This window comes from Beta vulgaris, chromosome 6, assembly GCF_026745355.1.
Source record: "Beta vulgaris subsp. vulgaris cultivar EL10 chromosome 6, EL10.2, whole genome shotgun sequence".
Classification (NCBI taxonomy): Eukaryota; Viridiplantae; Streptophyta; class Magnoliopsida; order Caryophyllales; family Amaranthaceae; genus Beta; species Beta vulgaris.
In genome coordinates, this window is record NC_079207.1 from 24,053,630 (window position 1) to 24,123,276 (window position 69,647).

General features: G+C 35.3%; 3 protein-coding genes and 1 non-coding gene across 9 annotated transcripts; all 4 read left to right on the plus strand.

Annotated features, from left to right (window-relative positions):
* The first annotated feature begins 28,178 nt into the window (after window positions 1-28,178).
* Window positions 28,179-32,172, plus strand: LOC104896301 (F-box/FBD/LRR-repeat protein At1g13570). Of its 6 annotated transcripts, XM_010683030.3 has the most exons (7): window positions 28,179-28,331; window positions 28,418-28,503; window positions 28,610-28,677; window positions 30,219-30,516; window positions 30,616-31,063; window positions 31,140-31,289; window positions 31,650-32,172. In XM_010683030.3, exons 4-7 carry the CDS (start codon window positions 30,221-30,223, stop codon window positions 31,992-31,994), a joined length of 1,239 nt encoding a protein of 412 aa, XP_010681332.1. In that variant the 5' UTR covers window positions 28,179-28,331; window positions 28,418-28,503; window positions 28,610-28,677; window positions 30,219-30,220; the 3' UTR covers window positions 31,995-32,172. The 6 variants fall into 6 exon arrangements, with proteins under 6 accessions (XP_010681332.1, XP_010681327.2, XP_019105821.2 ...); XM_010683025.3 differs by having other exon boundaries at window positions 30,219-31,063; XM_019250276.2 differs by lacking the exon at window positions 28,610-28,677 and having other exon boundaries at window positions 30,219-31,063.
* A 16,312-nt stretch (window positions 32,173-48,484) lies between these two features.
* On the plus strand, window positions 48,485-49,714 carry LOC125498805 (uncharacterized). Its single transcript, XM_048647091.1, has 2 exons — window positions 48,485-48,647; window positions 49,146-49,714. The coding sequence occupies exons 1-2, from the start codon at window positions 48,485-48,487 to the stop codon at window positions 49,712-49,714; spliced, it is 732 nt and encodes a 243-aa protein (XP_048503048.1).
* A 1,063-nt stretch (window positions 49,715-50,777) lies between these two features.
* LOC104896302 (DNA damage-repair/toleration protein DRT100) lies at window positions 50,778-53,069 on the plus strand. The gene has a single exon (XM_010683032.4). It carries the CDS (start codon window positions 50,993-50,995, stop codon window positions 52,925-52,927), a length of 1,935 nt encoding a protein of 644 aa, XP_010681334.2. The 5' UTR covers window positions 50,778-50,992; the 3' UTR covers window positions 52,928-53,069.
* Window positions 53,070-54,719: 1,650 nt separating this feature from the next.
* On the plus strand, window positions 54,720-54,790 carry TRNAG-GCC (transfer RNA glycine (anticodon GCC)). The gene has a single exon. It is a non-coding gene; the product is annotated as a tRNA-Gly (tRNA).
* The last annotated feature ends 14,857 nt before the right edge of the window (window positions 54,791-69,647 follow it).

A 69,647-nucleotide genomic window follows, 5' to 3' on the forward strand; every position in this document is an offset into this window, starting at 1 on the left:
TGTAGTTTAGTTTTTGGAATGATGTTATCTTCTTTTTTAAAAAGTATACAGAAAGAGAATAAGCTATTTTCATTAATCATAACATTACACATATCCTCCAAAACAGCATGATGAACACCCTGGGATTCAGGGCACTCTCCCACCTGACCTCCATCAGATGTACACAAATTGGCTTAAATCAAGCTACCTGAGGTAGCCGCATCTGGAGCTACCTGAGCTAGCTGCATCTGAAGCTACCTGAGCTAGCTGCATCTGAAGCTACTTCCTTTAACACACTTCGTCTATGGTTCCTGTCCGATAGTAGAACTTAGCAGACTCCAGATTCCAAACCGGGTTTGAGGTTTTTCCTCCCTTACATAGCGGATGTCGAATTCCTCCAAGATAGGGATTGCCACGAAGGATGATCTTGGTTCACCAACAACGATTTCAAGAGATTTCAGTGACTGAGTGACTGAGATTATAATTGGAGATAACTAAGCAATTGCAACAGTACATTTTCGATGGTCTTATTTATCTTTAATCTATTTTTTTTCATGGTCGAATTTTACAGATGATTCTGTGTAGTTTGAGTCTTAGCCTCTACAGATTTCTTATGAATTCATCAGTATTTCGTGATCCTTGGGGATTGATCTCATAAGCAAAGAACACAGTAGTTCTGAGGATTATCAATGGGGTATTGGAAGATAAAACATGGCTGAACAGGTATGACATTCTTACTCTTGCAATATTCTAGTTCTGAAAACAACTGGTCGGTTGCAGTGTTGCACCATATGTGAGGAGTTGTTATTTGTTAAATCTTACAACTCAGTTTTAACTTGTTGTAACTACGGCAATCAATCCGAATTTAAGGAGGTAGGTTGTGGTCTAAGCTCTAAGCTAGGAACCTCTTTGTAGTAATCCTCAACCATATACATAATGTACTAGTTTTTGGCCCGAGCTAAGCTTGACATGGAGTATATCTTAGAACATTCTTCCTCCGTTTCATATTACATGAAACATTTTTTTGGACACGCTTGTCAACGCATAACTTTATTATTAATATTTCTAATTTCTTATACATAAAAAATTTAAAAAGTTGATATTTTAAAACTATATGTCGAGATAATATAATAAGATTTCACGTGACTATGTGTTTTCTTACGTTGAATTTGCAAAACACGGTCAAACGGAAGTGGATAAATAATGTAAAAGTCAATGTTTCAAGTATTTTTGAAACGGATGAATTATTTTTTATGGACTAACTTTGAATGTTAAGGTAGAAGAGGAGAAAGATAAAGTTCAATAAAAAAAAAAATGAGACTTGTTTGATACGGGAGAGATCGTATTTTCATAATGAAACTAGTTATTAGGTCCGGGCAATGTCCCGGTTAAGAAAAAATTTCATTTATTAATATTGTACTTTGATATGATGACATTAAATACAACTTGGTTTAGTGGTTAAAACTTTAGTACATGAACTTGAGGTCATGGGATCAAAACCTATACTATGCAATTTCTAATTTTTTGTATTGTACATAGATTACATGAACTAAAACTCCTAAGGGAGAGCGCCATGTGGCAACGTTCCTGGTTTATGCACGCCATTTAATATATTAGTATAGATAGTTATAATTGATGTGAAGCTTTCAAATAATGAAACCATTGTAATTAATACTTATTATGTTTCTTTTTACTCGTTACACTTTGAATTGTACGCTTCTCGATATACTACTTTGACTATTAATATCTTTGATTGTGTACTAGTGTAAAGTATAAAAATTTAATTTTATGAAAATATACATTGAGACAAATCCAACAATTTATTACATTAGAACATGGGCAAATCTTATAGATGAATAATGGAATTTTCAAATCGTTACGAGTAATTTGAAATGGAGGAAGTATAAAACGTGTGAAATATAAGCAAACAATATACCTCCATCTATACTAATATATTAAAAGGCATGCCTAAAGAAGGAACGGTGCCACGTGGCGCTTTTCCTAAGGGGGATTTACTCCATGTAATTCACAACAATAAAAAAAGTTAGAAATTGCATAGTATAGGATTTGATACCGGGACCTCAAGAACATATACTAAAGTCTTAACCACTAGACCAAATAACATTTAGTGTTATCATCTTAAAGTATATAATATTAAAGAATGAAAATTTTCCTTACCTGGAGCATAGCCCGGGCCTAATAACTAGTTGTTTCTTATTAAGTGCAACACTTTGACTTTTACCCTATTCACACACCTCACTTTGACCGTATTCTTTTACTAATATATAAAAACAAAATGATCATATAAAATGTTTTGGATTTATTTCAATAAATATGTTCATAATATCAACTTCTTATAATATTTACAAATACATAACTAGAGATATTAATGATTAAAGTTGTGCGTTGGCAAACGTGAAATTCAAACACTGGCACTTATTTTTGAAGGGAGGTTAGTATATAGTTTAATACTACAAATAATCTAGTGCTATAGTTGCTCATTTTGATATTAAGTCAAGAGAAGAGTCAAAGCAACCCACTTATCGACATGTATTAGAAGAAATTATTTTCCTATTTAGCTCTGGAGATTGATACATCTACATATTAAATAAGCTATTTAACAAAACTTTATCGTACACGTGAATGTATCGTGATATTGGTACATTTAAGGCTATTTTTCTACTCGTTGCTCATTTCAAATCATCAAAAAATGAGCAAAATGTACAAAAAATGAGAGAGACAAATTAAATGAGAAAATGAGCGAAACTTAGTCTTCGGTATACCTAGTGGTGTCAGAAACAGACCTGACCGACGGGTTAACTTGATACCGAATCGACTTGAGCAAGGTTCGATCTGTGAGGGTCAGTCCCAGACCTAATCGAAACCTGACTAGAGATTACCCATATCTGACCGCCATCCAGCAAGATCATATTCTTACCTGATCACACAGATTTGCATTCAAATCTGAACCTGAACGTAAACCATATACTAACCCAAGACCTTGCTAGACCTTGTAAATACTCAGATCATCTCGATTTGTTTATCACTGGCCCGAATTCAACTATAATTCAATTGAATCAGATAAAATAAGATTTGACCTTTTTATCCAATTTTTTTAAACCAACCTATTTGGACGAGTAATTACCACAAAATTATTAATTTAATTATTGTAATATATCTACAAATCATTTGAATGTTATATATTTTGCTAGATATATATGTATATGTACATCTAGGAACTATAAACCAAATTTTTTAACGCAAAGAAGATAAGGCATAAGCTAATCTTGCACCATATTGGCCAAAATTGGACGATGATAGGTTGATATAGTAAATTCTTGCTTCAATACAAGCTAAGCTGAATCTTTTCTATTAGCACTACTATAAAAAGGGTAAAGATAGATTGTCAAATATGGCTTTACATAACATTTGAGGCATTTTCCAATTCAACGTAATAATGTAAAGTAAAGATAATACTTCTTGAAAGATATTATGTTTGAAAGAGAAAATATAGCAGCTATTACAACTGTTATATCACTTGGAAAACGCCTTTCACAAATAAGTGTTAAGTTTGCTATTGTAGTGGCTAGTTGATAGAAGGCAAAGACAACACCTACCTTATATAAGCGTTATCTTTGTTAAATCCAAAGAAAAATCCTTGTCTGCCCAACAGCTATGTGTTTTTTAATATCCATTGTTATCTTTCACCTTTTTTTTATTTATGTAATCCAATACGTTTTTGCTCCTTATTTGAGTTGAGGGGAAATTTAACTACTTTTGACACTAATACATATATATCAATCTTAATTAAGCAAATGAAAATCAAGAGTCACCATGGCAACGATTTGAACAGATATAATTCAACTTCTTATTTCATTTACATCAAAATTTTGATACAAGAGAATGAATAGGACATAAATAAAAAGTTTGTGCGCTTCTCTCTCTTTGGTTTTTCTCTCTGCGTAACTTTTACGTAGGAAGCAATGGCAAGGAAGTCCAAAGGCAAAACATAAGGCAATCCAGGCAAAATTGACTACGGTGAAAGGGAAGGGACCATCGGATTCTCAAGCAAAAAAGTTAGATTAATCGATGAAGTTATGGGTATTAATGAACTGGAGATTGAAGAGGAAGATGTGGAGGAAGGTCTGGAGGAAATTTTGTCCCCTCGATCCTCATTGAAGTTGCCACAACAACAATTAATGGTGAGAAATAACTTCTCTGATTGGCTGGAGACCATTGAGAAATCTGGAGAGAAGATTGATCAGGATCAGAGTCGTCGTTTTGAAGGTAACATTGATCCTGGTCCGATTTTATTTTCCCCTGAAAATGAGAATGTAAATGCTGTGAAAATAGAAATGGATGATGTTCTAAAGGAGATTGATTACTGGAACTCAGCCATATATTGCTTTGTTATTGGTGGGAAACCTACTATTCATGTCATGGAAGGTTTCTTCCGGAGGATATGGAGGAATATGGGAATAGACAAAATAGCAATGGCAAAGAAAGGAATATATGTGGTTAGGCCAGGTTTACCATAATGGAAAAGAGGGATCAGATTCTAGCTGAAAATATACCTTTCTTTGATAGTAAACCTATGGTAGTGAAGCCATGGACTGCAGAAGTTGATATGTGCAAGGAGGATGTAAGTGTTATGCCTATCTGGGTTCAACTTCAGCTTGATTTCAAATACTGGGGGGAATCTTGTCTGGAGAAAATTGTGAAGCCCATAGGTAGATTATTAAAACTTGATCAAGCTACGAGGGGGGAAGATAAATTGATGTATGCTAGAATAATGGTAGAAGTGAAAATTGGGCAAGAATTTCCTGGAAAAGTACACTTCATCAATGAGAGAAACAAGATGATGGAGGTGCCCATTCATTATGAATAGAAACCAACTCAATGTGAAGCATGTAAGTTGATGGGACATGAGGCAAGTCAATGTACTAGGCCTCTGGTGAAGAAAGTTTGGAGACAGAAGGTTATGCCTGTAGAAGGAGAGCAGCAAGTGCAAAGGGGTGAACCTTCTAGAGCACAAGAGTTTCAAGTAGCTAAAAAGTCAATAAGAAGAAGTCTAACTAGTAAGGAGGGTGATGAAACACATAACACATTTGCAGCTCTAGCCACTAGGGGAAAAAAAAAGGAAGGGCTACGTTTTCTTTAAAACGCAGCCCTTCTTTTATGAAGGTCTGCGTTTTTAAAGAAAACCGCAACCCTTTTAGTGAAGGGCTGTGGTTTATTAAAAAATGCAGCCCTTTATGGGCTTTTTTATGGGCTTTTATTAAAAATGATTTTGAAAAGAATTAAGCACGGGCTTACCTTATTAAGCGGGCTCAATCTCCTCTCCCTCATTCTCTCTCCTCTCTCACGTCTTTCCTTCTCCCTTCTCTCTCACCCTCCTTTACTCTTCAAATGGTGGGCCATTTTTTTCTCTCTCTCTCCTCTTCTCTTCAAATTCTAACCTAAAAATAGTTCCGTTTGTCTCAATCTTCACGGCTCAATCTTCAATTCTTCTTTTCAATCTTCACGGCTCTTCGGTGGAGATTTTAGTTCTTTTCAATCGTCTTTTATCTCTCTCTTAAACAAACAAAAACCTCCGTGTAATACCCCATATTTTCAAGTATTTATTTATTAATTAAAATATTTATTTTCTATAATAAATATTTTAAGCAAAGGGTATTTTAGCAATTTCACTCGTTTTAAATTATTTTGGCGGAAGATGGCGCCAAAATTGGATTTGTTAAACTTTTGGTTTTAAATCCTAGTCAAAATTATTCAAAAAACCCAAAAAAAAAAAAAATTTTTTAGTCCATTATTTTTTACGGGATTGTGAAGTAAATGGGGGAGGGGGTGGTTTTGTTTTCCAAATTTATGATGAAGGTTACAAATCTTGGTTTAATCTCCTAATTTATGGTGAAGGTTACAAACTCTTTAATTTTGAAAATTAAGTACTACCCATTCTACTCCTATAAATACCCCCACATCTTTAGCCATCTTTTCCACACAAAAACTTTGGAGAATCCATACTTCAAGGTTCTTCTTTCTCTTCTTATCTTATTCTAGTTTTATATTTCTTATTCAAGTTCTCAATTTTCTTTGGGTTAAGAAGAAAAAGATTTTCCATGTTTCTTACTCAAAAATATTATGCTCATGATAGTTATTCATGTTTACATTCATGATTAAGTTCATGTAAGTTACTTATTAGATTTTTATTATTGGTTGTTAGGAGATCGTTCAAGATTAAGACTAAGTGGAGATACTAGTATACTTTTTGTGCAAGATCAAGGTACGTTATGTAGCTAGATCTTTTAAAATGTGGTTTATATGATAAAGTTGTTTATTGATTTTATGGTTGGATTGGTTTAGAAATTTGGTTTAAAATGGTTACAATGTTTTATTATTCACTCTTGAAAGTGAAAAGAAGGAATGATATTTTATCAATCATTTTATATAGAAGTTTTGTTATCCTTTTTGGAAAATTAAATTATTTTTACAAGGAAAGGTTGATTGGTTTTTATGAACTTTGAATGTTCAAAAAGTTGTTTATGAGGAAAGGAGGTTTATTCATGACTTACAAGTCATATTATTATTATTATTTCCGCTTGATTAATATCAAGAGATTCAAAGTCCACTTGTTGGCAATTATAGTTACCCCTTGATATAGCTCCGTGATGGGATGACTAGCTTGGGGGTGTGCACACTTAGCAAAATAGAAGGGGAGATAAGAAGAGGAATTGTTTTCAGGATTATTTTTAATCCAAGTTGTTTGGAAAGAGTTTATTCTTAAAAGGTTATTCTTGAATTACTATTCAAGTGTTTGGAAAGAGTTTGTTCTTAAAAGGTTGTTCTTGAATTATTATTCAAGTGTTTGGAAAGAGTTTGTTCTTAAAATGTTATTCTTGAATTATTATTAAGTGTTTGAAAATAGTTTATTCTTAAAGAGTTATTCTTGAATTATTGGTTATGGAGTTTTCGAAATGAAAAATTATGACGAACTAACAAATGTGTTACTTATCTAGTACATTTCGTACTCAGTTTTATACTGACGCGTATTTTCTTTTCCTATTTGGCTTTGCCTGTTTACCTTTTTGGTAAGCAGATTTGCAGGTGAATTTTGGATGTGCATGGGAGCATACTAGGAAGGGGATCTTCACCTAGATTAGATGTTTCATTTATTTTGAGTTATTGAGACAATATTTACTTTTATTAATAAAGAAGTATTATTATTTTTGGTTAAAGTCTTCCGCTGCAAGTTATTTTGGTTAGTTAGTAGTTGGTTGCCGAAAGCGTGTTAGTCACGTGGCGGTAATACTCCTAAATTACTCAAATATTATTTATTAAATTATTTATTTAAAAGTGAGTAATTTGGGGGTGTTACACTCCGTTCGTCGTTCGTTCCTTCTCCGTTCGTCGTTCTCAAAGTTTCACCCTCCGTTCGTCGTTCGTCGTTCGTCGTTGATCTACGGCGCGCCGTTCCTCGTCCGTCGTTCCTTCTCTGTTGGTTGAACTCCGGTTAAGCAACACAACAACAACAAGCACGACAGCAACAACTTCAGATCTATAATTTTAGGGTTTTTTTTTCTTTTTCATTTATTTTTTTCTTTTTTTTTCTTTTTCAGATTAGTTTATTTTTTTAGGGTTATTTTTTTTCATTTTCGTTAATGTTCAGATTTGTTCATTTTCATATTAGTTCATTTTCATATCTATAATTTTAGGGTTATTTTTTTCATTTTTTGTTCATTTTTGTTTATTTTTTTTCATTTTTTGTTCATTTTCAGATTAGTTTATTTTTTTAGGGTTATTTTTTTCATTTTCATTAATGTTCAGATTTGTTCATTTTCAGATCTATACTTTTAAGGTTATTTTTTTCATTTTTTGTTCATTTTCGTTTATTTTTTTGTTCATTTTCGTTTATTTTTTTGTTCATTTTTTGTCAATCGTCCCATGTATGTATGAGCTTGGATTCAGATTAGTTTTCATTATTCTTCCAGCTGTAATCTTTGTTTGTGCAAGATTAGCAGATATTATTGTATCATGAAACTCTAAACCTCATAATTTTTAGCAAGCAAAAAAAAAAAATTTTATTTTTTTGGGTCAAAAGGGATGCGGTTATGGTAAAAACTGCAGCCCTTTGTACAAGGAAGGGATGCTACGGAAAGGGCTGCTAGCAAAAAACGCAGCCCTTAGGGCTATTTTAACCGCAACCCTTCCGTCTTTTTCCACTAGTGAGCAGCTGTGAATGAAAAGAGGAATGTGGAGGAAGAAGCACAAGTAGTTGGTGAGAAGTATGGATAAGAAGTGGAGAATTCAAAAGGAAAAGCAGTGTTGGTGGGACAAGTTGAATGTGAATCAGGAGGGATGTCCGGAGGTGGAAGACCTCCTGAAGCAAATGGATATGTTGACCCTTGAGTTTTGAAGATTACCTAACCACAAAAGACATAGTATATTTTATTTATGTTGTTGCAAGGTAATTCATGCTCGAGCTAAGAGAATACTTGATTGAAGATAAAAGCAGAGAATTAATCAAGATCGAAGTAAAGATGTTCGAGAGATGAAGAATCAGGCATGGAATGAAGATTAGAATACATTAGGGTATCTATTAATCTTCTTGTTAAGGTTTATTAAAAGCTTAATTAAGTTTGTGGTGAATTCTCAAAGGAACTTGGTTCTGTTCCCATGAAAGGAACAGACCTGGCACTATAGGAACAAGGTTAGGGAACAAGACTTAAAGGTTAGGGAATAAAACTTAAAACTAATTTAGGAACTCCTAAGAGACTCTAATATTGTGTGCCTAAGTGAAATCTGTGCCCAATATAGTTGTTAGAGTATTTAGGGAAATTGTGACTAAGATCCACTATTTTAGAAATTTAGTTTAAGTTTATTAGGAAAAGTTTAAAAAGATTTTCTGATTTTAAATTTAACTGATTTTTCAAAATCTTATCTTTTATAGTTTATCTTTTATCTTTTATCTTTTTGAAAGATTTAGTTTTTCGAAAATTAATATATTTCCGGTTTTTAAATGTTTCGGATTTTAAATATAAAACTGTTATTTCCGGTTTTATAAAATATATTTTGAAAAAGATATTTTTCCTAAAAACTAGCTACAAGATTTTATTTATTTATTTCCTAAAAAATTGGATTGCACGCCTAAACCTACTGCTACACGTTTTATGTAGTTAGTGGATTTAGTGGCTTAGTTAATTATCCTCCAAGTATTTATTTAATTAAATAAGTTTAATTAATCTTCAAGTTTTGTAAAAACCACGTAATGTGTTATTGCTTCTCTTGTGAAGTGTGGATTAGTGGATGCTTTACATGACATGGAATAATTAATTTAATTTAATTAATTAATTAAACATCATGGAGACATGTGATAATGGTTAATTAGTGAGAACATGTCTTGTCTTAATTTCTATAAATAGGCGCCTAATTCATTTGAGCAAAATGTGTCTGACTTAGTTAATTTGTCTTAAGTTATCTAAAGTGTCAGTGCCTTTTCCTTAAGAGAATTCATACTTACATTAATCGAGTTTATTACTCTTCCATTGTTTTACAAAGTGTATTTTTGAGAAAAAGGGTTTGAGTGAACTCTTGTAAGTGTGAGAAAGCTTTGAGTGAAGCAAGAGAAAGAGAAAGAGAAAGAGAAAGGAACTTCGAGTGAAGTTTGAGAGAAAACGTCAGTTGTTGGGAACTGTCGTTGGGAACTTGAGTTGAGTGACTTAAGTTGAGAATCGAGAGAAAAGTAATAGGTTGTAATCAGAGTTGTTTTGGCCTATTATAGTGGAAAGTTGTTTAAAATCCCTTGTGGTCGAGGTTGTTTCTTCCTACTGGCCTAGGAAGTTTTTCCTCGTAAAATCTCTCGTGTTCCCATTGTTTGTTCCCAAGTTTACTTTTAATTCCGCAAAAAGTATAGCTTATTCTCTCACTATAATTCACCCCCCTCTTATAGTGCTCATATTATACAACAATTGGTATCAGAGCGGGAACTCTAATATTCAGGAAACCCTGTTGAGTTCAAGATCTTGAAAAATATGAATACTAGAGAGAAACTGGAAGAAGGGTACTCTACGCAGAGGCCACCAATGTTCAATGGTAAGTTTTACACTTACTGGAAGAACAGAATGGAGATCTTTATCAAAGCCGACAATTACCAGGTATGGAGAGTCATAGAGGTAGGTGATTTTGAAGTCACTACCACTAATGACAAGAATGAGGTAATTCCTAAATCTATATCTGATTTTGATAAAGCTGATTTCGAAAAATGGAAATTAATGCTCTTGCTATAAAACTGCTTCATTGTGGTCTTGGACCTCATGAACACAATCGTGTCATGGGATGTAAAACCGCAAAACAAATTTGGGATCTTCTTGAAGTCACTCATGAAGGTACGAGTGAAGTTAAGAGATCAAAAATAGATCTTTTGATGAACCAATATGAACTTTTTCAAATGAAATCAAAAGAGTCTATCCAAGACATGTTTACACGCTTTACTAATATTATTAATGAGCTAACATCTCTTGGTAAAGTGATTACATCTGAGGAACAGGTACGAAAGGTCCTAAGGAGCCTTCCTAGGGATCGTTGGATGGCTAAGGTAACTGCCTTACAGGAAACTAAGGACTTTACTAAGTTCAATTTGGAACAACTTGCTGGTTCCCTATGACTCATGAGTTGCAATTGGACAATGAGAATGGAGACATGTCCAAGCAAAAATCGATTGCCTTAAAAGCTTATGAAAATGAAGACTCAGAAACTGATGAAGAAGAATCTGCTCTCATGGTCCGAAAATTCAAAAGAATGTTTAGGAACATGAAGAATGGAGATTACAAAGGTAAGAATAAGAAATATTCTAACAAACTTGTTTGTCATAAGTGTGGCAGTTCTGAGCACTTCATCAAGGATTGTCCCCAATGGGAACAAGAAAAAGGCAAAGGAAGGGAACGAAGCAGAGATAGGAACAAGGAATACAAAAACTCCTATACTCGATCTGACATGAAGAAAGCTATGGTTGCTGCATGGGGAGACTCTGACTCCGAAGAAGAAGATGATCCTCAACCAAATGAGGAGACTGCAAACTTCTGTCTTATGGCTCTTGACAATTCCGAATCTGATGAAGAGATTGAATCTCTTGAGGCAAGTCTAGACACCATCAAAACTCGTCTTAATTCTTTAAGTAAAGAAAATTATTTGAGTTTATTGTTGACGCTGTAAATGATTGCAAAGATGAGACCATTAAACTAAAACAATGTCAACATGCTTTAATGTGCAAAGGAACATACCTCTTGGCTTAAAAGTGTTCGAATTGATATTGAGAAAAGATTTTTGATTGTTTGACAAAAATCTTAAATTAAAAGAGGATTTCGAAAATCTTAAAAATGAGAACTACTTGTTAAGTCTTGAGTTACACAATAAAAGAGTTTGTTCCTGAAGTAAGTTCATTTGACATTAAGTCAGTTCCCTTGCAAAGTTTCAAATCTGAAATAAACGAATTGAAAAATCATGTTTCATTTTTGGAAATTGAAAATAATGAACTTGTAGGGGAACTGCACCAAATGAGAAATGAAAAGAAAATGCTACCTATTCCAAACTGGATTAAGAACCCTCAAACAAAACGAACTGAAGGTCTTGGTTTTAATCACAAAAAGAAATTTGAAAAACCTAAAAAGAGAGTTGATTTACCAAGTGATAAAGTTTGTATGTTTTGTGGGAACACTGGTCATTTTAGGAACTCTTGTCCTAAAAGACTTGGTCGCATAATGAGAACTTGGAAACAAGTAGAGTAATTTGGAAAAAGAAATCTATTGTTCCTGAAGGAAAGGAACCCAAGAAAGATTGGGTTCCTAACTCTAACAATTAGTTTTCTTGCAGGTTGGAGTGAGGGGGAACAACACATGGTACCTAGACAGTGGTTGTTCTAAGCATATGACTGGAGATAAATCAAGATTTCTCTCACTCTCAGCCTATAATGGTGGAAGTGTGACTTTTGGTGACAACAAGAAAGGTAACATAGTTGCCATGGGCAAAGTTGGTAAGTCATCGTCACATTCCATAGATAATGTGTTTCTAGTTGATGGATTAAAGCATAACTTGTTAAGTATTTCCCAATTCTGTGATAAGGGAACTGTGTGAAGTTTAATAGTGAAAAATGTTTAATTGTCAACAATAGCACAAAGGATATCATTTTGGAAGGAACAAGGAAAGGGAACACATATGTTGTGGATCTCAACCTTGTTCCCAAAAACAAATTCACATGCCTTAGTGTTATTGATGATGATTCATTTTATGGCACAAGCGTCTAGGTCATGCTAGCTTTTCTTGCTTGACAAACTGCGTTCTAAAGAACTAGTTTTAGGTTTACCCTCTACTAAGTTTCATTTAGATCATGTTGTGATGCATGCGCAAAAGGTAAGCATGTTAGGTCTCTTTCAAGTCCAAGAATGTGGTAAGTACCACAAGACCTTTAGAGTTAATCATATGGATTTATGTGGACCTATGAGGATACAAAGTAGGAGTGGAAAGAAATATGTGTTAGTAATTGTAGATGACTTCTCTAGATTTACTTGGGTTATTTTTCTTTCTAGCAAGGACGAGACTTATGATGAGTTCCTTGTCTTTGCAAAGAAAGTTCAAAATTTGAGTGGTCATAAATTCTACACCTTAGATCCGACCATGGAAAGATTTGAAAATTTAAGTTCGATGACTTTAGCAGAGACAAGGATTAGATCACAATTTCTCAGCCCCTAGAACACCTCAACAAAATGGTGTTAAAGGAAGAATAGAACACTAGAAGAATGGCTAGGACTATGTTGATAGCTAGTGGTCTTCCTAAAAACTTTTGGGCAGAAGCTGTGAATACTTGCTTGTCATATTATAAATTGAGCCATGGTAAGACCTTTATTTAAAACTCCTTATGAGCTGTATTTTGGTAAAAAGCCCAATATTACATATTTCAGAACATTTGGATGTAAATGTTTTGTTCATAATAATGGGAAACAAAATATTGGAAAATTTGATGCTAGAAGTGAAGAAGCTGTATTCTTAGGATATTCTTCTAGTAGCAAGGCTTATAGAGTGTATAATAAAAGGTCTATGTGTGTAGAAGAAAGTGTGCATGTTATTTTTGATGAAACAGATAAATTTGATGCAAGCACACAGGTTGAATGACTTCGAAATAGGATTGAAAAAGACAAGTCTTATTGATGAGACTTTGGAAGACGAAGTCATGGGAACAAAGCCAAGGGAACAACATCCTGTTCCTGTTCCCAATGAGGAAGAAGAAGAACTAGTGATGATACACAGTGAATGAATCCACTATTGTTGAACCTGGTTCCCAAGTACAGGGAAATGAAGATGATCAAGGAAACCAAGTTTCCATCCAGGATTTCCAACCAAAGCCTTGGAAAACTCATCGTTCCCATCCTGTGGAACTATAATCAGTGACATAAAAAGGGAACTCAAACGAGATCTCAATTGAAAAACTTTTGTGCTTTTCATGCTTTTCTTTCTATGTTGGAACCTAGGAATCATGAAGAAGCTCTCACTGATGCTGATTGGATCGTAGCAATGCAGGATGAACTTCATCAATTTGAAAGAAACAAAGTTTGGCACCTTGAACCTAACCTAAATAACAAGGTTATTGGTTTAAAGTGGGTGTTTGAAACAAATTAGATGAGTTCGGAACTATATAAGAAACAAGGCCAGGTTAGTTGTGAAAGGATACAATCAACAGGAAGGCATTGATTATGAAGAAACTTTTGCTCCAGTTGCAAGACTGGAAGCAATTAGAATTTTCATAGCATTTGCTGCCTTCATGGGTTTTAAATTGTATCAAATGGATGTAAAATGTGCTTTTAAATGGTTATCTTAATGAGGAGGTATTTGTAGAACAACCTCCAGGTTTTGAAAGTAAAGAATTTCCTAATCATGTCTTTAAGCTTGACAAAGCTCTTTATGGGTTAAAGCAAGCTCCAAGAGCATGGTATGAAAGACTTTCTAAGTTCCTTCTTGAAAATGAGTTTAAAAGAGGAAAATTGGATCGAACCTTGTTTTTAAAATCAAAAGGAAAACATTTATTAGTTGTTCAAATATATGTTGATGATATTATATTTGGTGCCACTAATGAATCTTTGTGCAAGGACTTTGCTAATCTCATGAGTAAAGAATTTCTTCTTGGGGTTGCAAATCAAGCAAACAGAAGAAGGAATCTACATCCATCAACAAAATTACATAAAGGAACTATTGAAAAAGTATGGCTTGGAAGCATCCAAAGTAAATCATACACCTATGGGAATTCAACCAGATTGGATGAAGATTCTATAGGAATAAGTGTGGATCAAACCAAGTATCGAGGTATGATTGGCTCATTACTATATCTAACTGCAAGTCGTCCTGATATTGCTTTCAGTGTAGGGTTATGTGCAAGGTTTCAAGCCAATCCAAAGGAATCTCATCTCACAGCTGTGAAGAGAATCCTAAGATACCTCAAGGGAACAGATGATTTAAGCCTATTCTATTCGAGAAGTGATACCTTTGAATTGAAAGGATTTGCGGATGCTGACTATGCAGGAGATCTGGTCAATAGGAAGAGTACATCAGGTATGGTTCAGTTCCTTAGTCATAGTTTAGTTTCTTGGAGCACCAAGAAGCAAAACACAGTTGCTTTATCTACAGCTGAGGCTGAATATGTTGCAGCAGCAGCATGTTGTTCCCAAATGCTATGGATAAAACAACAACTACGTGACTATGGAATTTACTTTGAATGTGTTCCCATCTATTGTGATAATACTAGTGCTATTAGTATTTCTAAAGATCCCGTGCATCATTCAAGAGTCAAACACATCCATATTAGGCATCACTTTCTGAAAGATAATGTTGAAAAGGGTCTTATTAAAATGGAATTCTGTGAGACTGAACGTCAAATTGCAGACATTTTGACAAAGCCCTTAAATAGAGATAGGTTTGAGAAATTGAGACTTGAACTTGGCTTAATCAAGTTGAAATGATTGCTACAATATTCCCCTTTGTGTTAATTCTTTGGCATTATGTTGGATGTGCATATTCGATGTTTTTATTTGCTTAAATACATCACAATCCTTATATGATTATTTCATGTGTATAAGTAAAAATGTCTGAAAACTGCTCACCAATGTCCAATAATATTCCCCTTATTGTTCATAAGACAATTCTATGCCTTAAGTGATGACAAAGGATTAAAAGAATTAATGATGTTCCAAAGTAGCAAAATTTCGTTGTTTCCATTCATTGTTCCCAAACGCTGTTCCCAGCGTGTTCAATTTAGATTTTTTTCTTTCAAAATTCGAAAATCCAAAAATATTCTGTTCAGTTTTTTTTCCTAAAAATCTGATTTTTTTCCTAAAAATCTGATTTTTTTCCTAAAAATCTGATTTTTCCTTATATCTCTCAAGTTAGTTGAAGATATTTTTTTAATTAGATAGAAGATTTTTTTTTCAAAAACGTGTACTATACACGGTTTTATATTTATTTTATTCTTTCCTTAAACCAAAACAAAACTTCTTTGCTTTCCTTCTCATAAAACCGAAAATAACTCCACAAAATATGAATTCCAAAAACACTTCTCACTCTCTCTCCTCCCACAAAGCCGAAAAACCCTCTCCTTCCTCCACTAAATTGAATCACCTACACCCATGGATATTTCTCCCAATTCATCATCTAGAATTCTAAGAAAAGGAAGAAAATGGAAGAAATCGTGAAATGAGTTGAAGAACACATGCAACAAGTGAGGGGGAATCGATGTTCCGAGAGAGGAACAACAAGAGTTGCTCGAAAAAATCCCAGGCATCTAGGTATGTTCATGGACTTTTTTTGATGTTTCTTGGTGTAAAAGAGTAAATTTTCGTCAATTGCTCAATATGATCAAGTTTCAAGGGTGGAAGGATCTCTTTGTGAATAATTGTTATGGAAATAGTTTCATTCCTAAATTAATGGATGAATTTTGTGAAAACTTTTCCATGGATGAAGAAGGAAATTGTTCTACTTTGTAAAGGGAACTCAAATAGATTTTAATGCTAAAATTTTGGGTAAATTGCTTGGTGTTCCCGTGAGAGGAACTGATGTTTATTTCAAGAAACAACGTGGATCCTATCCATTTTCGGATATCTCTTTTGATCAATTGATTGTTAAATATGGTGGTCAAAAGGGAAAAACATTTCTTGATCATAATCTTCTTTCTCCCTACCACAAAATTTTATTTCACATCCTAAAGAAAGCCTTATTGCCTCGTCTCTCTAAACGTGCTCAAGTTAGCATGTTGGACTTGATTTATATTCATTGTTAGCCTCTCATAAGCACATAAACTTTCCCTCTTTAATGATTCAAGACATGAGTCATTATATTGAAAATGGTTTTGTTGTTGGCAGGGGCTTTAGTAACCGAAATCTTACTTAAGTTCAATGTGAAAATTTCGGGAACTCAACCATTGGTGTATCCACGGGAAATATGTTGAATGTGCGTGCCTTGAATAACTTGAATGTTTGTGTTGTAAATGGTGAAGTAATCAAGGGAAAGGCTAACCTTGATGATGATGATGTGGATGATGAAGTGGAAGAAGAAGAAGAAGAAAAAGAAGTTGAAGAGAAGAAAGAAAAGGTGAAAAGAAAAAGAAAAGAAAAATGAAAAAGAAAAGAAAATCAAAAAGAAAAGAAGAAGCTAAGAAGAAAGGGAAGAAGGTGGTTGAAAGGTGGTGAAACCGGTTGCAAAAGCACTAGAGCTAGTCAAGAGTTCAAAACATGAAAGTGCTTAATTTTCTTTGCTTGATGCGATGAAAGTTTTGAGGAAGATGAAGTTAGGGTGATTGATAGGGAAGATTATGAATCTAACCTACCTCCTTCTAGAGAATCGACTCCTGTTCCCATGGAAACCAATCCTCCTTTTCCTCCATCTCCTCCAAAATCTGCCTCACCATCTACCCTAGCACCACAAAATGATCCTATCCCTCCCTCTACCTCAAAACCCTCCTGTTCTGTTCCTAAAGCTAAGGAAACAGATGTTGTTCCCATTCCAGAGGAACAACCTGCTGTTCCCAAACCTAAGGAACAAACAGCTGCACCAATCCTTCTGAACTCCCTCTCTTCTCAAAATCCTACCATTGGCTACATATACTCTAGCTCATGCTAGAAGATTGGGTTATTAGTTCTCTTTGGTTATGGGTCATTCGGAAGCGATGATGGAGTTTGCTACGGAAGCTAAGGATTTAAATGGATTAGTAAAAGGGGTAATGCACAAAGTTGACAAAGCCTTGGACGGACAACAGAGATCATGGCTCGGCTTGGTGAACTTTCTTCCTCCATTCAAGCAATGAACTCTAGGTTGTTGAATTGGAAGATTTGTGCTCAAGGGAAATGATACATTGGCCGAAAACATCAAGAAGTGATGGCTAAGCTTCATGATGTGGTGGAAGAAGTCGAGCAACCTCCCTCTCCTAAACCATAAACTTTTCTAGTTTAGTTTGTTTTTTTGTGTGTGGGAACATGAACTTTGTTTAATATTTGTCTTTCTATCCTTCTCCTTTAAACATGCTACAATAGAACTTGTTAATTTGATATTCTAAGTTTGATCTTTTTGCATGGTGCGTCTAAATGAATGGCTAATATTCTTGGATTGCGGTTTTTGAGAGTTGAATGCTTTATTTGCTTATACTAACCAAATTTTTCTCACAATTTGGTGGTGTATGTTTTGTAGATAATATTCATCTTTTTGAAATCGTGGACTAATGTTTTTGAAGATGCCAAAGGGGGAAAGATAAAGGCAATCAGAGTAAATTTTTTTTTGTCATGGATTATGTTCTCATATTTCTACTTTACAAAATAAAATAACGAGTCTATAATACTTAATTTAACTTGGTTACATACTTGTTAAAATTATTTTTATATGACTTATGTGTATTATTTTTAGTATATGCCTTTTGTTGTCATCTTCAAAAAGGGGGAAATTGTTGACCCTTGAGTTTTGAAGATGACCTAACCACAAAAGACATAGTATATTTTATTTTATTGTTGCAATGTAATTCATTCTCGAGCTAAGAGAATACTTGATTGAAGATTAAAGCAGAGAATTAATCAAGATCGAAGTAAAGATGTTCGAGAGATGAAGAATCAAGCATGGAATGAAGATTAGAATACATTAGGGTATTTATTAATCTTCTTGTTAAGGTTGAATAAAAGCTTAATTAAGTTCTGGTGAATTCTCAAAGGAACTTGGTTCTGTTCCCATGAAAGGAACAGACCTGGCACTATATGAACAAGGTTAGGGAACAAGACTTAAAGGTTAGGGAACAAGACTTAAAACTAATTAAGGAACTCCTAAGAGACTCTAATATTGTCCGCCTAAGTGAAATCTATGCCCAATATAGTTGTTAGAGTATTTAGGGATATTTTGACTAAGATCCACTATTTTAGGAATTTAGTTTAAGTTTGTTAGGAAAATATTTTAAAAAGATTTTCTGATTTTAATTTAACTGATTTTCAAAATCTTATCTTTTTATAGTTTATCTTTTATCTTTTATATTTTATTTAAAAGATTTAGTTTTCGAAAATTAATATATTTTCGGTTTTTAAATGTTTCGGATTTTAAATATGAAACTGTTATTTCCGGTTTTATAAAATATATTTTGAAAAAGATATTTTTCCTAAAAACTAGCTAAAAGATTTTATTTATTTATTTCCTAAAAAATTGGATTGCACGCCTAAACTACTGCTACACGTTTTATGTAGTTAGTGGATTTAGTGGCTTAGTTAATTATCCTCCAAGTATTTATTTAATTAAATAAGTTTAATTAATCTTCAAGTTTTGTAAAAACCACGTAATGTGTTACAGCTTCTCTTCTGAAGTGAAGTAGTGGATTAGTGGATGCTTTACATGACATGGAATAATTAATTTAATTTAATTAATTAATTAAACATCATGAAGATCATGTGATAATAGTGTAATTAGTGGAGAATATGTCTTGTCTTAATTGTCTATAAATAGGCGCCTAATTCATTTGAGCAAAATGTGTCTGACTTAGTTAATTTGTCTTAAGTTATCTAAAGTGTCAATGCCTTTTCCTTAAGATAATTCATACTTACATTAATCGAGTTTATTACTCTTCCATTGTTTTACAAAGTGTATTTTTGAGAAAAGGGTTTGAGTGAACTCTTGTAAGTATGAGAAGCTTTGAGTGAAGCAAGAGAAAGAGAAAGGAACTTCGAGTGAAGTTTGAGAGAAATGTCAGTTGTGGGAACTGTCGTTGGGAACTTGAGTTGAGTGACTTAAGTTGAGAATCGAGAGAAAAGTAATAGGTTGTAATCAGAGTTGTTTTGGCCTATTATAGTGGAAAGTTGTTTAAAATCCCTTGTGGTCGAGTTTGTTTCTTCCTACTAGGCCTAGGAAGTTTTTCCTCACTAAATTTCTCGTGTTCCCATTGTTTGTTCCCAAATTTACTTTAATTCCGCAAAAAGTATAGCTTATTCTCTCACTATAATTCACCCCCCTCTTATAGTGCTCATATTATACAACAAGATACGATCCTGATATGGAATGTGAGGGGTCTCAACAGCCAACAGAAGAAAAAAGATGTATATCTGGTGCTTAATAGCCAAAAAGTTGGCTTGGTTGGGCTCCTGGAAACAAAGGTGAAGGCTCACAATATGGGTGAGGTTTACCTTAGCTTGTTTAAGGAGTGGTGCTTCACTTGAAATTCTTCTTTTCATAGAGGAGGAAGAATTATTTTGGCCTGGAATCCTAAAAGCTTTCAGGTTAATATACATATGTGTAGTAGTCAGGTGATACATTGCATGCTCACACCTGTGAGTGGCTTTCAAAGGTTTCATTGCACAATTGTTTATGCAAGCAATGATGTAAAAGAAAGAGAAGTGTTATGACAGGACTTGGAGAATATTGCAAGTTGTATACAAATACCATGGGTGGTAGCAGGAGATTATAATTGTGTTCTCAACCCATATGAGAGAATAGGCTCCACAGTAAGACAACAAGAGATAAAGAGGCTTCAGAGGTGTGTTAACAGGTGTAGATTGCAGGATATGGCTAGCACTGGCAATAAGTACACCTGGAACAATAATTAGTATGGTGAAAATCGTGTACTTTGTAAGCTTGATAGAGCAATGGTGAACCAGGAGTGGAGTGCGTATTTCCCTACAACTATGACTCATTTTCTCCCTGAAGGGCAATTTGATCATATCCCTGTTGTGATTATGGTTTATCCTAATCTGGTGATTGGGAAACATCCTTTTAAGTACTTCAAGATGTGGACTTCTGCACCTAATTTCACTGAACTGGTGAGAGAGAACCGGGGAATAGCAGTATATGGAACTCTAATGTTCAAAGTAGTTCAGAAACTAAAGCATACAAAACAAGCTTTGAAGAAACTAAATGCAGAAGGTTATTCTAAGATTCAGAGCAAGGATATAGCAGCATATCAGAAAATGATCACTTGCAAAGAAGAATTGCAAAGGAGCCCTCAGGATGCAATTGCAAGGAGTGAAGAATATCAAGCTTGTATGAGTTACTTCATAAAAGCTATTTGGCTTTTTTAGCTCAAAAAGCAAAGATGAGATGGTGCAAAGAAGGTGATGAAAACACAGCCTTGTTTCATCAATCAATCAAGGCTAGGAAGCTTCAGAACACAGTCTATGTTATTAATGATATGCATGGGCATTGGCAAGACAACCTTCAGGATGTCAACTAGGCATTCTTAGCACATAATAAGCAGCTGTTGGGTTCTCCTATGGTGAATAGAACAAAGGTGAAGAGGGTGGTGACTGGAAAGGGGCCAGAACTGACAAGGGAGCACACTCAATTGCTAGAGAGACCTTACACAGCCCAGGAGGTTAAGGAGGCTCTTTTTTCCATACTAGGTGATAAGAGCCCAGACCCTGATGGATATGGGGCATACTTCTTTCGAGATGATTGGGATATTGTTGGAGAAGAAGTTACTCAGGCCATACTGGATGTGGTTCATAGTGGTAAGCTTCTAACTGAACTGAATGCTATTATTTTAACTCTCATTCCTAAAGTGAGTTGTCCTAGTTCAGTGAGTGAGTTCAGACCTATTGCATTGTGTAACACCATGTATAAGTGTGTTACAAAAATGATTTGTAATTGGCTAAACATGGTATTGCCTGATATCATAGCAAAAAACCAGGGGGCTTTTGTTAAAGAGAGATATATTGCTCATAAGATCATGGTTTCTCATGATCTAGTAAGACACTATGGTAGGAAGAATGTAAAACCTAGTTGTATCATGAAGCTAGATCTAAAAAAAGCTTATGACACAATAGAATGGAACTTTTCGGAAGAAATGTTAACAACTCTAAAGTTCCTAGATAAGTGTAAAAAGCTAATCATGACATGTGTTGGGACTCCAAAATTCTCTTTAATGGTGAATGGAGCTATTCATGGGTACTTTAGCTCTAAAAGAGGATTAAGACAGGGGGACTCTATCTCACCACTTCTCTTTGTAATATGTATGGAGTACCTAACTAGGATAATGAGATGTATGGAAGATCATCCTTTATTCAACTATCATCCTAGGTGTAAACAGAGTAAATTAACACATGGTTTTTGCTGATGATGTTATTTTGTGTTGTGCTGGAGAGTTCCCTGCAATATACACAATGCTCAAGGCTCTCAAGTTGTTCTCAGCTACTTCAGGGTTGCAAATAAGTGAACCAAAATCAAACTTTTACACTACTGGAGTGTCTCAAGACACTATTCACAGAATAAAGGAAGTGATAGGGTTTGTTCACAACACCCTTTCTTTCAAGTATCTTGGAGTGTATGCCTGTGTGTGCAAGGAAGATAAAGGTTGCAGAATGTACTGGTATTATTGAAAATATGTGCTCAAGGATAAGAGTTTGGAGTAGTAGAAATATGTCTTACATGGCAAGATTAAACCTGATTAATTCAGTACTACTCAGCATTCATCAATATTGGGCCCAAATGTTTATCATGCCTCAAGCTATTCTATATGAGATTGAGAGAATTTGTAGAGCCTTTCTCTAGACAGGAGAATAATAATAGTAATAAAGCTGGCAACATGGCATGGGAGAAGGTGTGTTCTCCTAAACAAGCTGGGGGTTTAGGAATAAGTCAGATAAGTGTCTGGAATAGGGCAGTTGTTGCCAAGTATGTGTGGGATATTACCACTAAGCAGGACAACTTATGGGTTAAATGGATACATGAGGTGTATATCAAGGAAGCTGGCTGGTGGGATTATGATCCTCCTTCAGATTGTTGCTAGTATTGGAAGAAAATCTGTAAGGTCAAGAATCATATGAAGATGCATTACATTGAACAAGATCTGAAGACTATGCAAAAGTATAAAGTGCAGCAAGTTTATAAGAAAATGATAGGTGAGCACAATGTGATACATTGGGAAAAACTAATATGGAATAGATTTTATATTCCTAAACATAGGATACTTGATTGGCTTGTGATGAATGGTAGGCTAAGAACAACTGACATCTTAGTCAGGATTGGAGTGGTGGACTCTAAGCCTTGTATGATTTGTGAGAATGGTCATGAATCACATGAGCACTTATTTTTTCAATGTGCATATTCAACTTAGTGTTTAGAGATGGTGAAGAACTGGCTGAGATTACCTGCAATTCACAAGACTTTCCAAAGGCAGATGCTCTACATCCAAAAAAGTAAAAGATCAGGGGTGCAAAAGAAATTTATTGTTGTTGTGTTTAGTGGCTTGGTGTACCAGATTTGGTGGGTGAGAAATGAGGCAATCTGGAATCAAGTAGTTTGGAGACCTGAAGTAGTGTTTCAGAAGTTGAAAAAGAATGTACAGTTAAGAATTAGGCTTGTTCTTCCAAAGAAAATCAGCACTAGGGATCAAGTGTGGATAGATAGAAAGCCGGAAAGTGTATAGAAAACAGTTTGGTTTAAGCACTTCAGTTTATGAGGGGGGCAACCTAGTTGGGCTGCTTATTGCTGAAGATGTTGTTTAGGTTGTAAATTGTTTGGGTGTTTATATCATATTATCTTACTTAGCAAAAAAGAATGAATAGGACATATAAACTAGAGTACAACGATGTAATTCCTCTTTTCACCGCCACTCGAACATCTTCTATGCAAGAAATTAAACAAATCAAATTTAATCGCCAACTTATTTCTAACAATCAGACGTATAAAATTCAAATTGACGAGAAGTACTGACTAAAAACTCGTAAATCAGAAAAAAGAATTGGAATCAAAATAAGTGTATGAGAAACTAATTTCATCATGTGAAACCTACTTTAACAGATATCAAAATTGGAAGTTCAAAAATCGATTTTTTTAAACAAAAAAATAATAGAAATAATCTCACTGAAAACTATCACATTTTTCGTTCTAAATTTTTAACCCCAAAAATTATAAATTCTAATAGTTTAGATTTAGAACTTTAACATAAATATTAGGTAAAAATATTAGGAGCCATATTCACCTGTTTTTGCATTGAGACGGTTGTTCATGGACCAATCTCGTAGGTGCTCCGCCTTTAGCAGCTCGACCGCGACGTCTGCGTCGATCCTGCCCCGCAATCGGAGTTCGGACGGATCATGGAAACAGCAGCCTGCTACCAAGTTTCTCTTTGAAATTTATTGCAGCAGATACCAATCAATTTGGAAGAAAATTACCATGGTTCCATGGTTCCAAACTTCAAAAACTTAGGTAGTTCACAACTTTTGTTCTTCGTTGAAAATTGGAGCGTGGGTGGCGGAGATTGAGCGACGAAGTGTTGAAAGAGGAGGGGAGGATGTAGATGTCGCACCGTTTTTTCAGGAGGGCATCGGAGAATACTTCAGTTGGGCTCGTTGTTGGCTCTCATTTTTCAACAACTGGGTTCATACCATTTGATAGAGGAGAGATCGAGGAGGGTTGGTTGGCGTCGTTGGAGTTGAGGAACCCTACAAGAGGGGGGTGAATTGTAGTGATTAAAATTTTCATACCTTATAACTCAATTTTCAAATAATAACTTAATTAGTTATAGTAGTAATTAAAATTTTCATAATTTATAATAGTTATTTAACTGAAATTTGCTCGTGTTAATTATCTAATTTTCTCATTTTTTAGGTAAATTAATGTTAACTCGGAAGGAACACTACAAGAGGGGGATAAATTGTAGTGTGGAACATATTGCCCAAATAATGCGGAATTTAAAACATAAGCAATAAGAAACTGAAAGTGCAAAAAAGATTTTTACGTGGAAACTTGTTGTCTCAATACAAGAAGAAAAACTACAACCTTCTCCGGATTTAAACTTTTCACTATAATAGGGAACCTCCTCTGTTACAATCTATTACATACCTAAGTTCCACTCGGAACTCAAACTCTTTCACAAGTTCCACTCTATAATCTAGAGTTAACTCTAAGTCTCTCAAAAGTTCCCTCAACTCTTTATGAAATTTTTAATCAAACCCTTGTTTCACCCTTGGATAGACTTTGCCCTCAGTCTACGCATACACAACAATAACTTACTCAAGTTCCTAACTCGAACATGATACAAGAATTCACTCAAAGTCTTAACCAATTCCCCATTATAAGAGTTCACTCAAACCCTTTAACCCCAAACTCAGATACAAACACTTGACAATTTAGTTTAACTCTATTATGTAAAAACTGAAGAGCTGTAAAGGAATATGACACTCGTAGGAACTTGGAACTCATAGAAACTGACTCAAGACAAGGAATAGAAAAAAAATTATTATTTTATAACATTATTCCTTAAGCCATACATTATGAAAGACACAAGTCAGATCTTATTCAATGACACTAGTCAGACCCTTTAAAATGAAGATATAAGCCTCTATTTATAGCACACTAAAGAATCAACCACAATCCCATTAATTCCTCCACTGACAGTAAGTTTCCTAATCTTTCGGCACTAATTACCCATGATGAAATAGTTAGAAGAAACTTGAGAAGAAAGCAGTGAAAGTCTTGGGCATAACTTATGTCACGTTTACAATAACACGGTTAGAGTAAAAATAGGAAACAAAAAGAATGTAGGTAAATACTTGGAGAAAAAAGGACTTTTTATTTATTTTCCTATGCAAAAATATTTTACTGAAAACTTTTCATAAACCTGACATAAATACATGAGTTCTAGTTCGTACAGATTCTCACAAGTTCCTCCACTCACAAAAACTCATTATACATATTATAAATCTAGGCTTTTATTTTCCAAAAACTGATAAGATGAAATTAAATAAACTAAAATCAGAATCCTAAATTAAAACTGATCTTATTTGTAAAATGATTTTATTTAAAACTTATCTTTTTTATTTGAAAACTTAATCTTATACTAAAATAACTAATGCATATTATCTAAAAATAATTAACCAAGTATAGAATTGTTAAGAAACAAACTCTATATAAATTCCTATGGATTAAGATAATAATATGCATTAGACGTATCGACTCTTAAATACTATTGACTCTAAGTTCCACGAGTTCCTTTTGACCTTGTTCCATTACCTTTCACGTTTCTACATACTTACGTGGATCCTCGAAAAAAAACTTATACTTCCTGTCTTAATGCTCAATGCTGCTCCAACTCAAGAATCGCATGTTAATAGCTTCACCTCTTGAACTTTGATGTCCTAGTTCCTCAAAGTAATTTTGCACTCATAGTTCCTTCTAAGAAACTTCTTGTTTCAACTCTGAAACTTCATCTTGTTGCTCTCACACAAGAACTGCTTCCGAACTTCATAATTAATGTTCCTCTTAGGATCTAAATAGGGACCGTTCTGTTTATGTTGCTTTCGGGAACATCTTCTAGGAACTTATTGTTGTTTGCTTCTATGTAATTTATCTTGAGCATTGGTTCCATATTAAGAACTTACATAAAGTATAGCAGCATATTTGTAGAATCTTTTTTTTGGATTTTCTCCTTTAGGAACTTAATTTATTGGAATTCCTTCATGATGAGATATATTTAATCTTCCATGACATATTCTATGTTAACGTAGTATGCACATCTCAAATATACATGTTAGTTAGATAATCATCATTTGTTTACAATCATAAAAGCACTACATGACTAAACAATTAATTAAGGAATAAGTAAGATTCATACCATATGATAGATAAACCAATCATTTAAATATATCCATACTAGAAAACCCTTACTTTCTGGACGCTTGTTTCTCGACGCCCCAACATAGGTGTTGGGGGTTTTATTTTTTTTCGCATAACCTCGATGCTTAAAAGCGTCGAGAATATTGTCAACACTTTTTGGTGTCCACATAACACGCCTACATCAGGTACATGCACGCCGCATTATATTGTAAGATATCGCGCTTAAATTTTGGAGAGTTTTAATATTGTAAACTAGTGTTACATGCACGCAATGCGTGCAATAACGTGTGATAACAAATGAAGTAGAAAATAAAATTAAGGGAAAATTCCTCAGGTACCCCTGAGGTTTGGCGTAATTCCCAAATTACCCCCCATATTTGGGGAATTCCTCAGATACCCCTGAGGTTTGTTTTTGGACTCAAGATACCCTTACTATGGACGGAATCCTAACGCCGTCTGGTTTTCCTTCTCTCTCTCCCTAATTTTCTCTCTCCTCCCATTCTGCCACCTACTCCCAAACCCCTCTCCCTCACTCCGGCGCCGCCGGCGACCCTATCCCCTCCCTTCCCCCATTCCCGATCCCCTTACCCTCGACGTTGGCGCCGACCAGAATAGCAAAACAGCAGCCTAGGGTGGTTTCGAGGGCGGGTTAAGGGGTTTGGGGGAGGCGTATCTGGGTGGGGAAGGGGAGGGGTCGACTCACGATGGGAGACACAGAAGGGGTGTCATTTCCGATAGGAGGAAAGGGGGGAGGGGGTGGTGTCGGGGTGGGTGGGGTGGGGGAATCGAGAATGGGGACAGAGAGGGCTAGGGTGGAGTGTCGAGGGTGGGGGAAAGGGAGAGGGTGGGGTCGTTGGGGGGTGATGTTGTTCTGGCCGGCGAAGGGAAGAGGGTGGGTTCGCCGGGGGTGCTGCTGTTCTGGTCGGCAAAGGGAAGAGGGTAGGGTCGCCGGCGACGAAGTGGGTGGTGGTCGCCGGCTGGAGGAGGGGGTTGGCAGTGGGTGAGGGAATGGGAGGAGAGAGAAAATTGGGGGGAGAGAGATGAATAACCTAACGGTGTTAGGGTTCAGTCCATAGTAAGGGTATTTTGAGCGCAAACTCAAACCTTAGGGGTATTTGAGGATTTTCCCAAATGTGGGAGGTAATTTGGGAATTACGTCAAACCTCAGGGGTACCTGAGGAATTTTCCCTAAAATTAATTGGGTAGAAAAATTGTCTTTACATGTCAATTACTCAAAGAACTGATGTTCAATTTAAATGTACTAAATTTCCCCCTCTTTTTTCATTCAAATGAAACAGTTAGTTATCCTCAATTTTTTTTTCTTTTTCTACTTTTTGGAATTTTTTCCTTGAATAATGCAAAAGTGGGTTTTAATTCCCAAAATATGCCAAAAAAATTTAAAATTCCCTGCCTACCGTCCACGTAGGACGGCACGCGAGAAATTTTTTTTTTTTTTGTTTTAACCCACGGAAACCGCTACTCAAAGTAGCGGTTTAATTTTAAAATAAACCGCTACTCTGAGTAGCGGTTTACCTGCGCAAAATATGGTAAGCAGATATCAGTTTTCATAATAAACCGCTTCTCGGAGTAGCGGTTTACAAAAAAAAAAAAAAATTACCTAAGTTGAAAAAAAAAAAATTCTCGGCACTTGTAAACCGCTACTGCAAGTAGCGGTTTTACTAAAAAAAAAATTCTCGCGTGCCGTCCTACGTGGACGGTACGTAGGGAATTTTAGTTTTTTTGAACATATTTTGGGAATTAAAACCCAATTTTGCATTATCCAAGGAAAAAATTCTTACTTTTTGGTATCCCATATGTTCCTTTATAATAGAGACTAGTCTTACATGCACGCAATGCGTGCGAACGTGTGATGACGAATAAAGTAGAAAAAATAAAATTAATTGGATAGAAAAACTATCTTTACATTTTATTTTCTCAAAAAACTGATGTTGAGTTAAATTGTCTACTTTCCCCCCTTTTTTCGTTCAAATGAAACAGTTAGTTATCCTCTTTTTTTTTTTTTTCCTTTTTTCCTTTTTTCTATTTTTTGGTGTCCCCCATGTGTTGCCTTATATAATAGAGATTAAACCGCATTATCAATTTATCACGCCGCAAAAGAAGTACATGCAGTATACACCCGATACCACGTTCGTTTCTCAGGAGTTAGTTAGTCTCAAACACTCAAATCCTATTCTTCTCAATTCTTCTCAATTCACTCTTCAATTGCTCGCCGTCGTCTTCTTCATCAGGTATCATCTCTAATTTTTCTCGTTTTTTTTGTTACAATTTTGCGAATTTCCATTGAAGAATATATTCATCTCCTACCTTTCAACAGTCTTGAAGCAATTGCAAAGCTGCGAGAAATTAATCAATTTGATAACAGAATTCTCTGAATTTCAATAAAAGTGTTGAGTATCATAGGTTTGTCTCGAATTACTGTTTTTTTTTTCTTGAATTTTGTAAAATTCAATCTGATTTTCATGATTTTCTATTGAATTCTTCATTCTCAATCTTCCATGAATCTTAGAGAAATTGCGAAGGGGAAGGAATTGAACAATTTGACAAGGAAAATCAGGGCAATTTAATAAAAAAAAGGTTAGTACTTTAAATAAGAGCATGCTTATTTAAAATCAAAACTTTAATCCCCTAAAAAAAAAAATCAAAACTTTAATATATATCTTGTATACATCTGTTGCGAGTGTAAAATAATATTCTGAACTGTAATTGAAATCTTATTAAAGATGTATTTTTGTGTTTGTTATTGATAGATTAATGTCTAGAAGATTTGGCAGATGTTAGATTTTTTATAATACATGATCGATAATTTAGGCTCAGTGTTATAAGTAGATTAAGAAAGGGGGAAGAATCAAAGGCACTTGTAAACTCAACACCCCAGGGGGGTTCCGTTAGCTGCTGCATGTTTGTTCTTGTAGCTTCTGCTGTTATCTTGTTGTTTCTTGTTAGTATGATGTTTCCATATCCCCTCCGGGTCCCTTGAAATTATGCTACCCGTTTGTATTTTGTTGCTAGAATAGGGGTAACAATTAAGAGACAGAAAGAAACCTTGATATCTGGGGGCCACTCAATTTACTACCCATACCTAAGAAATTATGATTTGGATTTCGAAAACATTTATTATGGTCGGGTTAGTATACTTGTACTTAACTCAAGTAAGGCTCTTGAGTTCTATAACCTCATCAATAACAGAAATAAGGCTACTTGCAGCAAAACCTTTTGAAATTAGTTGCAATTTCTAGCTCTCAAATGGATCCTGATCATCTTCCTTGATCTTTAGATCTGTAAATTCAGTGTTGAAGCTCTTAAGCTAAAGCAATTGAAGTCATCAAAATTAAGGCTCTCTACGGATTGGTTAGACTTAAAGTCCTAAACCTTGTGACTTTAAGCTTGAGTGAGATAGTAATTTTGTATGTTGAACTCAACCCTTATTTATAAAGCTTAAAAACAATATAGTCTATGGAGGACGCTATATTCAAAGTCTGATCATCTTAACTTGAGGCTCTGGGAGCTACAAAGGTTTGATTTTTAGATTCATGTATTTGATTATATTTGCGATCTTATGGTAGATATTAGGAAATTGTTTGCTGAAATTCCGCCATTTGCATCTATATATTCCTACAACATTAACTTTATGCCGGAAAACAATTGGGATTTGGAGAGTGAAAAATAGGCCAACAACTCCAGTTTCTATCTGAAAGATCAATTGCAGAAGAGTTAGAGGTTAGATATCGAAGCTTTTTTTTTCCGACGATATCCATATTACTGAAGGTTTTTCCGGATTACTTTTACTATTTTAAGTTTTAACATATAAATGTTGTAGCTTATATTACACTCAAATATTTGAGTAATACTTCAGAATTCTTTATAATTTTATTCACTGGTTAGCTCAAATTCATGTTTAGCTATTCAATTTTTCTAATTAAGTCTTCTGGTTGCTTTTCAATATTCAAATTTAGTATATATGAACTATAACTACGAAATTTCAGTTTCTATCCTATGTCTTTATTATTGTAGTTTCATTTGTGGCGGAAACTATTCGTTATGATGGTTCATGTTGGTGGACCTTAAACTATTTTAGGACTAAAGCTTTCGTGTTGTTGTTGTTGGTGGTGTTGTAGATATGAACCATAAAAAATCCAAGATAAGACACAATGACAGTAGCCTTGATATGATCAGTAATCTGCCGACGGATGTGATATACAAACTCTTGGAACGCTTTTCTCTCAAGGATGCTGCACGAATGAGTGTTCTTTCACATAAGTGGCGAGACATTTGGACTTCGAATCCCCATCTTGTTTTTGATGAACCATTTTTTGCAAGAGTCCTTAAACAGGAAGTACGCGACACTGATAAATTTTGCAATGTTGTGAGCAATATACTCTTTCAACATGAAGGTCCCATTCTTAAGTTTTCATTGTATGTTCCTCCTGGAATATCCTCTCCAGATGTTGCTCAGTGGATATCCTATCTTTCAAGAAATGGTCTTAAGGATTTTAGCCTTTGGAACATGTGCAGGGCAATGCCTCTTCAGTTGGGCTCGCGTCTTTTCTCCTGTGTTGACTTGGAGAACTTGAAGCTTACTTGCTGCATATTCAGCCTTCCTCCTGATTTCAGGGGCTTTCCGAAGCTGATAAGCCTTGAGCTCGATGCAGTCGTTATAAACTACACCACTTTCAAAAATCTAATTGGCAATTGTCCTGTACTACAAAAAATAGTTTTAACAAACTTTACCGGTTTGCAGCACAGGCATGTTATCATTGAAGCCCCTAACCTCAGATATTTGACTCTTGATTGGGCATTCAAGTCAGTTTATGTGACATGCTGTGAGAATCTTGTGTCAGCGTCAATTGGTTTGCCGAAATTGGTCAAGGTTCATAACAAGGCCAGTTTAGGTGATCTGGTTAAAGTTCTTACAAACTCGAGTAAACTTGAAAGGCTTTGTTTAAGAAGTCACCTATGTAGGGTGAGTAATATTTGGATAGTTGATACAAATACTATATTCCGAGTTTCTTTATCATGTCTGATTTGAATATGTTCAGATTTTGTTTACAGAATGTAATCTTCGTACTGCCTCTCAGAAGCTGAGAAATCTGGATTTGTTAGACCTTCACTTGGATTTTCAGGATGATGTCTTTTCTGTGTTTAGCTGTATTCAGAGCTTTCCTAACATTGAAACACTTAAAATCTCTGTAAGTAACTCTTTTATCTATGCCGGGCTCTCCCTCTCCATTTATATATTTTACTATTTATATAACTTTTGGTCAAAGATGTAATGTCAAGTTTGATACTCCATTGCATCAAAGTATTTGAGATGAGATGACAAGTATGAGTAACATAGATCATTTACTGATTATATTAAGGAACAATCAAGGACCATGATCCTGATATTATAAGTAGATTTCCGTTTTGTGGGAAAGTGAATTTTGTAGTGCCGTTTACCATGTGCGAAGATAGTCTTCAAATCTTATACTTGGGATTTCTCTCATTTTATTACCGTTTGTAAACTAAGTACAGTTTGAAATGTCAGTAATAGTTGTTTGTTTTTGCAGGTTCATAGCAGCTCAAATCTGGCTGAGCATGTGTTGGACTACAATGCTGACGGTACATTACACAACCTCCGTTGTGCCAAAGTTCGACTTTTGGTTGCTTCTACTACAGAGATGAAGTTGATTGAGTTCTTGCTTGCTTGCTCCCCTGTGCTTGAGAAATTATTAGTACATGCACCTGCCGTCATGGGCTCGTCTCGCTTGAAGATGTTACTGCAGTTAAATCGGTTTCGGAGAATATCACAGAAGGTAGAAGTCATTTGCCCAGTGTCTGAAGTTATCACCTCAGCTTCTAGCTCAGATTCCCCATCTGCTGAATCCGCCTATGATTCTAGTGATTCAGATTGATATCTATATATGTTAGTTGTGGACAACGGAGTGACCGATTAGTTTATAGATATTAGAGTTAAAGGTCAATATGCTTAGGTGTTATATATTCGAATCATGGACTGTTTCTTGGTGTGTTTGATACTTTGCTACAATTTTTCCTCAGGGTTATATAATAGCACAGTAGCATTTGCTTCCATCTTATTATTGTATACCCATTTGAGTTTGGCTGTAGTTTAGTTTTTGGAAACATGTCAGTTTCTTTTTTAAAAAGCATACAGAAAGAAAATAAGCTATTTTGATTAAACATAACATTACACATATCCTCCAAAACAGCATAGCATGATGAACACCCTGGGATTCGGGGCACTCTCCCACCTGACCTGCATCAGATGTTGTACATAAATTGGCTTAAATCAAGCTACCTGAGGTAGCCGCATCTGAATCTACCTGAGCTAGCGGCATCTGAAGCTACTTTATTTAACACACTTTGTCGACTGTTCCTGTCCGATAGTAGAACATAGCAGACTCCAGATACCAAAACGGGTTTGAGGTTTTTCCTCCCTTACATAGCGTACTTTGAATTCCAAACCAGGTCTGAGGTGTTTCCTCCAAGGTAGGGATTGTCACGAAGGATGATCTTAGTTCACCAACAATGATTTCAAGAGATTTCAGTGACTGGGATTATAATTGGAGATAACTAAGCAATGTAACAGAGGCTCTGATTAATTTCCCCTATAACAGAACAGTTGAAACCAAAAGGCAAGTGTTCAATCCCCTGTTTGCGTTGTGTTCTATATTTTAAAGGAACTTTCTCACTCTTGAAGACTGTCCTGGAACAGTATAATGGTAACTCTCCTGAATATCTCTCTTCGATCTCATCTAGTGATGAAACAACAATGCGAATGCCATTCTTTCCTTTGAACTCCCTACTTGCTCATAGAACAGTAACATTGATGATGATGAAGTGAGGGTAAGAAGATGATGTAAATTCGTTTTTGCAGTTTTTGGTGTATAGAAGATACTTCTCAAACAGTACATTTCCGATGGTCTTATATATCTTTAATCTTTTGTCTTGGTGGAATGTTACAGATGATTATGTGTAGTTTGAGTCTTAGCCTCTTAGGACTTAGATTTCTTATGAGTTCATCAGTATTTCGTGATCCTTGGGGATTGATCTCATAAGCAAAGAACACAGAGTTCTGTGGATTATCAATGGGGCGGCATTGGAAGATAAAACATGGCTGAATAGGTATGACGTTCTTACTCTTGCATTATTCTACTTCTGTAAACAATATACTTCCTCTGTTTCTTATTAATTGCAACACTTTGACTTTTTCCCCTATTCACACACCTCACTTTGACCGTATTCTTTTACTAATAATATATAAAAAGAAAATGACCATATAAAATATTTTTGGATTTATTTTAATAAATATTTCCATAGTATCAACTTCTTGTAACATTTAAAAATACATAATTACAGATATTAATGATCAAAGTTGTGCGTTGGCAAGTGTGAAATTCAAATAGTTGCAATTATTTATAAATAGAGGATAGTATATAGTTTAATACTACAAAAAATCTAGTGGTATAGTGGTTCATTTTGATATTAAGTCAAGAGAAGAGTATGAGCAACCCACTTATTGACATATACTAGAAGAAATTATTTTCCTATTTAGCTCTGGAGATTGATACATCTACGTATTAAATAAGCTATTTACAAAAACTTTATCGTACACCTGAGTGTATCGTGATATTGATACATTTAAGGCTATTATTCTACTTGTTGCTTATTTGAAATCATCAAAATGAGCAAAATGTACAAAAAATGAGTTACAAATGAGCAAAACGCAGTCTTTTGTATACCTAGTGGTATAAGAATCAAACCTTACCGATGGACTAACTTAAAACCGTATCAACTTGAACCTAGTTCGATCTGTGCAGGTCAGTCTCCAGACCTGATCGAAACCTAACATGTTACCCATATCTGACCGGCATCCAGCAAGATCATATTCTAACATGACCACATACCTGCATTCAAACCCAAATCTAACAGTAACTCAACCAGATACTAACCCAAGATCTGAATAGACCCTATAAATACTCAGTTCAACTCGATTTGTTTATGACTGGCTGGAATTCAACTATAATTCAGTTGAACTAGATAAAATAAGATTTGACTTATTTTATCCAATTTTTCAAACCAACCTATTTGGACGACTAAATCCCAAAATTATTAATTTAATTGTTGTTATATATATCTACAAAATCATTTAAATATGTTATATATGTATATGTACATCTAGGAACTATAAATCAAATTTTGTAACGCAAAACAACATAAGGCATCAGCTAATCTTACACCATATTGGCCAAAATTGTACGCTGATATAGTAAATTCTTGCTTCAAAACAAGCTAAGCTAAATCTAATTTCTATAAGCACTACTATAAAAAGGGTAAAGATAACTTGTTAAATAAGACTTTACATAACATTTTGAGGCGTTTTTCAATTTAGTGTAATAATGTAAAGTTAAGATAACACCTCTTGCCCGTCAAAAAAAAAAAAAGATAACACCTCTTGAAAGATATTATGTTTGAAAGAGATCAAGTTTGCTACTGTAGTGGCTAGTTGATAGAAGGCATAAATAACACCTCCCTTAAAAAAGTGTTATCTTTGTTAAGTCCAAACAAAACCCTTGTCTGCCCAACAATTATGTTTTCTTTAATACCAACCGTTATCTTTAACCCTTTTTTAATTATAAAATCCAATATGTTTTTGCTCCTTATTTGAATTGAGGGGAAATTTAACTACTTTTGACATTAATACAAATATATCAATCTTAATTAAGCAAATGAAAATCAAGAGTCACCATTGCAACAATTTGAACAGACCTAATTCAACTTGTATTTCATTTCATCAAAACTTTGATACAAGAGAATGCATAGGACATACTTCCTCTGTTTCTAAATAAGTGCAACACTTCTTGTTTTCACGTTTGCCAATGCATTATTTTAATCATTAATATCTTCAATTATCAATAAGTAAAAATTATAAAAAGTTGATAATAAACAAATTCACATTCAGACGAATCTAACAAGATCCCACATGAATATGTTTTTCTTAAAATGTAAATCACCAAAGCTAATTAAAGTTTAAACTGTGAATAGTAAACACTATGCAAATGTTGCACTTATTTAGAAACGGAGGAAGTATAAAGTAGAATACAAAGACACTACTACAATAAAGCCTAAAGAGACCCCCTAAAATCTCATTTAGAGACCACGTGAGAGGTGGTCTTCTGCTCACACGTCTCTTAGGATAAATAACCACTTATTGCGGGTGGTTTCTTAATTTGATAAAAGAGACCACTTTCTTAAAATAAGTGGTTATTTAGAAATTTAAATAGGATTAAAAAGGATAAGGCGCCACATTTTATGGATAGGTGGTCTTTTTTATCTTCCAAAGAAATCATTTTTAATATGTAGGTGGTCTTTTTAATCATTCCTTAAAACACCACCTGAAAGAAAAATGTGGTCTCTTTAACTTTTTTTTTTTTTAAAAAGGACAATAAAAATATTTTAATATTATTATATGCGCGCTTTGCTCCTAATTTACATATATAGAACATTTAGACACTTGTATTGAAATAATTCAGATGACTTTAAAATTGGAATACCTTTTCATTCATTCAATATCATTCACTACAAAATCACATATAATGTTTAAAAGATTCCAAAAATACAACTAAGTTATAAAAAAAAAAAAATAGAACACCTAGGCATGTTTCTTCCAATTCATGTGCACAAAAATAGAAGCACCTCGCTAATCCCGCTCAAAAAGAAAATACACACATCCTAATTAAATTGGTCATTATCTTCCGATTCTTCTTCATCCACTTGTTTATATTCATCCACATATTTGATCCACAAGTCTCTGAGCTCATCAAGCTTATTTCGAAAAAATTCAGTTGTAACTCCACCGAAGTACTACAAAATATAAAACATTAAAAAGATAAATATACAAGTTGAATATGCTTTAAACAAAACAATTTATCGGCACATAACAAATACATTCATAAATATAATATCAGTGTTCTTAAGAATGATACCTTATCAGGAATTGCTTGTCGCCTTTTCTCTACAGTCTCGAGCATATATCGGCACACATAATATCCACAGTCATGAGATTCTTGGTGTTGACAAGGACACTTGTTCATAGATATAATGATACAATTAGTCATATATATATGGCTTAATGAGCTTCAATATCATGGATCATACTAATATAAAAAAAGAATGACATAGTATAGCTCATGTTTTTTCCACTTGATTGTGGGATTCTTTTTTATTTTCTTGATGTCCATTCGAAATGTGTGGCTAAATCTTATGATTCCGGTAACAAAAATGACAAGGAATAGTTAGGTAGTTACTTTAATATTATTCTCTCTTTGGATTTCTTCCTCGAGAACTTCACTTGTTGGAAAGCCTCTATGATGTGATGTATTCAACCTTTCCTGACGTGTTCTATGTCAATGTAGTATGCACATCTTAAACATGCATGTTAGTTAGATTATCATCATTTCTTTATAATCATCAAAACACTACATGACTCAACAATAATAACATATCAAGAGTCGTACTAATTTTTATTTTGATACAATATACTACTAAAATGATTAAACATATTGATAAAATAGTTTGTATATACTTTATCATATATAGTCACAACATAGTACATATATACTATGTTATATTTGTTATTGTTATTGTTATTATTAGCGTTGTTGCTACTAATACTGTTAGTATTTGTATTATTATTGTTATTGTTAGTATTGATGTTCTTATTTGTATTATCATTGTTATTGTTATCATTGTTACTACTACGTACTATTATTATTATTATTATTATTATTATTATTATTATTATTATTATTATTATTATTATTATTATTATTGTTATTGTTATTATTAACAACATCATCATCATCATCATCATCATCATCATCATCATCATCATCATCATCATCATCATCATCATCGCTTTAATTTTATTATCATTGTTATCGTCGTCATAGTTATTTACAAACTCATATCATTCATAATGCTTATAATAATATAGTCATCTATATAAATCTTGGAATTAATTGTCTACTTGTTATTATTGTCGTTGGTTATAATATTAGAGCATATGAAGAGTCGTTCTACTCATTCATATATTAGAGTGATTTTACGCAGTTGACTAGTCCAAACACAGGTTGACTAAGAGAATACACTAAACATCACAGATATATAATTGTTATTAATTAGAGTTTTTTTATCTATATATTTATCAAACATACACGTATCTACATAAATGTTGATCTTTATACTTTTAATAGTACTTAATTCTATGATTTATTTACAAAATCCGTTACAAAATCAAAATTGATCATACCTCTATAGTAGTTAATGTATAATAACTCGATCTTGAAGATATTTAATAAGTGATAATTATTTGATAAAGAAGTTAATAATATCATATAAATGACCCCTTCAAGAGTTTAACCGAAGCCGAATTGACATTCAATAGTGAATAATGGACTCAATGCTTCACAATGATCGAACTAAGGTCATAAGAGATTCAACCCGAGCAAACTTGACTCGACCCTAATGTACATGAAACCCAAATACTACCTAACCTGGCGAGAAAATGTCCACAGGCGATCAAACCTCCTAGAAATAGATCGACTTGTAAATGGGACGAGCCAGACCTGTCCGGCACCCAGCAATTCGATGATTCAAATGTGACCGACACAGATGAACGAAATCTGACCAATCACAACCCATAGCATTGACTGGCAGAATATTGACATGTCCGACTCTAACCTGGTTCGCCGAGGGTATACCCAGAACGTGTTCAATAATCTGTTTTGACACCACTAGATATACCATGCATATTGACATGCTACACTCGAATGTATGATGAATAAACTAAGTATGTATTAGAATTTAGAATATACTATTAAAATTTTATTAACACCGATAAGTTGGAGATTATCCATTAGGTGGATCATGTTTTCCCTTTCTTGCACAGTTCTTTTTTCCCCTGATAAGCACTAATCATTTTGACTTTACTTAGAAAGTAGAATTTTTTTATTGTTACCTTTGTCGTTAGGATGCTGTTAAGGGCCCATGCATTAGATTATTGATCTGGGATGTGCAACGGTCAAAAATTTCCCCCTGTTTAAACGCAAATACAGACAATTCTGTCTTATCTCTAAATGAAATCTCTTTAAGAAATTATTCACTCTGGACAAACAAAGTGTTGTTTATTAAAGGCCAGACATAGTAACGTTGGATACTTTAAATTAACGTAGTTATACTAAATGCACAGTGAGCATTTAGTGCCACTTGAATATCTCCAGTTACAGATGATATACTACGATCCGTTATAGAAATTCCCTTTATTAATCACTGGAATATTCTTCGTTAAAAAAAGACACCGTTCTTTTTAAACTGCAACTAACAATAGTTAGAAATGCTCATTAGTAGTATCAAGGTTTTTGGTAGTGGTAAATGTTTAATTAGTACTAAGCTAGTACCATTTGACATGACACTAGTTATTAGGGCTGGGCTATGTTTCGGGTAAGATAAATTTTTATTTATTAATATTATACTTTGAAATGATAACACTAAATATATATCACTTGGTCTAATGGTTAAAACTTTAGTATATAAACTTTGAAGTCATGGGATCAAATTCTACACTATGCAATTTCTAATTTTTAAAATGAACTTAGGGAGAGCGTCACATGGCACCGTTCCTTGTTTAGGAACACCTTTTAATATTAGTGTAAAATTACTAACACTCTTGTAAACATCATGTCACAGACTCACAGAGTGGCTTGCTAGCGTGTAATGAATGTTTCGGCTCTCTTTGAGCCTGGTGTTTGTACCTGTCTGGGTTTAGGAGGGTCGTTCCTATAAGGTTTGTCCTGAACCAAGACATGACTTAGGTTTTAAACTTTTCTATAATGATATACAATTCTCAGAAAATGTTTGAGTAACGTACGTTTAGGGTTGTCAACCCTCTTAGGTACATTTGAATACTCCCTCTGTCTTAAAAATGTTGCTACATTTTGACCTTTGGCATTTTCATTTGGTGACTTTGACTATCTTTTAGTTGATATACATAAGAAAAAACATAGTCATATTGGATCTTATTTGATTCGTCCCAAACTGTATTTTCCAAATATATAATTTTATATTTATTTCATATATGTAACTCAAGGTATTAATGTTTGAAGTTGCATCTCGTAAACTGTGAAAATGCAAATGTCACACCATTTCTGGAATAGGGGGAGTATAATATGATATGTATGTAATAAATGAGGGGAGAAGTGATATAAAAATAATGTTTTAATGTGTTTCTAATCAATGAAAATTCAATAATAAAAGAGTTGGTAATTCTTAAGGTCACTCAATCAAATAAATAAAAACATGATATCACACCACACGACAATTAGAGCACCAAGCTTAAACACCACGAACCACCTAACAAAATTACCAAAACTTTCAAAACCCCACTTACCTCTAGCGATCGACACAACTGATATTAACAAATTGCACCAAAGAGAAGTACTAAAAAAAATGATAATCACATGGATCACTGCACAATCTAGGCCACATTAATGCTTGAATTTAGTCCCTAAATATGGTGTTTTGGGAAGAATATTTGAATTGAAAGCCCCACATTAAGAGAATATGAGATTTAAATTTCTACATTGAAAGAATATGAAGGGTGGACGTATCTTATATGAAAGGGCCACCTTTATAGTACGTACTAGTATTTGGAAGAAAATTATAATATACCATGTGCGTGTGATTAAAGCCCTTCTTTACCAAAAAGACTATGAATCAATCATATGAAACAATTTATGTGCTCATATGTTTTAACAATAGAATAGATTTTCACTACAATATTTTTTGATAATATGACGGTTAAAAACTATAGATATTATATCATTATATTTGTTTTGAGAAATACCTTTTCTTATATTTTTTAACAATATGAATTGAGAATAATTATCGATCAAAGTTCATTCTCAAATATTGTGTATACATCAGAAAAATAAATGGAAAAGCATTACCATATGTTATTACATACTTCAATTCCTTCATTCTTTTTTTTTAACCTTTAATTTTAATAGTATAATAATTTATAAAAAATTGTTATTGAGTAATATGTCTGCAAACAAGCTCTTATAAAATTATTATTTTTTTAAATAGTATATCAACACACTATAAGAGAAGACATGATAAGTATTTGTTCCCAGCAATTGTGCGAGAAAAGATGGGAGAAAAAGTCCAATATCATACATTTCGTATCCCCACAATAAATTATACACTTAGTAAAATGGCATGACTACACAAATCTATCTCTATTATACGTGAACGGGAGAGGAAGATGGTATCTCCTTACAAAAAAATATGATATATCCTTCATGAATTTAAATTATCATACATATTAAATAATATTTTCTTCTTCCTACTTGTCATATATATTGAACAAGTTATTATTGAGTAATTTATGTACTTTTTTAAAAGGTGTTTCTAAATAAGAAAATGTGTCACGTGACGTTATCCTTTAAAGTATTTTACTTTATGTACTTCACATATAATAATAAAAATGATAAAAAATGAATAATATAAGATTTGATCCTATGACTTCATAGATATATACTGAACTCGTAATTACTAAACTAAGTAATGTTTAATGTAATAATTTTAAACTAAAATATTAATAAATGAAAATTATAATTATACACAACATAACACGGACTTAAAAAGTAGTTTAATATTATTTCTCTTTATTTATCAAAAACTCAACAATAATAAAGAAACATTACCCACAGCCTGAATTCAAAAAATTGAGATCGTACCCCATAATCCACTATTATTGCAATAAAAAAAGTTACCTTACTACTAACAAGCGAAATTAATGTATTTAGAATTCTGTTATACAATTCAAATAGAACTCATGAAACTTTGCTATTGATACTTGATAGACAAGTTGAGTGGTCTAAGTGACGAGGTGGATGATGAAAGTCGGCAATCTAAGAGTTTGGCGAATAATAAATTAGTGCATATGTATGAAATAATGAAACCTTATATAGCCGTATGGCAATAGCCAAGTTGAATAGCGGTGAATTTTTATCATAAATTTAGGTGTATCATGAATATGGTATATATAAAGTTTTTTTTTTTTTGTTCATTTTCTTATTTGGACTTTAACTCTTAGAGATGAAAGTTCGGTATGCGATTTCGCCATTTACTCTAATTCAATACGATCCGAACAAAATTTGGATTTTAATTTTTCAATCCAAATACAAACCAATTATCCAACTTTTGTAAACTCCATTTCTTCAATAATGAAATAAATTTGGCGCGAGTATCAAAATAAAATGTTCGATAATAGAAGTAATTTGTACAATCCCGTAGAACTTCATTATTAATAAACTAATAACAACTAATAATTCACTACAAATTCATAATTCATTACAACGGAGGTTCAACAACATCATAACAACATGTTCAACTAAATAACAGGTTGTAGCAGCAAATTAGGGTTTAAACTTTTAGGGAAAGGGAAGGGCTGCAGGACCATTTGAGCCTTTTTTTAAAATAAAAAAAATCAGTTAAGCCTAATCATAAATAAACAATATATAGTACCTATTTACTGTTCTGTTATTTTGGAGTTTTAGATCCAATCACCCTCAATACAATCGAATCCGAAAATCCAATTTTCAAAAAAACTCAATTCGAACATATATAGTTCGAGTCTAATCCGAATTATTATTACGGTTGGGTTTGGATTTCGGTTTTTGTCCGAATAACCTTCACCCCTACTCACCATGCTCATTTGGAGGTTCAAGATGAGCAAATGAGCAAGAAAATAGCCTTGAGTATATCATGGCATGATACACCTAAGTTTATGATGAATGTACTCTCAATAGTATAATGTAATTGCAATATCTATAGAATGTGTAAATTAAATTTTTTTTTTTAATGTAATTTGTATATGGCAATAACTTATGAACTTTCTTTATTGGGCTTATAGGATAGTTGTTATTATTATCCAATTTGGTATCTTTTAGGCAATTTAAAATCAACGTTGAGACAACCTTTTACTGAAACTAACCTTGTCGGTGCGATTTTATAGTTTTGGATTTATTCCGATCATTACGTAAAAGGTAAAGATTTGGTTAGAATTATTATTTTGGTATTAGGTCCTGTCGATTTTCTTGATATCTACCTCTGCCATTGTTTGGTTTGGTGTTGAGTAGTTTGCTTTGCCTTCTGTTGAATTATATATGTTGAATGTCTCCTTGTTAAGGTGGTTGTTATGAATGTCAATTCCTGGTTATGAAATTTGTTTCTTATCCTTGGTTATGCTATGTGGGAAAGTTTATACTGGATAATTGATGATGTTGGTCAGTTGAGTTTAATTTCTAGGATCATAAAGGTATTGTTAATTGGTGTCGTTTCCTCCTCCCAATTAATCAATTATGGAGTTTGGCTTTTGGAGGAAGTCTTTTATTGTATGTTAATAAGGAGGAACCAAAGTTGATAAGTGCATATTCTAACATCATTTAGTTGCATATTAGGGTGCATTTTCATGTAGCATTAGAGCATTATTTACATTACATTTATGCATATTTAGGTCCCTTTTCAATAAGCTAAAGTGTTTTCACGGGTTGTTTGGTGTTTTAATGTAATTTAAGATACTTTGTACTCTTTTTTAAGGATATGATGATTAAGGCACTTGTATTACCTTCAAAATGATATATCATGTGCTCAAAAGGGATTGGAATTGAAGAAGATACAAAGGATTTCGTGTAGTTGTGTGAAATATAATACCTCTGCACCATTTCTCCAATATCGTTTTTGTATCTTTTGACACAAAAACGATATTGAGGTGATTCTAATTGGGTTGAAAATTAGACTTGAAAATATTTCCAACGATATATTACATGCACCAAACGGAGCTCCGTATCAAAAGTTATAGATGTTCGAAGTTGAGTTGAGAAATCTGACGACTACAGGGAAACACGTCCGTGTCACTATAATTTCTTCACGTATATTACATTTTATGGTTACAGGTCAACACATCTGTGTCATTATTGACACGCCCGTGTTGATCTGCTCCATGACGCGTTTTGCGAAGTCGGTTTTATTATTTTGGAAAGTTATAAATACTCTTTTATTGGCTTAATGAGTGGGGGATAGTCTATTGTAAACACTTTTTTAGGGTTTCTAGAGAGAAGTTAGAGAGAGAAACTTATAGATCTTCATTGTTCTCCAAGACTCTACCTTTCTTCTATTAATTCAAGTACTTAATTTCTTCTTCTTTCTCTTTGGTTTCTGTTATGAACCTTAACTATTGTTCTCTAGTTTATTTATTTATTTCAATTAGACTTGAGTAGTTTCTTTTATCTATGGTTAAGTTGAACCCTAGTATGATTTAATTCATGATTGTTTCTTTAAATTCTCATATTAATTGTTAACTGTTCTTGCTTAATTGATTGTGCATATTCCAATACTAGATTCGGGATAACTAGTATTGTTCTAATTCCATTGTCTTGATCACAACGGGAGTTGAATTTTGAAGGATTTGAGTATTTCAATTAAGGACATGAAGTTCTCCACGGGAGTAGGTAGAATGGATTGTTAGGAAGTTAAAGTGCCGCGTTTAATGTCTTTAATTTGCATGATTCCACGGGAGTAGGCTTGAATGCATATTAGAGAAGTCATAGATACTCGGGAGAGGTTTATGGTACTTTATAGGGTGGACTTTTCCTTGTGAACATCTAATTGATTAGTTTGGGGTAGGAATTATTTTGTATTACTTCGTGCTAGTGTGGATACCTAACTGTAGAGTCTTTTATTTATATATTGATTAGTATAGCTATTTCGACGATCATTAATATTGATCTCCTTTAGTCTTACCATTATTTAAGGGCTAATCATTGAACAACTTTATCTCTGTGGGATCGACTCTGACTTACCCTACTACATAGTTAGCAGGATTAGTTAGGTTATTTATTTTTGTCAGGTGCGCGACACGCCTATCAAAAGTTCTTTGCTACTAGTCTTGGAGGTTATATTTTGGGTGATATGTCAAAGAATAAAGAACTAAGTAGAGGGGGTTGGGGTTTTTATGAGTTGTGTAGACGCATAATCGTGTCTTTTCATTTTAGTACCCAATAATAAAACATATCATTATCTTAATTGGTCTAATTCAAAGGATCGGAAGAGCAATCCAACAACCTGAATCCAAAATTGTTTAAAGAACATAGAGTCTATTTATTTATTCCAATGCAATTCCAATTTTAAAAGCTCAATTAATTATTAATGATAATTAATTGTATTTTTAAAGCCCATTTTAGAAAAGCCCAGTTAATTATTATTGATTATTATTATTTTTAATAAATATTAATTATTTTTGATAATTACTTTTTTGTTTTTAGTAAATATTTTCTAAATTCAAAATCAATATTTTTTTCCTTAAGATAACTGATTCCCAAATCCAAAATATATAATTTAATGCAAGATAAAAAAAGAACTTTTAATTTTGGATAATAAACAAAATGTGATCAGATTTGCAGTTGTGCGACGCGCAATCGGATGCACCAACTGCACTATGATTTGCCAGCGGAACATCAAGACAGTCAGCAAAATGCAATCACATGCAACAGATGTGTGCTACGCATCGGTTCTGCACGCCGTGCAATGTAAATCTTATCCCATTTTCCTAATTTTCTCTATAAATAGACTTTGTTCCGATTGATTCAATTTTGGGACACGCTTTCATATACTTCGACACCTTTCCTACGAATTTTGCCTTTGACTTCTAACCATGAAAATTCTCTCCAAATACTTAAGACACCTTCCTAAATACTTCAACTTCCATTAAATCTCCATTCAAATTTCAAGATTGCTCATCCTGCAAATCGTTCTACAAAAATTATGCGACAAAGATATAATTATTCCAGATAGCAAATCCCAATTTATTAGTTATTATACTAAACATCTACTTTTCATAATAAAGAATTCATGATATCTTATATATTCTTCTCTAATCTTTTATTTTCTTTTCTTTTGTACTTCTATATATACATTATCATATTCATATACATGCTCACATGTTCATACTTTTATCACCTTCACATGTTTATTTTGCTAATAAAAAACCTAAAGAAATGTTCTACTATTAAATTTAGATAATTTGGACATTAAATTTAGGATCTTAGTAATATTATTGCATAAATAACATATCACCAAAAATTAGTCTTTTGTTTAATGAACCAACCTTAATTTTAACATTGCACAAATATATTACTTGGTTGTTTATTGGCATATATAAAACTAGAACATAAATCGTATTAAGTAGAGGCCACCAATGGGCGAATCTTATTCATTATCATATTTTTATCCTCACCCTTGAACTCTATATTTGGTTTATTGATTAATTATGAAGTCGTGACGGAAAAATCTACATTGAATACATAAGTCCCCAAGTTGTCCATATGGTTTCTCAATATCCAATTTGGTTCTATGAGTCTTGCTTCAAACACTTGTTGGCGACTTCTTTATTTCAAAATGAATTTCAAAATTAATCTTTTTTTACAATGAAGTAGTCAAATTCGTACTTATCCCGCGAAGGCAATATTAAAAATATGCCTATAGTCGGGATTGTCAGTTAGAACACTATGGAACACCCCAGATGTGGAATGGACCTTCAGTCCTGCAGAAGGTAACTCTGGGGGTATTCTGCTCATGTGGTCGAAAAAGTTCTTCATGGTGTCATCCTCAATGTGCTCCAAACACTGGATTGCAATATTAGGCCAAATAACCCCTTTAAAATGGGAAGTCTCACTGATAGCCATATATAATTCATGCACATCATCGGATCGGGCGAGGGTATGGAATGAATTGTATGAATTCTGGGAAAAATCAAAACTACCATGCCTCATTATAGGAGATTTTAATGATATACTCTCCCCCTCTGACAGAGGCAGCCAGTTATCCTCTCAAACAGATATTATTGATGCCTTCAAATCATTTATCCAGTCTATGCAACTTTTGGAAATCTCCTTAAAAGACAAGTACACATGGTTCCAGGGGAATTCCAAAAGCAAATTGGATCGATGCTTCATCAACCCAGAATGGCTAACCCACTTCCCATCACTTAAACTCTCACTTCTAAACCGCGGACTCTCAGACCATTGCCCACTCTTGTTAACCTCACTCTCTCAAAATTGGGGCCAGAAACCCTTCAAATTCCAAAATTGCTGGCTTACCTCTCCAAGTTGTATGAAGCTCATAAAAGAAACCTGGCAAAATTCACCTCTGGGAAACATGGGTATGAAACTAAAAGCAGTTAAAAAGAGTCTCCTCCACTGGAACATCACTGTGTTCGGAAACATTGAAACAAAAATCAAGCACTTTGAAAACGAGATCAAGCAGATGGATAAGATCTCCAATAACCGAAACCTCAATGACGAGGAACTTGAAAGAAAGAAAAGAGCCCAAACTGAACTTTGGGCCTGGATGAAAAGGAAAGAGGCTTACTGGGCCCAGAATTCCCGGATCAAATGGTTAAAAGAGGGGGACCGTAATACAAAGTTCTTCCATGTGGTGGCTTCAATTCGCAAAAGACGAAACTGCATCTCATCCATCAATATTGATGGAAACACTTCCTCTGACCCGGAGAAAATAAAAAAGGAGGCAACAAAATTTTTTAAAAAAGCATTCAAAGAAGACTTCACCAACAGGCCCTTACTCGAGGGATTGGACTTCAAACAACTATCATCTCACCAGGCAGCATCACTTATCGAACCCTTCTGCAGGGAAGAAATAGACATGGCAGTTGCATCTTGTAATTCGGATAAAGCCTCGGGGCCGGACGGTTTCAATTTCACCTTCATTAAAAGTGCTTGGGAGGTAATTAAAGAAGATGTGTATGAAACAGTTTTCGAATTTTGGAGATCTTCTCACCTCCCTCAGGGCTGTAACATGGCATACATTGCCTTAATACCCAAAGTTGATAAACCCTCCGATTTTAAAGATTTCTGACCCATGAGTATGGTGGGTTGCCTCTACAAAATCGTGGCCAAGATTCTCACAAACCGTCTCCAAAAGGTTATGAATTCACTTGTAGGGCCTGCACAATCAGCCTTCATAGAAGGCCGACAGATTTTGGACAGCGTACTTATAGCAGGGGAACTTATCGACACTTGCAAAAGAAAGAAAACACCAACCTCACTCCTCAAAATAGACTTCCATAAGGCCTTCGACAGCGTATCTTGGAAATTCCTCGACTGGACTTTGGAAAAAATGAACTTCCCTATAAAGTGGCGCCAGTGGATCCGATCATGTGTAATGACTGCCTCATCTTCAATTCTGATCAATGGTTCTCCTTCACCTCCCTTTAAACTCCAAAAGGGGCTGCCAAGGGGACCCCTTATCACCATTCTTATTTGTACTAGCGGTGGAGTCACTAAACTTGCTAATTCATAAAGCAATAAATCACGGCTATTGGGAAGGGGTTGAAACATCGAAAGGTGGCTTGTGTCTCTCACACCTTCAATATGCAAATGACACCCAAATCTTTTACCCCCCAAATATACAATACCTGCAAAACATCAAAAAGGCTTTAATCCTCTTTCATTTGGCTTCTGGATTGCAAATAAACTTCCATAAAAGTTCCTTAATAGGAATTAATGTCCCTCCGGACTGGATGAGCCGAGCCACTAAAACACTCTTATGCACCGGAGGCACCCTACCTTTCACCTACCTTGGCCTTCCCATTGGATGTGATATTTCTAGGGTCAAATCATGGGACCCGATTATTGATAGAATATCAAAGAAGCTTGATTCTTGGAAAGGGAGATTACTATCTATAGGTGGCAGGGTCACACTTATAAAATCATCAATATCCAGCCTTCCCCTCTACTATATGTCGATCTTCCCAATCCCAAAATCCGTTATAGAGAAAATCAACAAAATCCAAAGGCAATTCCTTTGGAGTGGTGAAAAAGGGAAAAAGTCCCTGTCGCTTGTCGCATGGAATACTATAGAACTTCCCAAATCTTTGGGAGGACTCAACCTTGGCAATATCTATCACCGGAATTTGGCACTACTATACAAATGGATATGGAAATTTTTCATTGATCCATCCCATCTATGGAGATAGATTGTATGGGAAAAATACAAATACCCCCAAACCTTCACCATCCACGACCTAAAAACCCAAAAACAAGGCGGCCCATGGCGAAATATTTGTAATGCAGTTCTAAAAAACCCAAAATCAAAAACCTTGGCTTTTCAAGGCTGGAGAATGTTAATTGGAGATGGGGCTGATACTCTTTTTTGGCATCACGTGTGGATTGGGCCAAAGCCTCTGAAAATCCTTTTCCCTCGCCTCTTCCTCTTAGCGGCACATAATTCCGCTACTATAGCCTCCATGGGCTACTGGGATGGCCTCCAGTGGATCTGGTCATTCTCTTGGATCCGGGAACTCCGAACTCGTGATACAGAGGAAAAAGAAAACTTATTACAACTCCTCCAGCAGGTTTTTCTTGCAACTGGGCATAATGACTCACCCATATGGACCTTCCACAAATCAGGTAATTTCTCATCAAAATCTTTCTCGTTGGAAATGGCAAAAGCTACCCTTCCTCCTCGCATAGATGCAATCAAAGGGATATGGGCTGGCCTAGTACCTCACCGCATTGAAATTTTCATTTGAGCCACTCTACTGGGCCGAACAAACACCAAAAGCAAATTAGCTTCCCTTGGAATCATTCCTCAATCAGAAGATATTTGTGGGTTATGTCACTCCTCCCCAAAACATCAGAACCACCTATTTCTTCACTGCCCCTTCGCATCTCATATCTGGAACTGGTGGATGGGGATGTGGAATACCAAATGGTGTTTTCCACTATCCCTGCGATCTTTATTTGATCAATGGGCGTCTCCTTTAAAATCTCCCTTCTTCAAGAAAGTCTGGCAGGCGATTTTTTTTATCATTCCATGGTCAATATGGAAAGAACGAAACTCACGTATTTTTGATAAAATTGCTTCTCCGCCTTCGAATGTCTGTGACCTAATCCTGTTGAGGCTAGGATGGTGGATCTCTGGATGGGCTGATGCTTTCCCATACACCCTAATGGACATTCAGCGAAACCCAAGATGTCTCTTATGGGGTGATGGGGCCCAAAAACTACCAAAGATGACTGACCCTGCAGCAGCAATATGGATGGCCCCTTGTGAGAATATGCTAAAGTGGAATGTAGATGCATCCTATAATACTGCCATGAACAAAGCCGCAATTGGAGGTGTTCTCCGCAACCACTTGGGCCATTTCAAATGTGTTTTCTCAATGTCAATACCGACAATGGAGATAAATAGCGCGGAAGTTCTCGCAATTCATCGTGCCCTTTCAATCACTTTGGCTAATGATGCTTTCAGAAAATCATCCCTCATGATTGAATCAGATTCCGCTAATGCTGTAGCTTGGTGTACCGGGGAAAAGGGAGGCCCATGGAATCTAGGATTTCATCTAAACTTCATCAGATCAGCTTGCAATGGAGAATTGGATATCACCATAGTTCACAAAGGAAGATCCTCAAATCAGGTGGCCGACACCTTAGCAAAGCAAGGCCTCGCTCGCATGGATAACTTCGTGGCCTAGTTATGACCTCAGCCTTTGGATGTTTAAGCCCAGATTTGTATGGGTGAATGTACCCTGCTGGCACCTTCCCTTTTCACCAAATTATGTAATCTGTTTTGTAATCTTTCACTTTTCATGCTTCTTGTAATGAGACTCGATTGTATCAGTTTATTGAAGGGGGACTCCTCTCTATAGGGTGTGCTTTGACACTATGAAAACTTCGCCCACCTAGTGGGGGAATACCCTATTTTGAGTATAGAGGCTACCTTCATATTATTATCAATAAAAGAGTCTCGCAAATTATCAAAAAAAAAAAGTCGGGATTGTCAGTTTGTGTTCGAAGATTAAAGTTAATTCTCAATTTATGTTAGCGAGGATAATGGGTTTCATCGCTCTAAAGAAGCTCCTTATCTAAACGTTTCTCTCCAATTTTTGAGAGTTCATATATAGTATGTTCACCAAGTTACTTTTAGTGACCTCTTGATATTATATATGAGACAATTACCATCTTAAACAACTTTTAATCATGCTTTAAGTGTCCACACTATTATATTTTTACCTCTTAAATGTTGAGTTTTCCTTAATATATTTTAGTGAGAATGGAAAAAAAAATACATATCAAATTCGAAAAACAATATCAATTCAGGGCAACACCCGGGCCCAAATACTAGTTGAAAATTATTAATATGGTTAAAATTGAGATGTTATGGCATGTGAATGATAGGTCATAGGTTTGAATCCTCCTCCCCTTCTTTGTACTTTGTAATGCTTTCGTGGCTCATATGGATATAAAAAAAAAAAACTTGCAACCCTGTAATTCCCAAAATTGTGTTGTATTATATGTTTGAAAATGTACATAATTTAAAATGGAACAAATTATTTCAATAGTCAAATAGCTTGGGATATCATTAAAAAGAGTCCTGCAAATCTGCAATATCATATCAATCAATGGGCTTCTAAAACAACAATTTAAAAATGAATAGAACTGACTAGAGGCACTTAATGACAAGATAAAACCGAAATTAATACTAACAATCTTTAATACTAACAATCTTATTCTAGGAGTATGCCATAAACAAAAAAAATCTATTCTAGGAGTATGAGCTGTCCTTTCATCCCTTGTTTCTTGCGTTCGTAGCAAGTAGCAACGTACCAATTTCCACGTTCTCCTCTTCTTTTATCGCGCTTCATAGTATGATAGTAGTATATAAGTAGGTGCATGATTTATCTCTAACATCACACCATTTCTTACTTCTTAGCACGCCAAATATCATTTCTCATTTTCTCCCATCAGGCATCATGATAAACTCTAAAACATGTTTTCCCCTCATTTACATTGTCATAATCTTACTTATTCACATATATACACCCATTTTCGTAGAATCCTGCCATGCCACAGACAAAGAGGCCCTGCTTGATTTTAAGCACAGAATCAGTGATGATCCGTCGCAACTCCTCGGCACTTGGCTCCCCACCACCGACTGCTGCACTGCGTGGGAGGGTGTTGGTTGCGACACCGCCAACGGACGAGTTGTAAACGTCTCTCGTTCTGGCCTAGTAGCTGGTGATGACTTCATATTAGACACCTCAATGTCAGGTACACTCTCCCCTTTTCTAGGCAACCTCACCTATCTTAAACTCCTTGACTTGAGCAACCTTAAAGAACTAACTGGTCCTATTCCACCGCAACTTGGTAAGTTATCTCATTTAACCCAACTTTTCCTCAACATCAATAAGCTAAATGGTTCACTACCCTCTTCCTTTAGTGGCCTTATTAAGTTAACAAAGCTCTATCTTAACCAAAATACCCTCTCTGGCACCATACCCGACTCTGTTTTTCGATCATTGACATCGATTTTGGAATTGGGTCTTTCAGAAAATCATTTTTCTGGTCCAATACCATCTTCGATTGTTAAGATGATTTTAGTAACTAGGATTGATCTTCATGATAATAAACTCTCGGGTCGAATTCCTTCCGACATTGGCAAGCTTAAGAGTCTAACTGATATAGATTTTTCTATAAATCGTATTGGTGGAAACATACCTGATTCTATAGGTAAACTAACTAAATTAGAATACTTGTCACTAGACCAAAACAAACTCACGGGATCAATCCCTTCTTCAATAAGCCAGCTTGTTTCGCTAGAAGTATTAGGTCTCGGCAACAATAGATTGACCGGTGTTATACCGGATTCCATTGGAGATCTTCCTAGAATTCAACAAATCACCTTAGACAACAATATGATTACGGGGCGTCTACCATCAAGTATAGGACGTCTTACTACATTGATTAACATGATGTGTTCGAACAATCGATTTGTAGGACAGATACCCACAAGTTTTGGCAATCTAAAGAGTCTTATGGCCTTAGATTTATCTAAAAATCAACTTGTAAGTCCACTTCCTCGTCAACTTACTAAAGTTAAGGATTTACAAATTCTTGATTTGTCATATAATCCTCTAGCTTTAGTGAGCATACCAAGTTGGTTTTCTGAGTTCAATGTCTTTAGGCTAATGTTAGCCAAGACCGGAATCAAAGGCGAGCTACCCAAGTGGTTGTCTTCCTCATCAATAGGCTACCTCGATTTATCAAGCAATGAACTAAGAGGGAAGCTGCCTTCATGGATAGGGAACATGAGTGAGTTATGGTATCTTAATTTGTCTAATAATAGATTCTACTCTACCATTCCAAAGGAATTCAAGAATCTTCTATTACTCTCAGACCTTGATCTTCATTCAAACAAGTTTTCGGGCTCTTTGGAGTATATTTTTGATAAGAATGTGGATGAACCACGAGGACATTATAACTCTATCGATGTGTCTAATAACATGTTTTCTGGTCCTATTGACAAGAATGTCGGAAATAAGCTTGCCATGGACTCGATCACTTCTTTGATATTGTCGAATAATCCATTGGGAGGGCGTATACCCAATTCAATTGGGAGGTTGAATCAACTACAAGTGTTGAAAATGGTGCGTAACCAACTCTCAGGAACAATTCCAGAAGAAATTGGAAATGCTAGTAATTTGAAGACAATTAAATTGTCAAGAAATTACTTAACTGGAAGTATTCCAGGGAAGGTGCTGAATTTGGAGAACTTGGAAGTATTTCAAGTCTTCAGAAATAAACTAAGCGGGGAAATCCCACTTCATAAGGCTAACATTCCTGCTTCTGCGTTTTTTGGTAATCCTGGTCTTTGTGGTGCTCCACTCCCTGCTTGTAAGCAGTCATAGTTAGCTTAAATTTGATTATACTCTTAAGTTGTATTTTAAGTTTCTTTTTTCAGTATTAATTAAATTTACGATTTGTAATATGTTGATGTAATAAATAAAAATAGCAAATGATCTCAAGTAAATGATCATTTGTTCTGCAAAATGTGTTGACATCAATGCTTTATTTACTTTGATCCTCATTTGCTTCATATACTCATTTTGTTTAGTATTCCAAATGTTTTGGACAAAATTTGAGATAGAAATCTTTGAATATGGAGTACTAGGCTAAGGTAATCAACAACTCGCTAGTTTTTTTAAAATAATAATAGTTCCTCCGTTTCATAATAAATGTCGCATTGTTGTTAAAACGGATTTCTAGACAAAATTTCCTAAGCATGTTTAAGTAGTATAAAGTGAAGTAGATTAATTGTAGTGGTCCCCATGTGAAAGGAGGGAAAAAATAAACTGTTATGGCCCACATATAAAGTGAAGTAGATTAGTGTACTTAAAACTAGTTAGTAAGGGTAAAATGGTAAAAGTATAAGGCAAAAGTTACTAAATAAAGAAAAAAAACATTATTGCATCTAATTTGAAACACCCAAAAATATACAATGTGACATCTATTACGATTCTATGAAACGGAGGAAGTATATAGTTACAAAGCTAAATATCGTACCTTAAATGTAAAAGACGAACATATGCTCAACCAATCCATCTTATAACTGATACATGTCCCTCTACAAATCTCACACATCCTTTTGTTCATAAAAATGAGACACTCCTCAGTCCTCACTAAGTCACTTTCTTATAATTTTTAATTCATAATTTTACTTTGTCTATCCTAATAACCTACATTCACCTACTATTTAAAATCTTAATATACTTGTCAAAAAAACAATATGACTTGTATACTATTTTCAAACTAGTTTTCAGCAACAATTTAGAGTTTAGACCTATATGTTAACATAAGATATAGTATCTAAATAGTTTGGAGTACATCTCAATGTCTATCTTAAAATATCAATGTTTTAAAAGTTTTTTTATTAATCAATTAAACATAAAAATATTCATAATTAAAATTGTGTGCTAATAACACAGATGGGTTGAAGTACTGCGGATAAATCATGAACCCCGTGTCCATGTCAAAGCTAACGTGAAAAAAGTACTTATAAAAAAATTGAAATTGGTCAAAGATTTCCATATTTGGTGGGATAGTAATCCTATCATATTTTAGAATAAGTAATACTATATTATATGCATTGTGGTATAATCAAGAACTTTTGGGTTTAAAGGTATGACTTCATATTTTCAATATGGGAGATTAAGATTCAAATTCTGGTAAAAGCAAAAATTTTAATATTGTTGGAAAGGGGAGATTTAGAGCTTGTTGGGCCTCTAAATTAGTGGTCCTATACGAGGACAGTCAAAAGGCAATTTATTTTACCACGAATTCTCGATTGGACAAAAAAAAGCATTGCGGTGTGTTTTAAGTCAGTGGCGGACTGGTGGAAGCGTAAGTGCGCAACGCATGGGAGGAGGAGACGTACATATATAATTATTCAAAGTAATACAACTAAATAAACTTTCCACTAAGAAATTTAATCTAATACTACTAACAAGTAATGATATAAGTTAATGATTTTGCTGGTCAATGGTCGTATATTGCATCATATTCCGCTGAAGGGATAAGAGCAAAAAGCACTTGATCCAGCTCATACTTCAAAATGCGGCAACTCCACATCGGCCAAATTAAGATAAAAAAGTTATACGCTTTACTATAATTAATATTATACGCTATTATATTTCATGAATTGCACCAGTGGTCTAGTGGTAGAATAGTTCCCTGCCACGGTACAGACCCGGGTTCGATTCCCGGCTGGTGCAAAGATTTTGTTTTTTGTCTTTTGTCCGTTGTTTTTAATTTTTTTGGATGGCTTCGCTTGTTTGTTTACTCTTAAAGATAAATCTTTTCTTTTTGAAATGTCACCTGGCTAAAACTTGTAGAGCACTTTCTTCTTATCTTAATCTCCAAAATAATGCTATGGTATTCAACCCGATATGATTTTGGTCGACATGCTAAGTAAGTTGTATCTTGTTTTCAATCCCCCAAAAAAAAAAAAAAAAAAACCACCAAGTGGCTTGGTTAAGCTTGGCTCAACTACTAGGGTTGACACTCAAGGTAGTTTAATTATAAATATAGTTTATTCCTTCTTAGTACTACCTAATTTCACTCTCTAACTCTTCTTGTTCACATTAAACTCTTCGGAAATAATTCCTCTAATTTTCTAATAGTTATACCTATATGAAATGGCATGGTTTGTCGTAAAAATGTATATGATGAAAATATTATATTGACAAATTACTTGCATTTTCTTCTTTTCTTAATCTCCCCAATAAAGTTGTGAGGAAAAAACCCTTTCATGAAAGAAAATAGAACAATTAATACAAAATTTTTCAAAAAGGAATATATATATTTTTTTAATAAGGTAAGAAAAAAATTTTAGATGACCCTCCGCACGAGGGAAACACCTAAAACATCGTTTACAAGGATGGAATGTAACGAAGAGTAAAAAGAATCTACAATGGGGTAATCATCGGTAACTAAATGACCAACATTAGCGATCCGGACTGCTGCCTTATTTGCCTCCCTGTAGATGTCTCGTAGATTCTAACTGTCGAAAAGGGTGAGCATAAGAATGATGTCGCAGATGATAGTCGAAACTTTCCAAGGAGGCTTCCAAATGCCTTTGATGGTGTTGATAACCAGGAGGTTGTCGCCTTCTATTTCTATGTTCTTGTAGCCGGATTGAAGAGCAAGCTGCAACCCCTTCTGAAGAGCAAGCGCCTCTACCACCATAATCTGTGTGTTGCCGAGATTGTATGCTTTGGCTTGGAGAAGACTCCCTTGGTGGTCTCTAATAATGATCCCTGCTGCGGGCGAAGAGGCGCGAACTGATCCGTCAAAATTTAATTTGTAATAGGTAGCTGCTGGCGGAGTCCAAGCAATAAGGCGAGGAGTTGAGGTGGTGGTGATCAAGGGAGGTGGGTTGTGGAAGTGATTTGAGGTACCTGCTAGGATGCATTGGTCTAGAGAAAGATGGTGAATCCATTCATCGTGATAGAACTTTGCTTTATGAAAAATCCTATAAATATTGAGGGAGAGGTTGTTAAAGATAATCTCATTTCATTCTTTCCAAATAGCCCAAAGTAAAAAGATAAGTTTAGAAAGGGCAGGCTTATTTGGTTTGAGGTTTTGAAGGTCTCCAAGGAGAGAGGATGGTGTGTAATTATTACCTAGCCATTATTGAACTTGATTGGTGGTCCAAAGAGGTTTGATTTTAGGGCAAGTAATGAAGAGATGATCGATAGTCTCTTCATGAAGAGTACAAACTAGGCTAGTGGAAAGAGGGATTATTTTTCTTTTATGAAGAATCGAACGGACAACAATACTATTTTGACAAATTTGCCATAAGAAAATTAGTAGCTTTGGTGGGAGATCAAGTTGCCAAATCCAGGCAAAGGCCCATTTGACACTGGGTTGGGGGATGTTATGGGCTATCCAAGTTACAGATTTGACAGAGAAATTGCCTGAGGCTGTGGGCCCCCAAATAGGTTCATCTTGTAGGGGATGAACTGGGATAGGGATGCCTTTGATAAGTTGAATAATGTGACTGGGACTATGGAAGATAGCTGGTGAATGTCACAGGTCTTATCAGGGCGGATAAAATGACTTACAAGAAGGGTTGAGTTCACTTGAGACGGGAGAAAATTAAGCATAGTTAGGAGGTTGTCGGGGGAGACCTAATTATCTAACCAGAAATTTACTAGTTGGCCATTGCCAATTTTCCAGCGGATGCCTCTTCTAAGGATGTGACGTTTGAGAATATTTTTCCAGATGGGGGAAGCATTAGGTTTGGGGTTGCAATTTAGAAAAGATTGGGCTGATAGGTATTTCTGTGAGACGAGTTGTTGAACCCAAAGACTATTTTGGTTCGTTAGAATTTTCCATCCTAATTTAGCCAAAAAAGCTTGGTTGAGAGGGAGGACCTTTCTGAGCCCGAGGCCACCAACTGATTTAGGGCGGCAAATCGTATCCCAAGCAACAAGTGGGAGGACATTCTTTTCCTTTTGCTGTCTCCAAAAGAAATTACAATGTGACTTGTCCAAGGAAGCGGCAATCTTAGAAGGGAGGGAAGAAGAGCACACATAAGAGGGGAGAGCCTCTAGATTAGTTTGAATCAATGTTAAGCGTCCCGCTTTGGAGAGGAAGTCAGCTTCCCGTTGGTGAATACGTTGTTCGGTTTTTTGGATAATATTTTTAAAGTCGTTATTGGTTGGGAAGTAAGATGAGAAGTAAACTCCAAGGTAACGCCCCAGGTGTGGAGTGGGTTGCATGTTGAAGCTAGCTGCAAGGCTTGCTTTTCGTGCATTGGAGACGTGCCTTGAAGTGATAAAAGCTGATTTATGGAAGTTTACCAGTTGACCTGACTGAAGACAAAAATTGTCGATTAAATCCTTCAAAGTGCGGCAGGACGTCGGAGAGGCTTTACAAAAAAGGAGACTGTCATCAGCGAACATTAAGCATGGGATAGGGGTTCCTTTAGGGGAAAGTTTGAAACCAATCCCGAATTTTGGGTTTTGGGAAGCAAGCGTGAGCTTTCTTATGAACGCATCCATTCAGAGTATGAACAAATACGGGGAGAGAGGGTCTCCTTGACGCAAGCCTTTTGAAGGTTTAAACCATGGGGAGGTTTGGCCATTAATCTTGATAGAATAAGAAACGTTAGTAACGTATTCTTTGATCCAGGAGACCCATTGGGGGGGGGGGATATCCATTGGAGTCTAATAATTTCCAGAGAACATCTCATTCTATACGATCGTAAGCTTTCTCCATATCTAATTTTAGGGCACACCAACCTGTTTTATTTTGCGATTTTCGAAAAACGTTTAGAATTTCTTGAACGATCAGGACATTGTTATGTATGGAACAATCCTGAGTGAATGCATTCTGTAGAGGTGAAATTTCCCTTGCTAAAATAGGGGCGAGGCGTTGAACTAGGATTTTGGAGATGGCTTTGTATATGGTGTTAATAAGACTGATAGGCCGGAAATGGTTAGGGTTTTCGGGGTGGTCAATTTTTGGTATTAGCGTTATAATAGTGTGATTCAAAGAGGGGGGAGCTTTCCGTGGTGGAAGAAATTTTGGATAGCAAGGCAGACATCATGCTCAATCAGAGGCCAATAGGCTTGGTAAAATTTACTCCCAAACCCATCAGAGCCCGGGGCTTTATTTAGGTTGACGTCATTGAAAATGTCCTGAATCTCCTTTTTAGAGATAGGAGCGAGAAGATTAATTTTGTCCATGTCAGAGACAAAGGGGGAGATATGGCTAAGATCAATTCTTCTGCGGGGATCAGCTGTAGAGGTAAATCGTTTTTTGAATGAGAGATTTAGAATGTCGGCTATATCTTCGTGAGAGTCAACCCAATTATTGAGGTCATTTTTTAGTCTGTAAATATTAGTGGAGGCCACCTTTTTCTTCATTCTATTGTGAAAAAATCGGGAGTTACGATCTCCTTGGGTTAACGAGGTTTTTCGACTCAAGGTCCCCCAGTGGCGTTGGCCATAGAGAAGAAGTTTCTCCCTTTGTTTAATTAACCGGCCAATATGATTTATGAGGATCGAGTTGAAAGGTTGGAGCCATAGGCGGTTTTGCAAATCTTGTATAGTGGTTTCATTGGCAAGCAATTTGTTACGAGTGTGATGAAACTTTTGTTTTACCCATGTTTTTAAAGCTGTTTTAATACGGGAGAGGCGTTGTTGGACGCGAAAAAATCGGGACCCTGTAAGCTTAATGTTCCAATGTTGGACGCGAACAAGGCGGGAGTTGTTTTAGGAATGTCATTGGAAGAGTAGAACATAGGGGCGTGGTCAGACACAGAGAAAGTGCCATAAGAGATAGTACCTTCCGGGAAGTCATCTCTAAACGTCTGATGTGCGATTGCTCTATCAAGCCGTTCATATATAGAGTGAGTTGATAAATTGCTTTTCCAAGAAAAAGATTTTTGTAGACAGGGTATATCAATTGCATTAGTATTTTTCATTAGTCGGGGTAATCTTTTTAATTGAAAAGGGAGCAGAGGGCGTCCCCCAAGTTTATCATGACAAGTGAGCATTTCATTAAAGTCTCCGAGTAAGATCCATGGGGAAGAAATATTTTATAGCTCATTAGATAGGTGCGTCCAGAAGGTGTCCTTTTCTTGTTCCTGAGCTGGGCAGTATATGCCAAGGATGCAGTACGTTTTAGCAGTGGGTTTGTAAATGATGTTTTTGTTGTTTCAACATACCCAAATACCTCCACAGTGATTAACAGGGTCTATGATCAATTTGTTGTCAAAATGTAAAGCGTTTAAAATTTTATTGCTATTGCGCGAGTTAGTAAGAGTCTCAAATATGAAGATAATGTCGGGGTGAAATTTATTTTTTAAATAAATCAATTCAGCTAGAGCGTTGGGCTTTTTTTCCCCTTGTATATTCCATGCGAGGATTTTCATTTTTAAAAACAAAATTAGAGGGGCATAGCATTATGATTAGTACGAAGGCCCGTTTGTGGACGTGGCCAGCAGTCCATTTTAAGATGGCGGGGAATTGCAAAAAACACCCCCATCAGGTCTTGTGGGCCTTAAAGAAAGTGGGCCAAAATTCACAAAATGTTAATGATCATGCCACTGTGCGAAAACGGCTACAGACACCATTTTTTGTCTATTTGGGATTTAAGGTCCCTTGTTGCAAGAAAGGTAGCAGTTTGAAACTAAAGAGACTGAGATGGGGTAAAAACCCTGAGAGCATTGCGAGTGATGGAGCACTCGAGTCATTAGCGAGTGATTAAACACTCGAGTCCGTAGATAAGTGGTTAATCAGAAATGAAATGCAGAAGATATGATTACCAAATGGACAGAGGTGTGAGGCGAAGAGATGTTCGGTGGCGACAAGCGAAAGAGATGTTCCTGGAAAACAAAAGGATGAGAGGGAGAGTAGAAGAGGGATGGATATAGCATTACATGAGAGCAGCTAGAAACACATGCATAAATGAAACAACAGTTGCAATAAATAGAGGAATGAAACATAGTACAGTTAAGACAAAAGATCATAAGAAAACCCCCTAAGACGTTGGAACATCGTGAAATTCTAGGAAGGGGGGAACTAACATACAAATGAGGGGGTCTAGTTTTATAATTTATACAATGAAGATCACAAAAGCTAGACAAAAAGAAAAGTAACCCAAAAAATACCCTCATGGTACGTAAGTAAATAAAATTAGAAGACAGAATCATGGAGTGGAGGAGGAAGATGACTGGGCCATTTCATAAAGTTCCCTCTTGCGCCTCTTAGGCGTGTCAGATGGTTCTTCGGCAGAGTGAGTGTCATGGTCCGAGTCCAGATGAGTCATGTTAGCATCGAAGGTAATGTGTGGGTTATGGTGGATAACCCCAAAGCCTGGAGAAACTCTTCGTCGAGGTCATCTTCACCTGGGTCATTTAAATGCTCCAAGGGATCATGATCAGCTTGGGGGGGGGGGGGGGGGGGTTGAGCTGAAGGTCCGCGTCACAAGAGATTTGAAAGTCCGCAAGAGTAGCAAAAGCATTAGTGAGAGGCAGATTTGAAGGGGGAGGGGTAGGGGTGGTGATGGGGGAGGGTTGTCGAGGGTTTCATGGCAGCGAGGGATTGGTCAGTCGGCTTGATGGAAACATTGACGCCTTTGGGGTTTAACCAAAATCCAGTCATGGGAAGGTTGGTGGTAGTCGGCTTGATGTTATTAGCTTCCATCTGAGCCACTACAAGCTCAATACAAGGTTCAGGCTTTTTAGGGTAAGTATTAAGAAAATGATCTTTGGCACCACAAAGAGGACATACCTCGTGGACCCCCTCATAAGAGAGGAAGAACTCATGGGAGTCATTTTCAGCCGTCATGGTGAGAGACCTTAAAACAGGCTTGGTTATGTTGATGTTGAGACAAACGCGCGCAAACTGAGCTTTCTCATCATCTTGGAGAGTGAAGCGGTCGAGCTTGATGAGATGGCCGGTCTTTTGGGTGAGGGTGGCTAAGTGGGTCCAGGACCATAATTCGATAGGCAGGAAAGGAATTTTAACCCATTGATCAACGTGAGTTATGCGGGTAAAAAATGGTTTAAAAAACTGGCGCCAAGGCAGGAGAACAAAGTTGAGACCTTGGACGAACCAAGGTCTCCTATCCCAGACATCAGCCTGATCAAGAGGGTTGGAAAAGTAAATGAGAAACCATCCGTTGGCAAGGTGGCGAAAAGAGACTTCACCATGGATGAATTTCCAATCCCGCTTAAGGCGATTAATGATAGCAGTAGTGGGTATCGGGTCTCCCCATACTTTTCCGAAAAAACGGGAGGATCAAAGTTTTTCAAGGGTGACGTTTTCTATAGTGGGTGCTGCGACAGTCACACTTGGGGAAGGTGGATGTGGAAGGTCTGTGAGAGAAGGACTTGTGTTCCCTGATGGGGGGAGAGGAAGATGCACAGTCACTTTTATGGCCCATTGGTTGGGGAATGATGAGGGTAGGGGTGAGGGGCAGACTAACACTGTGATCCACATGGGCAGTTGGAGGTGGTGAGGTCTTATTAACGTTAGGGGGAACGGAATGAGAAGGGCTAAGGGATTTGACGGCAACGGCATATTTAAGAGGAGTATCCAACATGGGAGGTAAAGGAAGATGGCAGTAAGCAAAGAGAGAGAAGTTTGAGCAGAATGAGTGGTGAGAGTGAGGGGATGAAAGAAAGGGGGCAGAAAAAGAAAGGTATTTATAGAGGACAATTTGATGGGTGGGACAAAGAGGAGTATAGTGCAATAAAGATAAAATCATCAGAAGGATGTGCATAGGTCGAGAGAAGAGGGGAGGGGAAGAGAAATCTATGATATTACTTAAGGCAGACAATTTTGAAAAACCAACAAAAAGGAGAAAAGAGGGAAGGGGAAACATCATGTAGAAAAACCAAGAAAAATAAGGCAAAGAGAGTAATACAGAAGAGAGGATACGAAGAGAGAGAAAGAAGAACTTCCCTGGGGGTGGCGTGTTAATTGCAGCTCCTTGACATAGGTGAGAGAGGATTAATATTGCCTTAATGATGAGCATCCTTGTAATTTGATTGGGGAGGGAGATTAATTCAATAGCATTTCTTGGAGAAAAATAGACTAATTTTCACGGCATCTCGAGGCAAGAAAAGGGAGACATTGTTCCGTCCGCCGATTTGAAATCATTACTGCTGATATTAGCAGCAAAACCCATTAAGCAAATAAAAATTCGGTTAAGTAGGGGGATTAAAGATTTGGGGATCTTGAGAAGAGGCCTGTTGGTAAGGCAATTAGAGTCAGATTTAGGGCTGCAATTATGAAATATGGAGGGATCTGTTTGGGAGGAAGGCGAAAAGGTTGCAACGATGAAGGAAAAGAGGAAGAGATTGAAGAGGGAAACAAAGGGATACGCAATAGGAGTGGACTTTAGTTTCCTCAGGATCCAAGATTAGGGAACCCTGGGAGAGCCGCCGACTCCAACTATTGTCCATGTATGATCCATACTAGATCTGACCAACTGCCCATCCTACCTCCTCTACGTTCTTGACAGCCTATCTTTGTTTTGTCTCAGTAGAGTTTTCTGTAATATCCCGAAAATTTTAAATTTGCTTAAATTAAATAATAATAATTAGTGGCTAAATTTTTTTCTTTAATCATAAGTTATAATCGAAATTTCGTTATTTTATGTCCAAGTAATGGATAATTAGTTCGTTAAATATATATACTTATTATGTATGGTTAAGTGTTACAAATAATAACAAGTTACATTAAATTAAGTAATAACATTACATTAGTAAGAAAACAAAATAATAAACAAAACAATTACTTGATTTTGTTAATAAAAAGGAAAAGAGAAAAGAAAAGAAAAAGAAAAAAAGAAATGGAAGAAAAAACAGAAACCTTAGCTCCATCTCAGTTTTCTCTTCACAAAAACCCACCCATGGATTTCTAAATCAAAAATGGGTTATTGAACACAAACAAACTTATTTGCAAAGAAAATTCATTAATCAAACCGAATTACCCAATAACCCATTGTATCCATTCAATTTCACCAATCGAATTGGGCAAAAATTAGAACTCAACAATGGCTATAAAAAGCCATGTTCATTCCCTCAAACAACCATCCACTGATCACAAACAAATTCACTCAATCCCCCTGAGATTATCGCTGGAAAACCGCCTCCAAAACCACCCCATAAACTCCCCTGTTTTCGCACAACTCCTCCCTCTCTCTCTCCTCTGTTATTCGCAACTCTCCCTCACCCCTCTGTTTTCTGTTCAGCCACCACAGCACACCACCCTCCGACGACGACCTCATGTGCGTAACCACCGCCGTCGCCTACCCAGCCCGCACTTCTCCGTCGCTAGCAACCTATCTCTCCTCTCGCCCAGTTTTTCTCTCTCTCGTCTCCTCGTCGTATCGTGGACCCGCGCACGCCGCCCAAGAACCACCAGACTACCGCAGTGGCCACCCTCGCCTGCGACTGCCGTCGGAGTCCCGAACCGCTCTCAGCCGACCTCCCTCTTCTCCTGCTCTGGTTCGACGCCTGCTCAGTTGGAGCAGAGGTATAAAACACCTCTTTAACTAATTTTCTTGTTGTAATTAGTTTAGTTTAAGCCCAAATATATATGTAACCATGTGTTATATTGTTGGGCTAAATATGGGCTGACTAATAAATCAGAAAATAAAATTGATTAAGTAAGGTGGCTTAATAATTACTTGGATTAATCTTGATGATTTCTTCAACTAGTAACTAAAATATAAAACTCACTATATATATATATATATATATATATATATATATATATATATATATATATATATATATATATATATATATATATATATATATATATATATATATATATAATCCTTGCAATCTTTTTATTATGAGACTAGATTGCGACTAATAAACGATTAAATAACGATATACTATGCGATAATCTTAATACTATATTTCATATAACTCTAATATATCAACTAAAGAGTAATATTAATTACGTATAGTTTGCTTGTTAAATTTAGAATAAATTAGCAGACACTTACGTATATAGTTTAGATTTAAAGAATGGAATAGTTATATTACGAGGTCTATAATTACAAGTTATTAAGCTGGATTCATGAATCATGGGATTAATGGCTATTGTTTTGATTAAATAACGAATATGTTAAAAGGGGATCTTATGACTAATAAATGATTAAATGATGATGATAACCTTAATTAATATAATTATAATACATCAACTAAAGAGTAATAGTAAACAAGTATAGTTTCCTGGTTAAATTTGTATAGGTTAAAGTAGCAGACAATTATATTACGAATATTATAATCACAAACCATTAAGCCTGAATCATGAACCATAAGACTAATGTTCACTTATTTAATTCTTAAAATGACGAATATGTTTAAAGGGACTCTATGATCAATAGAATGAAGTTTCGTATTAAAGGTTAACAAAACTATAACGTTTTGAAATTATAAAATATGAAATGGTTAGACGTCGTCTATAATCACGCATAATGAAATATAATTTAAACGTTACGTCGTCAAGTATAAAGAATGCCTACGACTATTATCAACCACCAAAGACGTTAATATATAAAACTCCTAAATACCCCCTAAAATAGAAACGTGATGGAAATGGATCAGTAAACTCAAAATTTCCGAATAAAATATTAATAAGTCTTTTATTAATCCGTGAATTGATTATTAGATTAAAAAGGAAGAGATATTACAAGCCTTTCCCTATGATCAAGGTTGTTAAGCAGGATTCCAGGTAACGTCTACAGCTAACACCCGCACTCCCCTTCCAACTACATTTTATGGTGCTTTTATGTAATGTTTATGCTATGTTTTATATGGTGTGCGGGATATGAAATGTTTTGTAAATGATATGATGACGTTATGAAATGACTTAATTATGGTTTCTGAAAACTACTCAAAAGAAACGAAACATGATAAATGAAAGTGAAAGATGGTGAATGGCAGTACTACGTTCTCTAGGCCGTGCACGTGTCATTCTGTTATCTGGCGGCAACGCCACCTTCTGATGAGGGACAACGTCCTCGGTGGCACCCGCATTATGGCATTATATGCCACCTTCTGATGGGGGGATGAATATCCTCGGTGGCTATGTCTTCTCTGTACTTGCCAAGTAACCAAAGAAAGTTTTCTGATAATGAAATGTGATAATGGAGATAATATGAACGGAAATGACTTTTACTCCCTCCGTTTCCTAAAGATCTTCCCTCTTTCTGTTTAAGGGTGTTTCCAAAAGATGTTCTCTCTTTTGCTTTATTCCTTATTTGGCAAAACAAATTTTCCTATTTACCCTCTCATGTCACTATCATATGGTCCACCATTACATTATTAATTCAATTTTACTCCCTTTCTCTCTCCTACTTTAACCCCTTTTATTTGTTTATTTATCTTAACCCCTTTCTCTTTCCTACTTTACTCACACCATGCCCCACACAACTTGATTTTCCTTGGTATCTATAGGAACAGTAAGTGGGAAGATCTTTAGGAAACGGAGGGAGTAAATTCCTGATTCGAAGTGTATGTTTTACGAAATGATTTTTACTATATTCTCTTCTCTCTGTTTGCAAATAAAATGAATTGAAATGAATTTATGTTGTTAGAGTAGTATGTTAGTGAGCCTCGGCTCATGACGTTTTGTTTTTCTGTTTTAGGTATGCATACGAAAATGGGATGACATAGCAGTGAGGATTAAATTACGTTAATTCATGCGACTATGACGGTTATGTAATCCAAGTTTATGATCACTAGATTACGTAGCATCAGCTATGCTTAAGCTATTTATATATCTATTTCTAGAAGTACTACCACTATTATAGAAGTTTAGTGATATGAAAGAATGTTGCCTTGTACTTTCCTGTGTGGAGAGTACGGCAGTGACGCACCGACTAAGTTAGGAAGGTCTTCCGCTGCTAATCTTTGTAATTAATTAACCTAATAGTGATGCTTAGAAGTCGTGGCGTTACAGAGTGGTATCAGTGCAAAGGTTCTAAGGACCATTAGTGAAACTCGGGTTTTCATGCCAACGAGTTTTTAGGAAAAAGGAAAGTTAAAATGAGAAATAGGATATAAAAAGAAATAAACAAATTAGGTTATAAAGTTATAAAATGGTTTTGAGAAGGAGCTTTACGTGATTATGAAAATGGTAAATAAAAACAATATGAGCGTGAGTGTTAGGAACGGGACGGGAAATATTTTATACTATTTATTCTATGATGCTCATGCATGAACATGTGATGATCTTAATACAATTAATGTATTAGAAATGGCTTCGAGTGAAAGTGATCCTACTAATGGCGGAAAGGGAACCAAGAGCCTGATGTTTCACTAGATGAAATAAGGGCAAGATTTGACGTTTTACGAAACGACCCCGTATTCGGAGATGCCAGGAAAGACGTTGCAAACGATAATCGATTGGATTTGATGAGGCTCATGATGATGAGAACTACTGCACGGGAATCGACAAAGGCCAAGACGGAGCAAGAAGAATGCTCGAATAACGTTTAAAAGATTTCTCTCGCATAATCCGCCAACTTATGACGGCAAGCCAGACCCCACCGAATTCGAAGAATGGCTTAACAGCATGGAAAAGTTATTCGATGCCATTCAGTGCCCGAAAAATGAAAAGTAAACTTTGCGATATTTTATTTGAATGGGCAAGCTGATCTATGGTGGAAAACCGCCAAGGGCCTCCAAAGTCAGCCTGGATTCGGATGGGAAAAACTAAAGGAAGTTATGAGAAGCCAATTCTACCCTCAATATCTGCAGCTCCAGATGGAATCTGAGTTCATCCAACTGAAGCAAAGGAACATGTCCGTCCTGGAATATGCTGTGAAGTTGAACGAGCTTGCTCGATTTGCTCCCGACCTAGTAACCACCGATCGTTAGAGAATGAATCGTTTCAAAGGAGGTTTGAACTTGGAACTTCAAGAAAAGCTTGTTGCACACATGAGTCAGTCCTACCAAGAACTGCATGATAGAGCTATCAACGTCGAGCGAAAAATGAAGCTTCGAAAAGAGGATACGAAAATGGTAAAAAGAAAAAACCCCAGGATGGTCGATCATCAACGACTCCAACAAGAGGTTGATATGGGATTCTCAAAGAACAATCGTTATCAAAGATGGCCTCTCCAATGTAATAAGTGTGGTAAGCAAGGACATTTGGAAAAGGATTGTCGACAAGGGACAGATCAATGTTTTCGATGCGGTAAGCGAGACCACTTAGTCAGAGATTGTCCCATGCCAGACTCTCGGGACCAAAATGCGAACAACTACGATCCTAGACGAACTCAAGGAAACGGACAAATTTCCGGATATAAGGGCAACATAAGTAACACCAACGCTAACAGGAACCCTGTACGTGGATCTTCGCAAGCTGGAAGAGTATACGTGATGCAATCAACCGAAGCTGATGACAATGAAACCTTCCCTACTCCTGAGGCTTAAATCGTTGTACGAATTGACGAACTCACGGAGATAATGCTAGCTATTATTGTGCTATTAAGTGTAGTTTTAAGACACGTTTATGTGTTAACAACCTAAATAAATATGAAACTTATTTCCGTAAAATGTTGTTATGATTTTTCTCAAGTTTCGAGGATGAAACTTTTTCTAAGGGGGTAAGGATGTAATATACCGAAAATTTAAAATTTGCTTAAATTAAATAATAATAATTAGTTGCTGAATTTTTTTCTTTAATCATAAGTTATAATCGAAATTTCGTTATTTTATGTCCAAGTAATGGATAATTAGTTCGTTAAATATATATACTTATTATGTATGGTTAAGAGTTACAAATAATAACAAGTTGTATTAAATTAAGTAATAACATTACATTAATAAGAAAACAAAACAATTACTTGATTTTGTTAATAAAAAGGAAAAGAGAAAAGAAAAGAAAAGAAAAAGAAAAAAAGAAATGGAAGAAAAAACAGAAACCTTAGCTCCATCTCAGTTTTCTCTTCACAAAAACCCACCCATGGATTTCTAAATCAAAAATGGGTTATTGAACACAAACAAACTTATTTGCAAAGAAAATTCATTAATCAAACCAAATTACCCAATAACCCATGTATCCATTCAATTTCACCAATCGAATTGGGCAAAAATTAGAACTCAACAATGGCTATAAAAAGCCATGTTCATTCCCTCAAACCACCACCCGCTGATCACAAACAAATTCACTCAATCCCCCTGAGATTATCGCCGGAAAACTGCCTCCAAAACCACCCCATAAACTCCCCTGTTTTCGCACAACTCCTCCCTCTCTCTCTCCTCTGTTATTCGCAACTCTCCCTCACCCCTCTGTTTTCTGTTCAGCCACCAAAGCACCACCACCCTCCGACGACGACCTCCTATGCGTAACCACCGTCGTCGCCTACCAAGCCCGCACTTCTCCGTCGCTCGCAACCTATCTCTCTTCTCGCCCAGTTCTTCTCTCTCTCGTCTCCTCGTCGTATCGTGGACCCGCGCGCGCCGCCCAAGAACCACCAGACTACCGCAGTGGCCACCCTCGCCTGCGACTGCCGTCGGAGCCCCGAACCGCTCTCAGCCGACCTCCCTCTTCTCCTGCTCTGGTTCGACGCTTGCTCAGTTGGAGCAGAGGTATAAAACACCTCTTTAACTAATTTTCTTGTTGTAATTAGTTTAGTTTAAGCCCAAATATATATGTAACCATGTGTTATATTGTTGGGCTAAATATGGGCTGACTAATAAATCAGAAAATAAAATTGATTAAGTAAGGTGGCTTAATAATTACTTGGATTAATCTTGATGATTTCTTTAACTAGTAACTAAAATATAAAACTCACTATATATATATAATCCTTGCAATCTTTTTATTATGAGACTAGATTGCGACTAATAAACGATTAAATAACGATATACTATGCGATAATCTTAATACTATATTTCATATAACTCTAATATATCAACTAAAGAGTAATATTAATTACGTATAGTTTGCTTGTTAAATTTAGAATAAATTAGCAGACACTTACGTATATAGTTTAGATTTAAAGAATGGAATAGTTATATTACGAGGTCTATAATTACAAGTTATTAAGCTGGATTCATGAATCATGGGATTAATTGCTATTGTTTTGATTAAATAACGAATATGTTAAAAGGGGATCTTATGACTAATAAATGATTAAATGATGATGATAACCTTAATTAATATAATTATAATACATCAACTAAAGAGTAATAGTAAACAAGTATAGTTTCCTGGTTAAATTTGTATATGTTAAAGTAGCAAACAATTATATTACGAATATTATAATCACAAACCATTAAGCCTGAATCATGAACCATAAGACTAATGTTCACTGATTTAATTCTTAAAATGACGAATATGTTTAAAGGGACTCTATGATTAATATAATGAAGTTTCGTATTAAAGGTTAACAAAACTATAATGTTTTGAAATTATAAAATATGAAATGGTTAGACGTCGTCTATAATCACGCATAATGAATTATAATTTAAACGTTACGTCGTCAAGTATAAAGAATGCCTACGACTATTATCAACCACCAAAAACGTTAATATATAAAAGTCCTAAATACCCCCTAAAATAGAAACGTGATGGAAATGGA

Bases quoted from the DNA above. Each gene is read 5' to 3' on its own strand.
- LOC125498805 (XM_048647091.1), top strand. From the start codon at position 48,485: ATGGGCTACTGGGATGGCCTCCAGTGGATCTGGTCATTCTCTTGGATC. The intron at 48,648-49,145 runs GTAATTTCTCAT...TGTTGAGGCTAG, and splicing joins ATGGACCTTCCACAAATCAG to GATGGTGGATCTCTGGATGG.
- LOC104896301 (XM_010683025.3), top strand. From the start codon at position 30,221: ATGAACCATAAAAAATCCAAGATAAGACACAATGACAGTAGCCTTGAT. The intron at 31,064-31,139 runs GTGAGTAATATT...GAATATGTTCAG, and splicing joins TAAGAAGTCACCTATGTAGG to ATTTTGTTTACAGAATGTAA. The intron at 31,290-31,649 runs GTAAGTAACTCT...TTGTTTTTGCAG, and splicing joins TTGAAACACTTAAAATCTCT to GTTCATAGCAGCTCAAATCT.
- LOC104896302 (XM_010683032.4), top strand. From the start codon at position 50,993: ATGATAAACTCTAAAACATGTTTTCCCCTCATTTACATTGTCATAATC.